Source organism: Myxine glutinosa, chromosome 10 (assembly GCF_964187855.1).
Source record: "Myxine glutinosa chromosome 10, kmMyxGlut1.1, whole genome shotgun sequence".
NCBI lineage: Eukaryota > Metazoa > Chordata > Myxini > Myxiniformes > Myxinidae > Myxine > Myxine glutinosa.
The window spans coordinates 124,295,783-124,360,430 of record NC_136270.1 but is presented as its reverse complement, the minus strand read 5'-3'; the positions used below and the strand labels follow the sequence as shown (position 1 = coordinate 124,360,430).

The 64,648-nt window shown below is 47.5% G+C and overlaps 2 protein-coding genes across 18 annotated transcripts in view; both read left to right on the top strand.

Moving 5' to 3' along the window:
- The first annotated feature begins 9,339 nt into the window (after nt 1–9,339).
- Nucleotides 9,340–29,029, top strand: LOC144894090 (uncharacterized). 6 transcript variants are annotated; one of them, XR_013624809.1, is made up of 5 exons: nt 17,162–17,195; nt 20,765–21,257; nt 26,134–26,209; nt 26,342–26,379; nt 26,718–27,037. XR_013624809.1 is itself a non-coding variant. In XM_078786057.1 (5 exons), the coding sequence occupies exons 2-5, from the start codon at nt 20,851–20,853 to the stop codon at nt 26,770–26,772; spliced, it is 570 nt and encodes a 189-aa protein (XP_078642183.1). In that variant the 5' UTR covers nt 17,162–17,195; nt 20,765–20,850; the 3' UTR covers nt 26,773–27,037. The 6 variants fall into 6 exon arrangements, 2 of the variants coding, with proteins under 2 accessions (XP_078642183.1, XP_078642182.1); XR_013624806.1 differs by having other exon boundaries at nt 26,312–26,379; XM_078786057.1 differs by having other exon boundaries at nt 26,342–26,373.
- A 14,945-nt stretch (nt 29,030–43,974) lies between these two features.
- The window catches only part of LOC137417995 (heat shock factor protein), a 58,331-nt gene continuing 37,657 nt past the window's right edge, over nt 43,975–64,648 (top strand). For 10 of the 12 annotated variants that reach the window (XM_078786063.1, XM_078786062.1, XM_078786060.1 and 7 more), the window contains exons 1-3: nt 44,232–44,579; nt 60,123–60,231; nt 60,688–60,815. In XM_078786063.1, coding sequence (XP_078642189.1) covers nt 44,484–44,579; nt 60,123–60,231; nt 60,688–60,815 — 333 coding nt within the window. In that variant the 5' untranslated portion in view covers nt 44,232–44,483. Of the gene's footprint in view, nt 44,008–44,231; nt 44,580–60,122; nt 60,232–60,687; nt 60,816–64,648 lie in introns of those variants that run through there. The other 2 variants (XM_078786061.1, XM_078786058.1) reach the window with 1 other exon arrangement.

The window sequence follows — 64,648 nt, the reverse complement described above, 5'->3', positions numbered from 1 at the left end:
ATTGTCAGTTGTTCCTCCCCGTTTATAATCTATGATTCTGCGCAGTGCACTTTATTCTTCCAAAACTAAACCATAAGAGTGTATTTTTAGCATGTTTTCATGTTCCATGTGTTAGCTCTTACACGAGCCTAGATTCTGTATACAAAAAAAAAAAGAAAAAAAAAGTGACATCATATATGTAATTTATACTGTATTATTATGTTTATTGTAGGTATTTTGTTTTGGCACAAGTGTTTCCTTCTTCAGGAGAATGGACTTTTAAAAATACAATACTGTTGTGAATTTTGGGGTAGAGTGATATATAGATCAGGTAGATCTGTGTCGATATCATGCTCCCGACTCATGTGAAGAAGAACAACCATTTTGATGTACATAAGTAGAGGACATGTCTAGCCCGGATGTCGGATTAAGCTCGTATATTTGTGGTCATACAAGGATGGCCTCGTGTTAACTAGAGTAAGGATTATGCTAATTCCCCTGTGTGTGAGACCTTGTGATTTATCCATTGTCCCTTATGGCACTACACCAACAGACACTAGGTACGCCCAATAGCAGCACACACACTAATTAAATTCCCCCCACAATAAAACTCACCGGAAGTGCAGGCAGGAAGCGCCCACACATTGCGCCAACATGGCGATAAAACATCGAGCAAGCAGGCAATAGACACGCCCAGAGGGCAGCGATTGGACGAGACACCACCAATTGGGAGATGAGGCAGGATGAAGCCCGCCGATTGGTAGAGGGTGGGGCAAGAATCCTCCCTCGGATTGGTGGAAGGAAGGCTGAGAAGGAAGCCGAGGACCGATTGGCGAAGACCACAGAGGACGTGAGAGGCGAGTGACAAGCGACGCACTGATTGGAGGAGAAGTGCCGGTGACGTGACGAGTTGACGTTAAAAATACGAGGAGACCAACATTTTCCCTCTTTCGCTGCACCCTCCCTTGTTCTGGACCTTCTCCCTGCACTTGACGTTGCCCCTTGCATTCTTGACCCTGGACCCTTGCTTGTTGGGTGAAGATGGACGGTGGAAAGATGGTGGAACGCTGACGAATCTCCTCCCCTGCGTTCATGTGCGGGACCTCACAAGCGATCACGCGGGGACGCGAGGCTTGCCACCGCAGTGTGCGCTGGCCTGGCAGCGCGGAGCGAGAGGTTCGCGCCAACGACCCAAAATTCAAGCAATCCAGGCAATGGAGAGAGTAAAAGCAGATATCATTCTATTGCAAGAGACCTATGCCACAAAGAATTTGGCAGCTGAATGGTGTAAAGTTTTATAGGACAATGGTGGCTGAGTGGGGTTTCCACACCCAAGGCTGGTGTTGCCATCGCTTTAAGTCCCAGGTTTCCCACTCAGTGTTGTTTATAGGGAGATCTGTAAGGCACATTTGATAGCGGTGGAGTTCTACTGCAATACACAAAAGCTTATTATAGTAAATGTGCATGCACCAAGTGAACATATAGAAAGAAGAATATTCTTTTCCACATTGCGGGACTTTGTAAAGGGACTGGATCCAGCTGCTCTCACCTGTATCGCACGGGATTTCAACTGTACAATTGATCCTTTAGTTGACAGGAATGGACATGAACCCCACGGCGCTTCTGCGAAGGTGTTAGAGAGCCTCATCAAGAACTATTGTTTTGAGGATGTGTGGAGGTTGCAGCATCCAACTTCACGGGCCTACACATGGTGCAGATGTCATGATGGCGTCATATCAAGGGCAAGGCTGGACAGGATCTATATCAATTTAAGCCAATGCTGAATGTGGTGTCCACCAGCCAAATACTCCCAACAGGGTTTTCAGAATATAATTTAGTCTCGATGTCCTTTAAATTACCCCTGACATCAGTAGGTAGCGCGTACTGGTCACTCAATACTCGTCTGTTAAGTGATAAGAAATTTAAGATGCCTTCCGAACCGTGTGGGGGAAAATTCGGTCCTCTAAGCTTGAGCATGCCAACCTTCGCATATGGTGGGACCTTGCAAAGTGTCAAGTTAAATCGTTTTGTCAACAGCATAGTTTGTATACTACTAAAATGCAACGTCTCTCAATTGACTCATTAAAGGCTGAAATTGCAGCATTGGAACAGAATCGCAATGGGGCTGGAAAAGATTTTGGATGTGATTGGTCACCATGGACAAAAAGGTGGTTACTGACCGAAATGGTGTGGCAGCGGGCAATGGGTACCTTTGTGCGTATGAGGATGAGTTACTTGACTTTGGATATGCCAAATAAGGACTTATTTAGCATGCAGAATTTGGTCAAAAACTCTCAGCAAACTAATAAGCTCTGTAATGCTAATTGGTCAACGGTTACCTCCCAACCGGAGATTAAGGCAGCCTTGGAAGTGTTTTACTCTGACTTGTACTCTGCCCAGAGTATCAGCAGTGAGGCGATACAGTAGTTGATTGCCAGGCTCCCAGAAGTCGAGGAGAACAAGAAACACACACTGGAATCGTTAATTTTGCCTGATGAACTTGAAGCAGCCATGCGAGGCATGAAAGATGGTAAAGCCTTGGGGATTGACGGGCTGCCTGGAGAGTTTTATAAGACGTTCTGGAATCTTGTGGGACTCAATCTGATTGAAGTCCTTGACGAAAGCGTTCGTGTTGGAGAACTTCCTCTGTCATGTAGAAGGGCAGTCGTATGCCTTTTGCTGAAGGCTAGGAACATTCAACTCATTGAGAACTGGCGACCTGTTTCCTTACTGTGTACTGCTACAAAATCTTGTCGAAAGTGTTAGCAAACCGGCTGAAAGAGGTGGTCAGCTCTGTCATACAGCCGGATCAGACCTACTGTGTTCCTGGATGGTACATGCATGATAATCTGTTTCTGGTAAGAGATATTATTTCCTGTAAAAAGTATGTGCCTGCCAGTTTTGGATTATTGTTTCTGGATCAAACAAAGGCTTTTGATCGTGTTGATCATGCATACTCATTTTCGGTTCTTAAGGGGATGGGTTTTCGTGAAACCTTCATAGTGTTGCGGTTTTGAGTTTGTACAATAAAGGTTAATTTCCCCCTCATAGTTTAGTCACACTACAACATGTAGCCTCGCGATAGTTCAGTTATGTCTTGGTAAATGTAAGCATAGTCCTTTTCCTGTTAGTTTTGCGTTGAATAGAATAATGAGAGTTAGGTCCTTCCATTGCTTATGCCGCCTCGATACTGTTGTTTTTGGCGCAAATTAACACGAGGCAGGCCTGACAAGTCGAGGCAAGACCGAAGGAAGGCAGAGGAGAAGCCGACAGTAAGCGTGAGCCGCCAATCAGGGCTCGAAGGGAGTGGCTTAGCACTGCGTCAAAAGGCGTGGTTAGAACATTTGATGAGGGTGAAGGGTGTGGCAATAAAACCCTTTGCGCAAAGCCCCCACCCCAGAAGTTCTGGGGAGAGAGGCGCTTGAGTAGTTATGGGAGAGGCGCTTGACAGTTGAACAAGTTCTGAGGAGAGGTGCGCTGAAAGAAGCCAAACGGGTTTTGAGGGAAGAGGCATTTGAACACGTTAATTGCTCGGTTGAGCTTGAGGCATATCCTCTCTCTTGAGTTACGTGAGTGAGAGCACGCCGTTGATTAATAGGGCTGTCAGGAACCGCCGAGCCGGGCGAGTGATGCGCATATTTTCCCGCCTACCTGCTCTGCCTTTGTTCGAGAGATGCGCTGCAAGGATCCCTCCCGCCGCCTGCTTGCCTTCATCGAGGGACGTGCTGTGACCGGGGAGGGCCACGCCGGGCGAAGCTGTTCCTGGACAACCAAGCCGGAGCGTTCAGTGCCTGAACACCATCCTTTCTTCATTTCCCCCTGTGAGTGTGATCGGGCCCGTGTCTGGGAATAAGCTAAGACTGTTTAAGTTCTGCTCTGTGTCTCTTCGCCTTGTACATAATAATAATTAAACCTGTGTTCTTCCTTTTATTCGACCGTCTCGTCCCTTCCATCTATTGACTAAGCATGGTACGAATACAACCACTCTAATCGGGTTCCAATACCAGGTAACTGCACGGACCACGTGGTATGCCATCCACTCGGACGTACTCAAATTACGCGTGGTTCGTGCGAGACTTGATCCCCGCTTCCGCGGCGATGTGAGTACTTAGGTACGTGCGAACATCATCCCGAAACCCTGTCTCGCGTCCGACCAGAAGTGGCGATTCAAGTCTCTCTGTTGCGATGACCCAAAAAGAACGAGGGGCTTAATCTCCCCTGGGTAAGGGCAGGAGGATCGCGCGTAAACTGTAACATTTGGTGTCAGGAGTGGGATTTGGAACCCTGGAAAAAAATTTGGACACCAAATTGTACATATTGGCCGTAACATTTGGTTTCCGGGAGTGGGATTGGACCTGGAGTGCGCTTCACGCACTCGAAATTACGAGCGAATGAAATTTCATTTAAAAAAAAAAAAAAAAAGACAAATTTATATTCGTGCCATGGCTCACCAAGGCGGTCGAATGCTGGGGGTAGAAATAGAGGAAGAATTAATGACCCAGGACCTGCAGGAGAGACAGTTGGTAGTGGAGGAAGCCGAAGAGGGGGCGGTTGCTGGCGGAGAAAATGGCGGTGCCTCGCACGTGGCCGCGGCAGCCGAGCCCGCTGTGCGAGCCTCATCTGGCCTTGAATTGCTCCTAATCCAACTGATTGTGAAAATGGACAAATCAAAAAGGGAAATAATTGATGCCCAAAAGGACGAAATGCGGGGACTAAAGAATGACATGAATAAAATAATGAAAGAATGGACACCCAAGGGGAGTCATTAAAAAAGATGAGGGAGGAATCCATGTGTGACATGAAAAAGGCGGGGGAGGACATTGGGCGCATGTTGAGCGGGAAGGTCGCGGTGGCGCGCGACGAGGTGAAGCGATGTGAGGAACGCGTGGGGAGCGAGCTTGAGTGAGGCACAGCCAAGTTGATCGGGGGTCTGGAGGAAGCGACGCGGGGTGTAGAAGAACCGACGGTCGCCGAATTGGATGAGAAAATTTCATGGGCGCCGGCGGCGGCAGTCGTCGAGCTAGAAAAATAAATAATTGGGGCCGAAGAGACGGCAGAAAAAGTGAGCAAGTCGCGGGAGAAAGAAAATGGAATGCGCATAAAGTTTGCATTTACACCATGATGCCATGCTTGCTAACCCCAATAAAGGTTTGCAGGTGCTGGCAAAGAAGCCGGAAAAGGAGGTCCCCATGGTGAGTAGAAATAATGGCGCGAATGTGTTTGGCGCAAACGGGTTTTTGGCGCGCTTGGGACAAAGACGAAACCCGGGCGGTCGCGGAAGGTCCATTGTGCGGTGTACGAGGGTGACTGGTGCGCGGTACAAGAGAGAGTGTGCGCCGAGGTGTGAGAGAGAAAAGTGTGTGCCAGAGTGTGCGATGATTGAGTGTGCGAAGGAGTGCACACCCGAGAGTGTGGAAAAGGAGTGTGTAACGGGAGAGTGTGTTACAGAGTGTGTGCAGGAGTGCACACCCGAGCGTGTTGCAGAGTGTGTCCAGGAGTGCACAATCGGGGGTGTTACGGAGTGTGTAACAAAAAGTGTGCGCCAGGGGGTGCGATGATTGGGTGTGTAACAGGAGAGTGCACACCCGTGGGTGTTCGACTGTGTGCGGGAAGAGTGTGCAACGGAGTTTGTGAAAGGTGTGAGTGTGGTGTGTGAGGGAGAATGCACACCAGAGAATGTGGAAGGAGAGTGTGCGATGACCGAGTGTGTTACAGAGAGAGAGGGAGAATGCACACCAGACTGTGTGTGGGGAAAGTGTACAGTAACGGAGTGTATGGGAGGTGCGGGGGGGCCTGGGTGTGCGAGTGCGGAGTGCGTCGCGAGCAGTGAGGACGCGGCTCAAGCATCGACACCGACCGGGGTAGCGTTTGGCGGGACGGATAGCCGACGTGAGCCCTCGGTGAGTTGTGTGCAGCAGGGACCGGCGGGGATCGGTGCCGCGGCGGGTTCACAAGGACCGACGTGCATGATTCGTGCCGGCCCCGCGCACTGTATGGTTGGTGCCGTGCCGTGGCAGCAAAGGCAATCGGCGAGGTTCAAAGGGAGGTAGGAGATTTCGGAGCCGCGCACCTTGGCAGGTGCGGTGCTCCGGCCGTGGGCGGTTGGGTCACCATGCGTGGGACCGCGAGGCCCCGCGCAGGGATGGAGCCCTGAACCTCGGCCCGTCCATCCCTCCCCCTTTGGATCGAAAATGCCGGACGGACACCCCATACAGGAGACCAACCACCCGCATGGATCGCGAGGCCCTGCGAGGCCGAGCCGTGACAATGTACATCCACTTGGAGAGGCTCAAGTGTAGCGGACGGATGAGAGTTGTGTACCCTACGTGGGGGAATGGTAGCTTGACCATTCCTCACACGACCAGGGCCCATGAGCATTAGTTTACGGGGATGGCAGTGACAGGCTCATGGGGGTGCCGCAATGGTTACCTCCATGGGGCACCGAAGCTAGCCGAGGGAGGGCTAGGATAATGATAGGGAATTAGAAGACCTTAGGGACAGAGATTTAAGTAGTGACACTGTACCTATAGTGGGGACGTAGGTAGCTTAGGTGGTTGATAATGACGAAGGGAGTGCACAGTGTAAAGGGATGGCAGGGAAGCACAAGAGTAGGGGAAGCAGTTAGGTAGATGATGCTGTGTATGTGAGGGATTGTGTCGAGTAAGACAAATGGAATTGTGTTTGAGGTGTGCGAGGAAAGAGGTGTGTGAGCACAAAAGGGTGCGACATAAATGGTGTGTGAAAGTAAAAGTGTGGAATGCTTGGTGTGGAATAGAAGGTGTGGAATGCATGGTGCGAAAGAGTGAATGGGGGGAGATGGAACCCATTCACGGATGCCCGGGGTGGGTCGTGTAAAGCCAGGTAGAGGGTATAGGCAAGATTTGTATGGATATTGACACCTGTCGTGCAGGCAGCAGCAAGTAGTGCTTTGTAGGGTGCGTGAGACTGTGGAATGGCTGGGCGTGTGGTTTAATTGGTGCGTATGGTTGTTGGGGCACTCCGCCACTGGTAGTCTGTCAGCCAGGTGAGGCCGCAGGTAGGCTCTGGGAGCCAGTTAGAGTCAGAGTAGTGTTCAGTGGGGCCCGAGGATCCTAGGAGAAGGACCCGGGTAGCCCAATGCCAGAGAGGGCATCAGAGGGGTGAGAGAGCCAGGAGGGGCCTTCCCCGATTTAGGGTAGTCGCAAGGAGCAAGGTAAGCTCGGGTGGAGACTCCAGTGGCAGAGGTGCACAGGTAGTTGGACCTGCTCGTGGAGCCACACGACCCAGCCCCGAAATTGTGCAAAGGCACAGTAGTGAAAAATTGGGGAGTGAGACCCAAATTGGATGGCATCACAGGATGGCCAATGGGAATTGGTTTTTAGAACCACATCGTTTAAAGATGCCAATTGGCAGGGCATGACCCCCGGGTAGTGTAACCGAGTTAATGTTATTAGAGGATAGGTAGGATGAGAAATCTCTTCGCACCATCCACATCCACTCACCAAGGGAAACGGAACTCCACACCAGGTTTTGTAAACTGTTGAGTAAGTGAGACGCATCATGACGTGGAAGTGTGACATTGTGTGTAATTCCATCTCTTCCTTCTTGGGAGGGATTGGAAGACAAATTTGATTCAGAGGGGGATATGGGAGACAAGACGTAGAGACAAATTTGTAATTTGTAAATACATGGAAGGGCAAGGGTAGGTTAGGCTGACATGGGGGTGGGGGGGGGGGGGTACGAACGGTTAGGAACGAGCTTGCTCCGCTCGCTCTCCCGCGCCCCTCATGTTGCATTGCCTTGTATTGATGTGTACCCTTGCATCCTTTCCTTTGCTAACTGTGCTTTGTCTTCCTACCCACCCATGGACCCATTTTGGAGGGGAGTGTGCAGGAACACTGAACTGCGCAAATGCACCTGGCTACACCTGTGCGGCACCCCTGCTGCATTTTGCTGCACCACAATACACCTTATGGACCACACATTCTGTGGCCTTGCCTTTTTGCTGAGCAGTCATTTGCTGCAAACTTACCTTGCACCTGCGGACCACTGGTCTTAAGTGGCGTCGATGTCATGCAGTCGGACCACATGAGATTGGCCCTGCTGGCAATAAAAATGGACACGGTTTGTACATTGTATTCTGATGTGCCAGGAAAGAAGACCTTTTAGTTTTTTTATTATTATTGCACACCGAAGATGAAGCAGGAAGCAAGAAGATGCAGCCAAGCAGCAAATCTGACATTTAAGTATGACATTTGAAATGTGAACTTTTTGTGAAATGTGTATTGGTGCATTGGTGCATTGCTGTGTTTTCTCCCCTCCAAACTTCTTTCCAAGAAGAACAGGTCCTGGGTTATATAAATGTAAATAATTAGGTTTAGTGTTGTAAATAAGATGCTACCCACTGGCTTTATGTTTAGTTTCAAAACAAATCCGCAATTCGGTTAGCTGTGCGTGTGAGTCGGTTAGAGTTAGTTACACAACGCAGTAGGTGGGACATATCTAGTGTTGTAAAACTGTCACATACAGGGAGTTAGATTAAATGTTAGAGGGGAACCACATCTAAGTGTCACACGTAATTTAAAAACTCGTCCCAAACCTTTCTCAAAACCAGTCGTTCTCACTTGTGTGGGTTCGACTCGGGGACGAGTTTGGCAAGGAAGAGGGGCAGTGTTGCGGTTTTGAGATTGGAACATTGAAGTCATTAAAGGTTAAAGGGTTGCGTGCCCCCCCCCCCCCCTTGGTCACACGAGCAACATATAGGCCCATTTGTAGTGTAGTTATGTCTTAGTATGTGTAAGAATAGGCCATTTCCCCTCTTAGTACCTGCGTTGTGCAAAGACAGGAGAGTAGGCCCCATTCATTTTGCGTCCACCCTTAAATTCTACCTCTATGGGCGTAATCCATCCCGCGTCCCATTTGGCTGTCCCCGAGTCAAGCTAACACGAGGCAGGGCCTCGGAAGGTGAAGGAGGGGCGCGGGGTCGGGGTGAGCGGCGTGGGGGAGACGGTAAGAGCCACCAGCCAATCAGAGCTCGAGCGGCATGGCATGAGAAGGCGTGGTGAAACGCGTCTGGTGAGTTCCAGAAGGTTCGCGGGGCGTGCCTATATAACCCGCTGCGCAAAGCCCTCAAAAGGACTTGCTCGTGAAGGACTGGCAGAGGATAAGCGTGTTGCAAAGGACTTGCAGAGAGGGAGCTTGATAAGAGGACTCGCATGCATACGGCAGTGGCAAAGGACGGGGAGAGAGAGAAAGAGAGGAGAGACGGAGAGGAACGTGCATCACTCACCGTTGTTGAACTTTGACCTCGCATGAGTACGTGCGCGCCAGGAGATAAAAGAAGAGGCGTTGAACCGTACAAGTACGCGGGCGTAGCCAGACGCGCCGGTAACGCATATAGCGCTTTTCAGCCACGCGAGTGAGCGCGGCCATAGCCGCAAGTGAATAACCGCCAGCCGCACAAAAGTCCGCTCCCTACCATTCGCCCCGTGATAACCCGCTCAGTTCAGGCGACACGCGGCGAGCTCCTGCTTTCACCTACTTCCATCTCCAAGGGACGTGCCGGGGGCCGGAGAGAGCTGCACGGGAGCCATCCCTGGATTTACATTCAAGGTTAGTTACGACTGTATGCAAGAGTCAAGCCAAATTTGAAGCTTGTTACCTCCACCACCGAAGGTGGATGGAGCTTTTGTTTTCACCCGTCTGTCTGTTTGTTTGTCACATGCAAAATCGAACATTTTCCAAGTATATTTGTCGGATCAGATTGTCGGACCAGACCAGAATGACAGAGGACGAGATTTTTTTTAAGTGACTCTTCTCCATTGAGTGATGGGACCAAAAGTGAAATATCGCACGATGTTTCAAAAAGTTGTGAGCGAGTTGTGACAAAACTTGGTGGATGAGTTGGTCAGGTGACAAGAACAAGCCGATTCGATTTTGGTTCAGGTCCTAATCCAGACCCGACCTGCCAGTGAGATACAAAACAAACTGCGCAGTCTGGTGGAGGTACGTGTTCGACTGAGTGTATTTCTAGTTATCTCTGCCACTCAAGGTGGATGGAGGTTATGTTTTCACCCCCGTCTGTTTGTTTGTTTGTTTGTGAACAAAATATCTCAAAATGTTGTGGACAGATTCGGACGAAATTTGGCAGAGAGGTAGCTTATGTCACAAGGACGAAATTATTAGATTTTGGTGAAGATCCGGATTCGGATTCGGCTAGTGGAGTGATTCTTTAAGTGATTCTTCACCATTGGGATATAGGACCAAAAACGATACATAGCAGGATATCTCAAAAAGTTATGGACGGATTTGGACGAAACTTGGTGGACCGGTTGGGTGTGTGACAAGGACGAATCGATTCAATTTTGGTGAAGATCTGAATATGGATTCGGATATGAGAATTATTTAATGTTTAAAGTGATTCTTCACCATTGAGTGATGGGGCCAAAAACGACATATAAGTGACGAGTTATGAGTAAACTTGGTGGACAAGAACAAGCCGATTAGATTTTGGTTCAGGTCCGAATCCAGATCCGGTCCATCATTGAGATACAAAATAAACTGTTTGGCCAGGTGGAGGGACGAGTTCTACTGAGTGCCGTTCTAGTTCCAACTGTTCTTTAATCCTATTGAAGTGCGGTGCTATGCGCATGACTTGTTTGCCAAGGAGAGAAGCAACAACGCGGGTAACCAAAAAGAGTCTTTATTCGAAAGCTCAACTATAGCACTGAAGTGCTCGGGGCTGCGCGCCCCGTGTATATCCCGAGGCCACGCCTACCCCTCGGGCGTGGCCGACACCCTCTTGGTGCGCGCAATGATGTCACCGCGCTAGCGAGCCATCGTGTCCGCCACACTATAAACAAATGGTAAGTGGGAATTGTATTTGTTAATTCTAGTGTTGATCACTCAATTTTTCTCTGAAACGTTTGAACTTTTGATGATGACGATACATCTGTGGGATAAATTCTTGCCTCTTCCTTACAAATATTAAACTGCAGCGCGGTGCCATGTGCGCTACTTGTTTAGCAAGGAGGAAGCGGACAACGCGGTAGGTTCAAAGAGTCTTTTTTACAAGAGCTCCACTGTAGCACTGGAGCGTTCCGGGCTACGCGCCTGGTGTATATCCCACGGCCACGCCTCCCCCTAGGGCGTGGCCGCCGCCCACTTGGCGCGCGGAATGATGCCATCACGCCAGTGAGCTTTCGTGTGTGCCACACGTGCCCCCCCAGAATTCCCGCGCATCTGGAGGGCCAGTTTGCGGGGCAAACGGATGACCCTGCCGAAGCGCACTCTCGCGTCTGGGGTGCCTCCGGCCGCACCCGGGATGGGTGCCGGACCGGGGGGCAGTGGGGCTGGGCGGTGCCAGGGGTCCGCCCGCAGGGGGGCGGCCTCGACGCGGGGGCCGAGCCACCGGCGGTGGGTGGTCCACGTCGAGGTGGGCCGGCTTGAGGCGATCCACCGAGACGCGGTCGGGAGTACCGCCAATGTCCAAGGTGAAATGTTTCACCCCGGTCTCCAGCACCGGTCCCCGGTCTTCACCCCGGAAAGGCCCGTCGTACGGGGGCCACAGTGGTGTCCGATGGGCGTCGTGCCGGATGAAGACGTATTCCGCGTTGCGAAGCTCCGGGGCGACGTGCGTAGGTGGGTGCCCGTGGTGCGCCGTCGGCACCGGGGCGAACCTCCGGGCAGTCTCATGGAGCGCTCCTGCGCCGCGGACCATGGTGCCGTGGGGTCGGGGAGGAACTCGCCCGGTACCCGCAGCGGTTGACCGAAGACCAACTCCGCCGCGGATGCGCGCAGGTCGTCCTTGGGCACCGTCCGGAGGCCCAGCAGGACCCAGGGGAGCCTGTCGACCCAGCCGCCGTCGCGGAGGGTGGCCCGGAGCGCGGCCTTCAACGAGCGGTGGAACAGCTCGCACAGGCCGTTGGCCTGGGGGTGGTAGGCCGTGGTTCGGTGCAGCTGGACCCCGAGCCCCCGTGCGACCACCCCCCAGAGCTCCGAGGTGAACTGGGGGCCGCGGTCGGACGAGATGTCTGAGGGGGCGCCAAACCGGGCGACCCAGGTGGCAATGAACGCCTGCGCGACGTCCACCGCCATTGTGGATGCCAAAGGCACGGCCACCGGGTGGTGCGATCCACAATGGTCAGGACGTGGGTGAAACCCCGCGAGGGGGGCAGAGGTCCCACCAGGTCCACGTGAACGTGGTCAAACTGACGTTCCGGCACCGCAAACGGGGCCAATGGGGCCTGGGTGTGTCGGTGCACCTTCGCGCGCTGGCATGCGAGGCACGTCCTGGTCCAGCCGCGGACGGCCTTCCGGAGGCCATGCCAGACAAACTTGTCGGCGATCAACCTCTGGGAGGCCCTCGTGCCCGGGTGGGACAGGCCATGGATGGCGTTGAAAATCGGGCGCTGCCAGCCCGTGGGCACGATGGGGCGAGGCCGCCCGAGGGAGACGTCGCACCAGAGGGCCGCGCCCGCGCCGTTGAACGGCACCTCGGTGACGCGGCGGTCCGCAAGGCCTGGACGTCGGGGTCGGCGGCCTGGTCCGCCGCCATCCGGGCGTAGTCGATGCCGAGGTGGACCGCGTGGCAACGGACCGGGAAAGGCAATCCGCCACCGGGTTGTCCTTCCCCGCGACGTGCCGGATGTCCGTCGTGTATTCGGACACGGCCGAGAGGTGACGCTGCTGCCGGGCCGACCACGGCTCGGCGACCTTGCCCATCGCGAACACCAGTGGCTTGTGGTCGACGAAGGCCGTGAACGCACGGCCCTCGGGCAGATGGCGGAATTGCCTGACCGCCAGGTGAAGCCCGAGCAACTCGCGGTCGAAGGTACTATAACGGCGTTCGGGCGGGCGAAGCTGCCGGCTGAAGAACGCCAGCGGTTGCCAAGCTCCGCGCACCCATTGCTCGTGCACCGCGCCCACCGCGTAGTCCGAGGCGTCGGTGGTGAGGGCGATCGGTGCATCGGGCGCCGGGTGCGCGAGCATGGTGGCATTAGCCAAGGCGAACTTCGCGCCCACGAACGCCGCGTCCATCTGCTCGGTCCAGGTAACGTCACCTTTGCCCGGCTTCCCTCGGAGGGCCTCGTGCAGGGGGCGCAGGAGCTGGGCGATGCGGGGCAGGAACCGATGGTAAAAGTTCACCATGCCCAGGAACTCCTGGAGCCCCCTGATCGTGCGGGGGTGCGGAAACCCCTTCACCGCCTCCACCTTGGCCGGTAGGGGGACGGCCCCGTGCCTGGTGACGCGGTGCCCCAAAAAGTCGATTTCAGCGACACCGAACCGGCACTTGGCGTGGTTCACGATGAGGCCATGCTGGCCCAGGCATTCGAAGAGCGTGCGGAGATGGTGGAGGTGCTCTTCGCGGGACGCGCTTGCGACGAGGATATCATCCAGATAGACGTAGACGAAATCCAAGTCGCGCAAGACGCTGTCCATTAGCCGCTGGAACGCCTGAGCCGCATTCTTCAAACCGAAGGGCATCCGAAGAAATTCGAGGACAGACAGACACTCCTGTTTTATTATGTAGATAAATGGATGAGGTGTGTGTGTGTGTGTGTGTGTGTGTGTGTGTGTGTGTGTGTGTGTGTGTGTGTGTGTGTGTGTGTGTGTGTGTGTGTGTGTGTGTGTGTGTGTGTGTGTGTGTGTGTGTGTGTGTGTGTGTGTGTGTGTGTGTGTTTGGTTTGTGTAACTAATCAATGAAACTAATCTATAAATGCTTGAAAAACTACCATGAAAAAGTGAAGTTTTATTCTGGTATTTAGAAATTCTGGATCATTGACAATTCCAAACCGATAAATCGACAGTGTCCACAACATTAATAACAAGGGTAAAGCAAAATGTCTTTCAACTTTTGATTTTTCCACATTGTAAACAAATATTCCACATGACAAGCTAGTAACCGCATTGGACAGAGCAATAGATGAAGCATTTGCAGGAGGTAATAGAGTATACATTAATGTATGTCAAAATAGAGCACACTGGTCTGTAAAGGATAATCAATATTCATGCAGTTTTTCAAAAAGTAAACTCAAAGAAAGTATTCGATTTCTGCTAAATAACAGTTTCTTTACATTTGGCAACAAGATACTCCAGCAGACAGTGGGCATACCCCATGGGTTCAGATCCCAAGATACTCCAGCAGACAGTGGGCTACCCCATGGGTTCAGATCCCAAGATACTCCAGCAGACAGTGGGCATACCCCATGGGTTCAGATCCCAAGATACTCCAGCAGACCCTGGGCATACCCCATGGGTTCAGATCCCAAGATACTCCAGCAGACCGTGGGCATACCCCATGGGTTCAGATCCCAAGATACTGCAGCAGACAGTGGGCTACCCCATGGGTTCAGATCCCAAGATACTCCAGCAGACAGTGGGCTACCCCATGGGTTCAGATCCCAAGATACTCCAGCAGACAGTGGGCATACCCCATGGGTTCAGATCCCAAGATACTCCAGCAGACAGTGGGCATACCCCATGGGTTCAGATCCCAAGATACTCCAGCAGACAGTGGGCTACCCCATGGGTTCAGATCCCAAGATACTCCAGCAGACAGTGGGCATACCCCATGGGTTCAGATCCCAAGATACTCCAGCAGACCGTGGGCATACCCCATGGGTTCATATCCCAAGATACTGTTACGGACCCCAACGTCGGCCTCTCTCCCCCTTACCGAGGGGGGATTAATCCCCTCGCTTATGAATGACCGACGTGGCCCCGGGGGTATGACGCCACGCCTCATGGTCCCGGGTGTGTGTGTGTGTGTGTGTGTGTTCCGTATATTAATTAATTACGTACTATTCAAATGTACCTTTTAACTCTTTAGACTGCTGAGACCCCTTAGAGGCTTAGACCTTGGAAGACCCTTTAACACTTGAGACCCAAAAGTCCCAGATAACCCAAAAGTCTCCGACGACCCAAAAGACCTCCCCTCCCCCCACCCGAGGACGCAAAACACCCAGGTAACCCAAAAGTTATTGACCCAAAAGTCCTCAATGACCCAAAAGACACAAAAGCTCCCGAAGACCCAAAAGTCCCCTCGGACCCAAATTACCCAGATGACTCAAAAGTCTTTAATGACCCAAAAGTTTCCGAGGACCCGAAAGTCCCCAAGGACCCAAATTACCCAGATGACTCAAAAGTCCTTCATGCCCCAAAAGACCCAAAAGTCCCCGACGACCTAAAATACCCCCCTGAGTCCGGCAGGCAGGTATGTTACAAGGTCATGAAGACCAATGAAAATTTGGACCAACGGACCCCCTAGTCAGTTGAAAAAAATGGGTTCCACAAAATATATATTTCTCGATTTTTGATATGAAGTTCCTTGGATATTAATAAATGAAATGAGACCGATCTCATTTGCATTGCAAATTGTGTTAACTTCGGCCATATTTCAGCGCAGTATAACCGGACTAGTAGGCAAAGGAGGTGGTGCCACCTCGGAAATTGAAGCAAAAGATCACGAACTGAGCAACGATCTATTTACCTTTATTTGCATAAATATTATTTTTCATTTTACCCTCAAGGTACTCTGCGGAACGTAGTCACGAGGAACATCATCTGAGGGACAATGTCACTTCCATGTTGATGAGTGCAGGAGGCAAGCCACGCCTCTGGCACCATGATTAACCAATGGGATTCCTCCATACTGTCATCGCTCAAGCTCACGCACATCTATCTATAATTCCAGTAATCTCTGTGTGTATGTGTGTGTGTATGTGTGTCTGTGACCGCTGTTTCTCGACAACCACGGGTCCGATATACTTGAAACTTGCCAGATATATTGCTGGGGACCTGAGGATGTGCCTTTTCAAGGTTTCATATTAATCGGAGAAGTAGTTACCGAGCTATGTCCAAAAAACGATTCAACCAATCAGAGAGCAGCGAGCTATCACGTGTGCCGAACGTGGCGAACAGACTCTGCCTCGGACGGCACATTTGAGAGCGTATTAATTTATTTCACGTTGGCAAACTATGTTGGCGCTATGTTGGCGTTAAACTATGTTTTAAAACTAATTAAAACTAATTTGCGATTCATCGTAACTGCGATATGCGACCTTCCGGACAGTCAAATGAGGACGTCACTTCCGGACTTACGGATAGTCATAGTGACGCTGAACGTGGCGAGCAGCCGCTGCCTCGGACGGCACATTTGAGAGCGTATTCATTTATTTGACGTTGCAATCTGTGTTGATTGTTGTAAGGTACGATCGATTGTAGTACACGTTTATAATAACTCTGCCGATACAGGCCCGATTAACTGCAGCGCCATCCGAGCTGCGGCGTCGGGACGATACATTCATTGTACGGTCACATCACGCACTTACGGGCACGCCCATGGTGGGCGAAGACATTTTTTTTTTTTTTTTGGCAAGGAACGGGCACCCACGTACGGGCACGTCCTAGTCTATCTATAATTCCAGTAATCTCTGTGTGTATGTATGTGTGTATGTGTGTGTGTCTGTGACCGCTGTTTCTCGACAACCACGGGTCCGATATACTTGAAACTTGCCAGGTATATTGCTGGGGACCTGAGGATGTGCCTTTTCAAGGTTTCATATTAATCGGACAAGTAGTTACCGAGCTATGTCCAAAAAACGATTCAACCAATCAGAGAGCAGCGAGCTATCACGTGTGCCGAACGTGGCGAACAGACTCTGCCTCGGACGGCACATTTGAGAGCGTATTCATTTATTTCACGTTGGCAAACTATGTTGGCGCTATGTTGGCGTTAAACCATGTTTTAAAACTAATTAAAACTAATTTGCGATTCATCGTAACTGCGATATGCGACCTTCCGGACAGTCAAATGAGGACGTCACTTCCGGACTTACGGATAGTCATAGTGACGACGTACTGATGCTGAACGTGGCGAGCAGACGCTGCCTCGGACGGCACATTTGAGAGCGTATTCATTTATTTGACGTTGCAATCTGTGTTGATTGTTGTAAGGAACGATCGATTGTAGTACACGTTTATAATAACTCTGCCGATACAGGCCCGATTAACTGCAGCGCCATCCGAGCTGCGGCGTCGGGACGATACATTCATTGTACGGTCACATCACGCACTTACGGGCACGTCCATGGGCCCATGGGCACGCCCATGCATGCATGGGCGAAGACATTTTTTTATATTTTTTTGGCAAGGAACGGGCACCCACGTACGGGCACGTCCTAGTTTAAATAAACACAGGAGAGGAGGCCACGCAGTTGGAAAGTCCAATGCTGCGGGTAAGAGTTGAGTGGATGATATTTTGCTGTTTTATATATTTTTTTCTTTGCAAATATCATACAAGAGCTGTAGTAACGGAAGGAAGTAAATACAATAAACATTAAAATCACTAGGGCATGCCCGTACTATATATATATCTAAAATTATATCCCCCCCCCTCTATTTACATGAAATGGTTTGGTCCATTCGCAAAGCCAAAGCGAACGGCTTGCGAGTACGGTGACAATCCCCCCCCCCCCCCTCTATTTACATGAAATGGTTTGGTCCAAAGCGAACGGCTTGCGAGTACGGTGACAATCCCCCCCCTCTATTTACATGAAATGGTTTGGTCCAAAGCGAACGGCTTGCGGAGTTTGGTAAAGAAATCGCCATAGCGTGCACAAACGCGCAGGAAAGCGAAAGAATCGCAAATTAGTTTTAATTAGTTTTAAAACATAGTTTAACGCCAACATAGCGGCAACATAGTTTGCCAACGTGAAATAAATGAATACGCTCTCAAATGTGCCGTCCGAGGCAGAGTCTGTTCGGCACGTTCGGCACACGTGATAGCTCGCTGCTCTCTGATTGGTTGAATCGTTTTTTGGACATAGCTCGGTAACTACTTCTCCGATTAATATGAAACCTTGAAAAGGCACATCCTCGGGTCCCCAGCAATATACCTGGCAAGTTTCAAGTATATCGGACCCGTGGTTGTCGAGAAACAGCGGTCACACACAAACACACAGACACACAGAGATTACTGGAATTATAGATAGATACTGTATTCGTTAAAATTGAAATTTATTCAAATCGAGTGTGTAAATCATTTCCACAGTTTAACTCTCGGGTCCCTGAGCAAAACCGAACTTCGAGCCTGAAAGATACAGGAGCCTTCACCACGGGGCTGGGCGTGCTCTGCGTACGGGCTCACCTGTTCCCTGGGTTTCAGGCTCACACCTGTTCCCATTGAACAGCTATCCTTAGTTACTATGAATGGCACCTGTTCTATTTCAGTCGGCCAAGCCAGTCCAGAAGTGACGAAAATAAACAGAATGAAAAGTTTTTTGTTTTGTTTTGTTTTTACAAAGCTGCACATTATTACCTCCGCCACCAAAGGTGGACGGAGGTTATGTTTTCACACTTGTCTGTCTGTCTGTCCGTTTGTCTGTGAACAAAATGTCTCAAAAAGTTGTGGACGGATTCGGACGAAATTTGGCAGAGGTGTAGTGTATGTGACAAGGACGAAATGATTAGATTTTGGTGAAGATCCGGATCCGGATCCGGATTCGGCTACTATAATTTTAAGTGATTCTTCACCATTGGGAGATCGGGCCAAAAACGACGCATAGCAGGATATCTCAAAGTTTGGGACGGATTTGGACAAAACTTGGTGGACCAGTTGTGTGTCTGACAATGACGATTCGATTTTGGTGAAGATCTGAATATGGATTCGGATATGAGAATTATTTAATTTATAAGTTATTCTTCACCATTGGGAGATAGGTCTAAAACCAACATATAGCAGGATGTCAAAAAGTTATGGATGGAGTTAGACGAAACTTGTTGGACAGGTTGTGTGTGTGACGAGGAAGAATCGATTCAATATTGGTGAAGATCTGGATCCAGATCCAGCTAGCAGATTTTTAAAAATGATTCTTCACAATTGAGTGATATTGCCAACCAGTCGGAGGTATGATCTCTACTGAGTGCCAGTCAAGTTAGTTATGTAGTTAAACAACAAAGGATATGCAAGCCTGGTGCTGGCTTAATGATTAAGGTGGCTGCCCTTAGATCTTAGGGTCCTGAATTTGAGCCCCTGTCAAAATCCGTTGAATAACACCAGGTGGGTTGATTCAGTCTGCCATCCTGCCGAGGTTGGCAAAATGAGTACCAGCTTACTGGTAATGGGGAGCACTGCATCAGTGGCAAAGCCGCACCCCCAGACAAATGATGCAGCTATGCGGCCATAGGCTGCATACGAACCACCACCGAAGGATATGCAATTAATATGTCATCCAAACACGTCACCTCTAGGGACCAATGAGGTATTGGACTTCATGGTCTGGCTGGCTGGGAAAAAAATGCTAAGATCTGGCGCCATGCTCAGGCCTTGTGCCCAAGGGGAAAGCTTTACTCATTCAGTTAATTTTCTACCTGGGATCTCCACAAAAGTAACATCCAAACCTTCCTACAAACTCTGTCTACTACTCCAGTGTAGTTACTAATTCCAGCACAAAACCAGCGAGCGGTCTGCATTGGTGGCACAATATTTCTTCTTCATCTCCTCCTCTTCCCTTTATAAGGGGTGAGGTCCGATGGCACCAAGCTTCTGTCATGCCTTGACCATGATACTCCTCCACTTCCCTCTGTCCTCAGCCAACTCTCTCCATCCTTTCAACCACCTCCACCTTACTGAAATCCCTCTTCGCACAATCCTCCCATCTCAACCATGGTCCACCTCTTTTCCTCCTACTTTGTTCCCTAATCCCATCCTCTCTCTTTGCCGTTCTCTCTTTCCCCATCTGCACTTAATGTCCAGCCCATCTCAGCCTGTATTTCACCAATCTCCATGTCAATCTCATCTTCACACCAATCTCCTCCCTCAGTTCATCCATCCTCCTTCTATCCACCCTCTTCCGCTGCCCGGCCCACATCAATTCGGTCTTCTCCATACTCATCTTCAGCCAATGCTTCCCAAATGCCTCCTTCCACTCCCACAGTACATAGTACTTCCTGCCTTTTCTCTACCACAACAACCTCTTTATGGTATCCCTCATGTTCACCTTCCTGCTTACCAGGTCCATCACCATGGTAAACAGGAGTGGGCTGAGAGCGTGTCCCTGCTTCAAACCGATGTTCACATTGAAGTCCTCTGACATCCCAGGACCAACCAAAACTTTTCCCTTCCTTCCCTTGTACATCCCTTCCACCAACCTAACTTCTGCTTCCGGCGCACCCATCCATCTCAGTGTCCCCATCACCATCTCTCTCGGGATAGTGTTGTAGGCCTTCTTCAAGGCCACAAAACCCAATGCCATTCCTTGCACCTCCAACCTCTTCTCCACCAGCTGTCTCAGCATGAACATCCCATCCGTCATCCCCATACCCTTTCTAAACCCATGCTGCTCCTTCTCCACAGTCTTCCTTATCATCCCATCCAGAATCCTCTCCCGCACCTTCATGACATGACTTCGGAGCATAATGCCCCTGTACTTTCCCGGATCTTAAACACCGCTCTTTGCCTTACATATCGGCACAATTAACCCTGTCCTCCAATCCTCCGGAATTATACCGTCTCTCAAACATACTGTTGAGGTTTTGCAATAAAGAACAACCCCACTAGTTAATTACAGGACAACATGTAGCCTGCATTAGTCAGTTATTTCTTATTAAATGTAAAGATTAGCTCCCTTCCCATTGTGTAGTAATTAAAGCAAATATGCGTTGAGTTTAGGCAGGATTCAAACCTTCGTATAGTGGAAGGAAGACGCTGGTTCATGTGCAAGGAGGCGTGGCGACAAGCACAGTCCACGTGATCAACCGCGACTGTGGTAGGTGTGGCTAAAGGAACTGCCCATGTCACCACCAGGTAACCAATGAGAGGGTGTGGACACGTCACCAACAAGCAGCCAATGAGAGGTCGTGGATGCGTAAGCAGCCAATGAGAGGTCGTGGATGTGTAAGCAGCCAATGAGAGGTCGTGGACACGTAAACAACCAATCAGGTCTGGACTCTTCCCCAGGAAACTTCACTAACAAACTTCGACCAATGAGAGAGACACGCAAAACAACCAACGAGAGGCCGTGGAACATTCTAGGGAGCTTTTCTACCCGATATAAAACCCATGCCCATCGCACTTCGAGCTCTCTCTGCTCTCTCTCACTGCCCTCTCTCGTCGTGGTTCTTCAAGCTGGCTGTCCGACGTGCTGGTTCGTCCTGCCTGCGGTGAATAGTTCCCAGACCTGGACCGTTGTTCGTGCTGACTTTGATGCGGCGGCTCCTCTGCAAGCTGCGCATCCTGAACGGCCCGGGAGCTGCGCGCGAAAGCTGGCGAACCCAAGTCCGTGGCTGCACATTGCTCGGTACGGGTTTAACCTGTGCGATTCATTCCCAGTGTGTGTGTGTGTGTGCAAGGTGCCTGTCGGGATTTAGACAGGTAAGAAATGATAAGTCTGCCTCTAGTCCTTTATCTGTGGTTTTTGGAAATAAAACGTGCACATTTTGTTTCCTTTCAACCTCCTCGTTTGCGTCCTTTAACCCATTGACCCAGCATCGTTCGAAACCAAATCCGGTTGCTCAATCAGGTCCGTATATCACGCAGGTTCACGCTGCGACCCACACCATGCTACCCGCTCGGCGCACTTAATTGGCGTAAGGTGTGGGAACGCGAAGGTTCAATCCCCGGTCTTCCCGGCCGCATGGTCTCGCAAGGTATTCGGGTCGTGACCGCTAACCACACATGCAAACATGCAAACGAGTGGAACATGTCTTTCAATCCTGACAAATCTCACACTCTTACGATGTCTCTCCGAAAAGACCGACTGGACAACCCTCCCATCCACTTTCTGAATAATCCTCTCCAAGAAGTTCTGTCACTCAAGCTTTTGGGTCTCACTATCTGCCATGATCTTTCCTGGGAAAACCACATTTCAAATCTGGCCTCCAAAGCCAGTCGCCGACTGGGCATCCTCCGTCGTGCGAAGTCCTTCCTTGGCACACCTGAGCTCCTCACCACATACAAGGCTTTCATCCGCAGCTCAATGGAATACTGCTCTCCCCTCTGGGCTGGTGCTCCTGCCTCACACCTAGCTCGTCTTCACGCTGTTGAAACCAAAGCGTTCAGAATCATTGGAATCTCCCGCGATGAAGGTAACTCCAAGGGCCTCTCACTCACTCACCGCAGGCAGGTTGGTGGTCTTTCCGTCTTCTACCGACTCCTCTCTGGCCTTGCCCCCCCCCCCCCCTCCCAGCTCTCTCTGGGCTCTGTCCCGCAAATATTCCTACAGGTCGCACAAGATCTGCCTGCAACCCTCTTATGGTTAAACTGCCAAAATCAAGACTCTCTGCTCACCTTCACTCCTTCATTCCTCTTTTCTCCCGCCTCTGGAACAAACTCCCTCACTCTCTTCAATCCCACTCCACCCTCCAGGTCTTTAAAACAGCTGTTCACCACCATCTCTTATCTTCCCCCATCCAAAACCTTGATCTTTTCCACCCCCGCTAATTTCACCCCAATTCCACTTTTTTGAAATACCAACTTCTGTCCTGGAAGTCCTTGGTGTCCTTGTGTTTTATACTTCTCCCCCCCCCCCCCCCTTCCCACGCCTCCTCCCCCCAAGCCCTCTCCCTCCCACACATCTCCCTGCTCTCAAATGTTGTGTGCTCTCAAGTGTTTGTGTGCTTCCCCCTTCTCTCCCCATCTTGTCATCCGCTCCCTCTTTTTATATATTTTGTTTGTCTGGTTGATTTGTTTGTGAAGTAAATGTCAGCTCTTTCACGAGCCTCGATTCAGTATACAAAAAAAAACAAAAAAAAACTGACTCGGACTTCTCCCACTGCAATGATCTCTGTACACACCTCATCAATACCTGGCACTCTTCCTTTCATCCTCTTCAATGCCGTATGCACTTCCTCTTCCGTGATCTCCACCAACTCTACTTCCCCCTCACCCTCTCCCCCACCTCCATATAACTTGGTAGCTCCAGCCCACCATTGCTTTCTTCCTGGTTCAACAGCTCTTTAAAATATCCTTCCCACGCCTTCAATGCCCCTCTTTCTTCCAGCAACATTAATCACCGCCCATCCCCTTCATGTCCTTAATATCCTCGTCCCTGTTACTCTTCCTCCACCATCCTCTTCCAACTTGTTGTACACCTCATCTTCCATATCATTCCTCACCTTATCCACAGCTCTCCTTGCTGCTTTCTTCTTCTGCCCAAATAGGTGCAGCAACCCTGCATCCAGCTGCTTCCCTCTATCCTTGATCTTCTCTATCCTCTTCCAAATCTCCTCCTTTTCACCAATTGCCTTAGCTACTTCTTCCATCCACCATATCTGATTTCTTTCCCTCGACGATGCACCATTTCCTGACGTCCTTTCAGACAAAACCTTTGCAATTCCCATAAATGCCTCTCTGTACTTCTTCCACTCCTCCAAACCTTCCGCCTATTCGCAAAGTTGGTCATACTTGGCCCTCACCCTCTCCTTGTACTCTATGTTGACGTTGCCCCTCCATTTCCCCCATATATTATTTTTAACGTTTAGATAAAATATTTTAAAAGCAAACTAATGTATAAGAAGCAAACAATTTTAATTATTCTATCAAAATAATTGTTATTCAGAACAAAGCATATACATTCATTGTTGCAGAAGATGTCCCACAATGCACTGCATTTTAAAGATGGTGGCACCCAGTGACAAAGGTTGGTCTTGTGGCGGTACGAGATATCTGGAGAAATAGAGCTTTCACTTGAGTTCTCGTGGATAATATTGTCAAGTCCATGGCCGATGAAAACCAGCCTTGGACGGATAGCCGGTAGTTCTTACTCCGAGGCAATCAAGCCGAAAATTGGCGGTACTTCTTTTTTGGCGCGTGCAGGATGGAACCAAAGTGCTTACTGCATGGAGCTCACGGGGCTTTATCTGAAAACCCACCGAAAAAATAAACACGATACAACGAATAAAAAATGCCACAATAACGATTTAATGAAATTAAAGCACAGAATGAAAATTAACTGTGAGGTGGATCTATCATTCTAATTGAGGAACCTCCACATGCAGACTCAAAAACAGACGAGGGATTGATAAAAGAAAAGAAATTGTTCAAAGCCGGCCGGCATTCATCTTGGCATCAAGACTACGCATGGGAGCTTGATGGTCGCGGCAGTCCATGCAGCCACTCGCGCGGGAAACGCACAAGATGGCGCAAAGTTCCTCTCTGTGTCACCACGAACGTGAAGGGGTTCATGCGGCCGGTCCTCCTTCACTCTCGTCTCCCTCTGAAATGTGGCACGGCTCCAGCTCCACCGAAAAACACCACTGGCAAACAACACCCCTGGCTCCAATGTTGCCAAAAAGTTATCTGAGCTCCGAACAGTTCTCTGTTTGAGCACACACCACACAAGCGACCGCCCACCACGAAGCCAGCACGAACAAGAGAGCGATTGATTCTTCCTCTTCTCCTCCTCGAACCTTCTTGCTCTGTCGTCACCCTGACGTCACCCCGACCAATCGCCGAGTTTCACTGAATCACCCCATGGTCGGGCTCGACCAATGATGAACTTCGGGGCGTGGCCTTTTTCCTTGCTCGATTGGTGGGCGGGGTTAATTGTCTATCGAGAACGTTCGGCTCTGCTTCGTAATGTTATGTCGGTTGGTATTGTTGTTGTTGGTTAAAGACGTGGGTGTTTATGGCCGGCTTGTTATAATTGTAAAAACACATGGGGAAAAATCACAGGAGGCAATCACATACTGGGGAAACTAATCTTACCCCTATCTATATAACACAAGCTCCATCCCCGTGTGAAGACACAGAAACAATCTTAAGCTCACAGTTTTGCTACTTAAATACATCGAGATTGGTTTCCTACTCGCACGTGTTCCATTCTACCCTACACAGTTCCATCTCCACTATGGTATGTCATCACCTACCCCCACAAACGTAACAATATGCATGCCAAATGTTTGATCAGATATTTCTGGGGGGAAAGGTGTGTCTTATATGCTGGCTCAGAACGTAAAGGAGGGTTTACCGTGGGAGTTGTTGTATGCAGATGATCTGGTGTTGCTTGCGGAAAGTATGGATGGACTGAAGGAAAAGATGAACAAGTGGAAGGAATGTATGGAGACAAAAGGTCTGAAGGTGAATATCGGAAAGACGAAGGTGATGGCAAGTGGTAAAGCATGTGGTGAGGTGGAAAGACTGGGAAGTGGCCGTGTGCTGTGTGCAGAAAGGGTGTCGGAGTGAACTCCATTCAATGTACAATGTACGCTGAGTGGGTTCATCAAAAATGTAGTGGTTTGAGAGGGTCATTAACCAGTGTGGCAGCTACATTCAAATGTAAGGTGTGCACAGAGGGAGCTGCAGATGGAGGAAATGTTGAGTTGGATCTTGGAGACGGCGCGAAGCTGGAAGGTGTGAAAACATTTTGCTACCTCGGAGACATGCCGAGTCTGATCCACCTTCTCCATTCAGCAACGGTTGCTCGAGTGAGATGTGCATGGAAGAAGTTTCGGGAACTGAGTGGCGTGCTGACGAGGAGGGGAGTGTCGTTGAAGCTGAAGGGAAAGGTGTATGCTGCATGTGTGAGAAGTGTTATGATTTATGGGAGCGAGACATGGGTAATGAACGTAGAGCAGCAACGAAGGCTGGAAAGGGTGGAAATGCGAATGGTTCGGTGGATGTGCGGAGTATCGTTGAGAGAGGGGAAGACAAATGATGAATTGCGAAAGATGATGGGAATAGAGCCTGTGATGGATGCTGTGAAGAGGAACAGGTTGAGATGGTTTGGTCATGTGTTGAGGAAGGATGAAAGTGACTGGTTGAGAAGAGTGATGGAAATGAATGTAGAAGGAAGTAGAGGACGGGGAAGACCGAGAAAGACTTGGCTAAAGATGGTGGAAGAAGAAATGCGGGCAAGGGGTTAACAAGGAGAGATGCAGAAAATGGGGCAAAATGGAGAAGATTGTCATGGGGACCGCAAGGCTAACCCCCGCTCTAGCAGGGAAAATGGCTTTAAAATGCATTGTGTTGTTGTTGTTGAAAGGTGTGGCTTATACATTAGTGATTACGGTATTTTCTTTGAACAGGTTTTTGTTTTCCAGTCACATGTTTTGCTTAAGCTAACAGATGCCGCAACTTAGTCCTCAAAACACAAACCTATCTCGGCCAGAGAAGGGTCTTGTTCCACTGAATAGTTTATAGCTAACAAGAAACCTTGTATGTTGTTGCCCCTGCAGCGAAAATCGGGACCTGTGGTTTGAGGTTCTGAGTCTCCAGCAAAAGCAGGCACAACAACAGAAAGTTATTCAGAAGGTATGAACTCTGTCTATAAACTCTCCTTCATGCTTGTTTGAATAGTATTGTGTGCCTTACACGGTGACGGTCCACCGTATATATTCTGTGTACTGTGAGCAGTTGTTTCAGTTCCTGATCCTACTCGCACAGGTGAAGCACTTAATCGGACTCAAACGGAAACTGTGAGTGTGAGTCACTGCGACATTTCCTCCCTGCATTCATTCATGTGGCACTGGTCCGCGTGTGCCCCTGGTCCACGTGTGCATGCACACACATATTGATGAATTGTATTGAGAAAAGGCAGATAACGGGAATGAAGATCTCGGAATAATAGGAGTCTTCCATGAAAATTCAATCAATTGCTTTATTTTAGCTGATATTCCACATCAATCTTTTTTGCATTCAAAATAAGTCTGATTTTTGGCCTATAAAATCGTTTTTGCTTTATTTCGATTTTGTCTCAGTCAAGCCTTGACAGTTCGTTCTTGGTAGATGTGGCATTCAACACCTGTTTTCCTCTCTGTAGATCGAATTTGTGGTCCGGGATGGCCACGTTCCAGTCGAGTACGTCTTGCACCTGAGCCTGGCTTGCACATCAATGCTCTCAAAATCTCATCTTGCACACACACCTTCTATATAGTGTTCATCAGAATTATTGTAAATCTCCAAATAAAGAAAGCTTCATTTGTAACTTTTTGGTGTGTTCTATTTAACATTGTCATGTAACAATTGACCTATTCCAATACAGCCTTCATTTTGGGGTTTGTGTGTTGTGCAGGAAAGCTTCTACTTTAGAAGGCTGCGGTGATTTTTAAACAAAGAACCATGTCGAACTCTTCTTAGCTTGTAAATACAGTATTGTGTTATGTGGAAGGGGGGTTGGGGGGCGAGTAATCCGATGATAGACTGGTAAGTGTAGTATGGTCTGTGTGTTTTATGTAAGTTGGATTGTCACGTAACAGGGACCTGGCAGAGCAAGTCGTTTGCCGTATGTGGTGTTGAGGAGGCAGCGTATGTAATTTATAGACAGGCGAGACATTAATTTCATCGGCGTAAAATCCTCTTGTTTGTGGGTGGGGCTATGTGAGGATTTCCCAATGACAGAGGTACATACATGCGTCATATGTGCTACAAGGCCATCACTGTGTCTGGCCAGCGTGTGTCAGCCATGGTGGTGCAGTGTGATGTGGAGCCGGAAGTGCAAATGTGCAATTTATTTTTATGGGGACTGCCCTGTGGGCAGGACAGGCAGAGGAGAACTCTGCCGAGGAAGGAGGACGGAGACCTCGCTTGGAGGAGGAAGAAGAGCCCTCGTGTACGTGTGTGTGTCTTTGAAGAGATCAGGAAGGAGCTGGTGGAAGGACGAGCAAAGCAAGCTAATCAGAGTTTTGGAGGAGAGATTGATCATGGTTTTCTCTAGGTGAATTGACCCAAGCTGGGATCACCCTGTGTTTTGATTTGAAGGAGGAAAAGGAGGGCCTGGAGGAAGAAGATGTAGAGCAGACCAGGAAGCCTCGATCTATGAAGGACAAAGATGCCCACGAGACCTGGTTGAGGAGCTTCTCTTTGTTGGCCTTCCTTGTGACAGCCTGAGCCAGTGAGCCAGGTCTCCGAGCCTACAGCGTGTGGGGAGGCGGGCGAGCCTACTTGGGGTGGGAGCGAGCATTGTTTAAAAAAGCGAGTAACGTCAGGGCATCTTACTATAATTCACCAAATGTCCGTCTATCTGTTCGAAGGTACCGTAAAAACTGCTGAACCGATCGCAAAGATATTTTGGGTGGGTAATCCTGGATCTCCAGGAGTAAAATAGGCCATTTAGTTTTCCCAATTTCAGCTTTGGTCTCCAGCATTCTCAGGTTTGGACTCCCGCGTAACATTCGTGTTCACATAACGTTCATTGTGATGATGTTCTCATTGTGACGATCTTACTATAATTCACCAAATTTCCGTCTGTCTGTCTGTTCGAAGGTACCATAAAAACTGCTGAACCGATCGCAAAGATATTTTGGGTGGGTAATCCTGGGATCTCCACGAGTAAAATAGGCTATTTAGTTTTCCCAATTTCAGCTTTGGTCTCCAGCATTCTCAGATTTGGACTCCCGCATAACATTCGCGTTCGCATAACGTTCATTGTGACGATGTTTTCATTGTGACAATGTTGTGACAATGTATGTGTTCACGGTAGTGATTGACGTGACAGTGTGAACGTAATTTCATAATGTTTTTCGTTTTGTAATCCTTTAATGAACGTTTAATGTTTCATGAACGTTTAATGTTTAATGAACGTTTAATGTTTAATGAATGTTTAATGCCCTTCGATGTCTTGGGCCGCACACGCGCTACACTGGACGGGCCAGCATGTACCTTGCCCTTCGCCGTCAGGCTCGGGTAAACTGCTGAGCCCCATCCGTGATGGGGACTGGGGCTTGATACAGTGTCCCATGAACGAGGAATTCCCAGTAAGCGCGAGTCATCGGCTCGCATTGATTAAGTCCCTGCCCTTTGTATACACCGCCCGTCGCTACGACCGATCGGACGGTTTGATGAGATCCTCGGATCAGCCCCAGCACGGGCCGTTCTCGGCTGGGTGCCGGTGCACCGAAAAGATGAGCGAACTTGACTGTCTAGAGGAAGTAAAAGTCGTAACAAGGTTTCCGTAGGTGAACCTGCGGAAGGATCATTACCGGGACAACATGAGAGCGAGCGAGACGCGAGACGTACGTGGTACGTGATCGTCCATGTACTGTTTAGCCATGTACTGTTTAGATTTTGATGATTTGCGTGTGATATGATTCAACGGATGTTCATATGAATCATTTAAAATAAAAAAGCCTTCAATTTCTGATATTTTACCGTTTCATTTGGGCTTCCCAACTGAAGCCCCCGCCCATAGGGCGTGTCCTGTTGCTAGTTGTTTAAATGAGAACTAGAACGACTCTCTTTGATGTGACGATGTCGATCGATATAACACTTGTACAAAGTTTGCTTTAAATCCATTCAGCAGTTCTCAAGTTATCACTTTTTACCTAACATGACCTCTGACCTTTGACCTATTGACCCCGAAATTTAATCAGTTCATGTTTACATCATTATAATGCATGTACCACCTTTTGAGGCCATTTTCCCCGCAGGGTGGGGGTTGGCATTTTTTGGGCACCGTGGTCCCCTTTTTGAAGCAATATTTTACGACCGGATGCACTTACTGCCGCTAACCCTGTTAGTCGCCTCTTGCAACACACAGGGAATTACCAGTGAACTGGTACTCAATTTGCTGACCTCAGAAGGATGACAGGCTGAGTCAACCCCCCTGGCGTTAATTCAGTGATCGACCAGGATTCAAACCAGGATCCTAGGATCCCAAGCCGGCACCCTAACCCCGAAGCCAACACCAGGCTATCATTATAATACATGTACCAAGTTTTAATTTAAATCCCTTCAGTTGTTCACAAGTTATCACATTTTTTACGTGACATGACCTCTGATCTTTGACCTCGGGACCCCAACATCTAATCAGTTAATATTTACATCATTATACATATCTGTTCCAAGTTTGAACTGGATCCCTTTAAGCGTTCTCAAGTTGTAGACATTTTACAGACTTTGACCTCTTGACTCCAAATTATAATCAGTTAACCTTTACATCATTATGCATACCTGTACCAAGTTTGAATTAGATCACTTAAGCCGTTCTCAAGGTATAGACCTATTACAGACTTTGACCTGTTGGCCCCAAATTCTAATCAGTTAATTGTTACATCATTATACATACATGTACCAAGTTTGAATTGGATCACTTAAGCCATTCTCAAGTTATAGACCTATTACGGACTTTGACCTGTTGGCCCCAAATTCTAATCAGTTAATTGTTATATCATTATACATACCTGCACCAAGTTTGAATTGGATCACTTCAGCCATTCTCAAGTTATAGACCTATTACGGACTTTGACCTTTGGCCCCGAAATCTAATCAGTTAATCTTTACATCATTATACATACCTGCACCAAGTTTGAATTGGATCACTTCAGCCGTTCTCAAGTTGTAGACATATGACAGACTTTGAACTTTGACCCGAAAATCGAATCAGTTTTTTTTTTTGGTTTTTTTGTATACTGAATCGAGGCTCGTGAAAGAGCTAACATTTACTTCACAAACAAATCAACCAGACAAACAAACTATATAAAAAGAGGGAGCGGAAGACAAGAGAAGGGGAAGCACACAAACACTTGAGAGCACACAACATTTAAGAGCAGGGAGATGTGTGGGAGGGAGAGGGCTTGGGGGGAGGAGGCGTGGGAAAGGGGGGGGGGGGGGGGGGGAGGGAGAAGTATAAAACACAAGGACACCAAGGACTTCCAGGACAGAAGTTGGGATTTCAAAAAAGTGGAATTGGGGTGAAATTAGCGGGGGTAGAAAAGATCAAGGTTTTGGATGGGGGAAGATAAGAGATGGTGGTGAACAGCTGTTTTAAAGACCTGGAGGGTGGAGTGGGATTGAAGAGAGTGAGGGAGTTTGTTCCAGAGGCGGGAGAAAAGAGGAGTGAAGGTGAGCAGAGAGTCTTGATTTTCGCAGTTTAACCATAAGAGGGTTGCTGGCAGATCTTGTGCAACCTGTAGGAATATTTGTGGGACAGAGCCCAGAGAGGAGTCGGTAGAAGACGGAAAGACCACCAACCTGCCTGCGGTGAGTGAGTGAGAGGCCCTTGGATTTAGCTTCATCGCGGGAGATTCCAATGATTCTGAATGCTTTGGTTTCAACAGCGTGAAGACGAGCTATGTGTGAGGCAGGAGCACCAGCCCAGAGGGGAGAGCAGTATTCCATTGAGCTGCGGATGAAAGCCTTGTATGTGGTGAGGAGCTCAGGTGTGCCAAGGAAGGACTTCGCACGACGGAGGATGCCCAGTCGGCGACTGGCTTTGGAGGCCAGATTTGAAATGTGGTTTTCCCAGGAAAGATCATGGCAGATAGTGAGACCCAAAAGCTTGAGTGACAGAACTTCTTGGAGAGGATTATTCAGAAAGTGGATGGGAGGGTTGTCCAGTCGGTCTTTTCGGAGAGAAATCGTAAGAGTGTGAGATTTGTCAGGATTGAAAGACATGTTCCACTTGTTTGCCCAGTCTGTGATTTTGTCCAGGTCTGCAGAGAGTGAGGAGGCTGCAGACTGCCGATCTGAGGGATGAAGAATGGAGCGACAGAGAGTAGAGTCATCAGCACAGAGATAGAGAGGATTTTCAAGAAAATCAGAGAGGTCATTGATGAAGACCAGAAAAAGCACAGGGCCCAGAACACTGCCTTGGGGAACTCCAGCCTGAACAGGAAGAGGAGATGAGAGAAACCCATTCCGGGCCAAACGTTGACTACGACTAGAGAGGAAGTCCGCCAGCCATGCATGGAGATTTCCATGGATACCAAAAGAGGAGAGTTTGGTGAGCAGAGCGGGGTGCCAGACCGTATCGAAGGCACGTGATATGTCAAGGGAGACGGCTCTAATTTCCTATTTGGCATTGAGGACCTCCATCTATTGTTGAGAAAGCAGAAGCAGCATGTCCAGAGTAGAGTGACCTGGTCTGAAACCAAATTGATGATCAGAGATCAAGCCATTGGAGAAGAGGAAAGATTTCATATCTGAAGCAATGATGGATTCCATGACTTTGCTGATAATTGGGAGAAGGCTGATTGGTCTGTAGTTGCTGGGATCTGTTTTTGCACCTTTTTTGTGCAAAGCGGTGATGTTGGCTGATTTCCAAGCAGATGGAAGATGACCTTGAGCAAAAGAGAGGGTGAAGAGAACAGAGAGAGGGAGTGAAAGAGCGGAAGAACAGGATTTTAGGACCCGTGGGCTGATGCCGTCAGTTCATCTTTACATCATTCTACATAATTGTACCAAGTTTGGTCAGAATCCCATCACTGGTTCACAAGTTATCGTGGTAACAGTATTTTTACCGAACATGACCTATGACCATTGGCCTTTGACTTCGTGCCCGCAAATTATAATCAGTTCATCTTTACCTTCTTATACATACCTGCACCAAGTTTGACTAAGATCCCTTCAGCCGTTCTCAAGTTATCATGGTAACGTAAACCTATCACGGACACATGGACAGACAACCTGTAAACATAATGCCTCCGGCGACTTCAACTGAGGCACAAAAATGGGGGTTAGGTCACATGGGGGGAGGGGAGATGTTTCAAAAGCAAAACAAATTTGACAACACCGGATTTCCGAGCGGTTTGTCCGATGATGTTTTCCAAATTACCAAGCAAAATATTTGTTCTCCGTGTCACATGACGATTGCCAGCTGATTATAAAAAATAATATTTATGCACATCTTGAAACGGCTGTAATCCAATTAGTCTAGAATCCGTGTATAATTCCACAGGAATTTGGAATTTATTGGTTCCATGGTTTAGCATTCACCATTTCCGCATTGTTTATTTGCTTTTGGCTTCCTGGTGTAAAAGGCACCTCACTTGTGTAAAATAAAGCAGGAGTGTCTGTCTGTCCGTCCCCAAACTACTCCCTCAGGTTTGGGGCCAGCCACACCAAAGTAGGTGAGAGTTTTCATCGAATTTCTCAAAACATTTTTTTTTTTTTGAGATTTTGGGCTCCCACCCAAGCGCACATTGTGTGGCACGTCAGAAAATGGTAGCTTTTGAAAAAAAAATCACTAAACTGTAGGTAAATGTCCATGAGAATATCCGTAAACAAATGTTGGACTGTGGAACCTCGCACCTGCTCACCGAGGGTCACATGACGAAAAAACTTGAAATTTGGGCACAATCGTGAGCATGTGTTTTGGCAAAAACGGTATTTTTTATTTTTCTGATTAATCAATTAATTCATTATTATCGATTTATTAAGTACTTATTTATTTTCTTTCTCATCTGAGCAATATCACCTTTTGCAATATCGCAGGCACCCTTTGAGCTAAGAATCAGATATTCGGACACGACAGTGACCAAGTGATTTGGCTGTGAAGGGTATTTTAGCTCACCTGGAACGAGGTGCAGGGGTTCAGGGGAGCTTATGCGATGGCGCGTCGTCCGTCCGTCAGTCCGTCCGTAAACACTTGAAACTTCCTCTCCGAAACCGCTGAAGGGATTGTGACCAACAACAACAAACAAAACATGCATTTTAAGGCCATTTTCCCTGCTAGAGCGGGGGTTAGCCTTGCGGTCCCCATGACAATCTCCATTTTGCCCTATTTTCTGCATCTCTCCTTGTTAACCCCCTTGCCCGCATTTCTTCTTCCACCATCTTCAGCCAAGTCTTTCTCGGTCTTCCCCGTCCTCTACTTCCTCCTTCATTCATTTCCATCACTCTTCTCAACCAGTCACTTTCATCCTTCCTCAACACATGACCAAACCATCTCAACCTGTTCCTCTTCACAGCATCAATCACAGGCTCTATTCCCATCATCTTTCACAATTCATCATTTGTCTTCCTCTCTCTCAACGATACTCCACACATCCGTCGAACCATTCGCATTTCCACCCTTTCCAGCCTTCGTTGCTGCTCTACATTCATGACCCATGTCTCACTCCCATAAATCATAACACTTCTCACACATGCAGCATACACCTTTCCCTTCAGCTTCAACGACACTCCCCTCCTCATCAGCATGCCACTCAGTTCCCGAAACTTCTTCCATGCACATCTCACTCCAGCAACCGTTGCCGAGTCTGATCCACCTTCTCCATTCAGCATGTCTCCGAGGTAGCAAAATGTTTTCACACCTTCCAGCTTCACGCCGTCTCCAAGATCCAACTCAACATTTCCTCCATCTGCAGCTCCCTCTGTGCACACCTTACATTTGAATGTAGCTGCCACACTGCTTAATGGCCCTCTCAGACCACAACATTTTTGATGAATCCACTCAGCGCACATTGCACATTGAATGGAGTTCACTCCGACACCCTTCCTGCACACAGCACATGGCCACTTCCCAGTTCTTTCCACCTCACCACATGCTTTACCACTTGCCATCACCTTCGTCTTTCCTATATTCACCTTCAGACCTTTTGTCTCCATACATTGCTTCCACTTGTTCATCTTTTCCTTCAGTCCATCCATACTTTCCGCAATCAACACCATCATCTGCATACAACAACTCCCACAGTAAACCCTCCTTTACGTTCTGAGCCAGCACCTCCATCACAGCTACAAATAGTGGTGGACTTCGTACCGACCCCTGATGCACTCCCACCTTCACCTCAAACTCACCACTGTTCCCGTCCTTCGTCCTTATAGCTGTGCGCGCTCTTTTGTCCATTGCCATCACTACTCTGATCAACCATTCCTCCACTTCTAACTTCCTCAATGCCCATGTCAATACTTCGTGTGGAACCCTATCGAATGCTTTCTCCAGATCAACAAACCCAAGAAACAACTTCTTCCTCTTCTCCATGTACTTCTCCTGCAACTGCCTCACAATAAAGAGCACGTCTGTCGTTCCTCTTCCTGGCATAAATCCAAACTGCATTTCGTCGATCTTCACCTTCTTCCTTATCCTCCTCTCCAACAACCTTTCCAATACCTTCATTCCATGCTCCAATAACTTTATCACTCGGTACGAGCCACACTCCAGAGGGTCACCTTTCCCCTTGTACAGAGCGACGAGGGTACTCAGTTCCCAATCCACTGGAATGCGGCCTTCTTTCACCACCAGATTACAGATCTCTGTCATTCTCTTCACACCCCAACTTCCTGCTGCCTTCAACATATCTCCCACAACTCCCGTCTGCCCTCCCGCTTTTCTACTCTTCATTGCTTTTATCGCTTCCTCAACTTCCTTCTCAGTTATCTTCTCTGCCGGTCCTAAAACTGGGTTAATCTCTATGTTGCCATCCCATTCATTCTCTGTATTCAACAGCATTTCCATATATCTTTTCCATCTTCCTTTAATTCCATCTGGGTCCACAACGATTTGTCCCACTTCATCCTTCAATCAACTCACCCCTATCACATCACACCTCTCTTTCGCTATCTGCTTTGCAATCCTGAATACCGCTCTCTGACCCTCTTCCGAATCCAAGCGTTCTCCGAACATTTTCCTCCATGCCTCCTGCGCCTTTGCTTCCTCTTTCTTTGCAGCCTTCTTGGCTGCCTTATAACTTTCATGCTCTGCTTTTTCTGCCTCTGTACCCTTCGCCTTCTGCCACTCCTTGAACTTCTTCCTCTTCTCGTCAATCCTCTTTCCAACTTCATCAGCCCACCACCATGTTTCCGAGTGCCTCGGTGGTCCTTTTGTCCATCCACATACCTTACCAACGGCTCCCAACAGACTAGCTTTCATTGACATCCAACCACGTTCAAGCTCAACCACATCATCCCCTACCCTACTCAGCCTCTCTTTGCATGCCTCCCTTACTGTCACCTCTTTCAACCTCCACACCTTCATTCTCGGTTGGTACTTCACCCGCCGAGCTCTCCTCGCACCTTTCACCCTTATGTCGCAGACAACCAAGTGGTGCTGTGAAACAGCCTCCTCCCCCGGGATCACCTTTGTGTCCCGGAGGTGCCCCCAATCTCGCCTACGCACCATCAGGTAGTCAACGGTTGTCGTCGACCCACCTGACGTGTATGTAACAAGCTTATTATCCTCTTTCTGGAACTGAGTATTACAAATCAACAAATCAGCTCCATCAGCAAACTCCAAAATCCTTTCACCTTCTCCATTTCTCACACCATATCCGTAACCCCCATGAACTCCCTCAAAACCGTCCATACTCCTTCCCACATGTCCATTTAGGTCTCCTACCACAACAACTTCCTCATCTTTCATGTTTTCCATCAGCTTCTCTGTCGCACACCAGAACTTGTCCTTCTCCATCGCTCCGACCAACCTGAGGAGCATATCCCGAGGTGACGTTCACCAAGAGCTTTCCAATCATCATTTTCACCATCATCAACCTATCACTCACTCTAGTCACACTCACCACACTGTCTACAAACTCCTCAGAAAACAGGACACCAACACCATTCACGCCCTCCGGGCACCCTTGCCACACAAACTTGTATTTCTCTCCCTGCCTACCCTTCACCATTCTCACACCACTTGCCTTCCATCTCGTCTCTTGCACACAACATATGTCCACTCTTCTTCTGATCAATACTTCCACCACTTCTCCTGATCTCCCTGTCATTGTCCCTACATTCCATGTCCCAAACCTCAGAAACCGATCTCCACTTCGGGCTGTACCCTGCCCATATGTCGTTGTAATTGTCATGGTTCTCTTTTTGAGGCAATGTTTTTATGGCCGGATGCCCTTCCTGACGCCAACGCTCTTTGTCGCCACTTACGACACGCAGGGATACGGTGTACCTCTTCGAAACCACGGTACACACCGGGAAAAGGGATTGTGACCAAACTTGGCACAAATTATATTTGTTGTGTTGTGACCAAAGTTTGTCCACGGCATTAAAAAAATCGGGGTCTAAGGGGGTTACCGGGGTTCAAAGTGGATCCAGGTTTGACCCCCCCAAAATAGGAATTTGCTTTTTCCTCTGAAACTACACACACTATTTCGATGAAACTTCACCACAACCTTCCTCACCTGTGATGTACCAACGTTTGTTCAAGGCATTGGAAAAATTGGGGTCTGAGGAGGTTCACAGGGTGGGAGAGGGGTTGGGGTTGCCCCCCCAAAATAGGTATTTTTTGTTTGTTTAAAGTCTTATGATTATGTTAAGATGATTCTTCATGCTGCCCTGGCTTCTAGCAACCAATGAAATTGGTTTAAAATACCTTTAGTCAATGCAGTAAATTATTTATTCTTCCAGGTGAGTGCCAGGGGTATTGACCCCATGTTTGATTAATCGATGAATGATTTAGTTATTTCAATTAATTACTTCATTTTCAAAAAGTTACACATTTGGATGAAACGGTGCTCGTTTAGGTATGCTATTCGCCAATTAATTAAGAAATTAATTATATGACGATTATTGTTCATTTATTTTATTTACACAATTCATCAATTATTGTGCACTGCGCCCTCCCAATTCCATCGCCATATGCTGCACTGCAGCATCACCGAGTGATGAAGGTACCCCGGGAATGTTGCGTGATGGAGGATATGATATTTATTTATTTGGCATGTGGGCGGTGTTCTTTGAATGTACAGGGTGTTTCAAAAAGAATGATACAACTTTAAACGTTTATTCACAAAGAAACAAACATTAGGAATGTGAACCAAACATTTCTTGAAAGCTCATGACAAGGTATTTTCTGTCACTGATTGTTATTGCAGTAAAGTCACTGCTGGAGTTAGTGAAAGGTCAAGGTCTGAAATTGGCATTTACGCAAAATCCTTGTAATTGACGTTCTCGATGTGTGCCCCTCCGAGGTTCAGACAGGCATTGATACTGACTCCAAAGTTCTGTCCAACTTTCCTGGAGGTCTCATGTGGCACTGCCTGGAGGGAGTCTGACACCTCCTGCTTCAGATCATCCAGTGTGGCAGGGCGGTTGACGTAGACATTGCGGTACCCAGGGCAGCGAGGTGGTTTCTGAAGAGCTGCTGAAGAAAAGTGATGGTGTCACCAGCTGCATGCGGAGGTGCACCAACCTGCATAAACCAGGTCATGCTGAGCTGGTTTGGGGTGACCTTTTTGGGCTAGATCTTGATGGAACTTCTGGAGCACGGCCCGTTAGTTCTCACCGTTGATCGTCACTGTCCTGCTGTTGTCATTCTCAAACCAGTAAGACCACATCATTCCCATCTGTCATTGAAGACGCAGAAGCATGTGACCTTAGGCCCTTTCAGGTACCTCTCAGTGATCTCCTCAGGTGGTTCTGCCCCCAGAAAATGTTGTGGTTGTTGATTTAGTCTCATACCACAGAGCCATCACGTTTGTCTTCTGCTCCCCTGTCAATGGCATAATTGAGCTATGGAGCTAGAAATCCTAGGGAACAAATACCACGATAACACCACCAAACCCTAAAAACGAAAACGGTGTCGGTCAAAAAACAAAGAAATGGCAGGAAGTCAAAGTTGTATCAATCTTTTTGAAACACCCTGTATCTCTACTTGTTCCCTGCATTTTTGCAACGCTTTGGCAGTGAAATACACCACCCAGGAAGAGGGACGGAGACGCTCAGCTTGGCGAGGCTTACTCAGACCAGACCCCTTGGAACAGTTACAGGAAAATGCTCGGAGATGATTTAATACGAAACGGAATTTAGGTTTTTCTTTTGGAAATGAAAAATCACAAGCTTTACAATTCACAGTGTTTCACAGCAAGCTGCCTGGTATGGTCAATTTGTGCTTTGCAGCAGTGTTCTATCTACCTGGTAAGGCAAATCCTCCATCATGTGTTGAGAGCATGCAAAATGACTTGTATTGCACTGCGATGTACTGCATTTATCATCTGGTTGGAAATTGAACCAATAACATATCGAGAATCGCTATGCCTCTTGCATCCTCTGACACAATATTTGCGAATGAAAATTCAATCCATGTTACTCAAATTTCCGATGAAGCCTGGTGTTGGCTTCGCGGTTAGGGTTCCGGCTTGGGATCCTGGGTTCCAATCCCGGTCGATCGCTGAATTAACGCCAGGGAGGTTGACTCAGCCCGTCATCCTTCCGAGGTCTGCAAATTGAGTACCAGTTCACTGGTAATTCCCTGTGTGTCGCAAGAGGCGAACAACAGGGTTGGCGGCAGGAAGGGCATCCGGCCATAAAACATTGCTTCAAAAAGGGGACCACGGTGCCCAAAAAAGGCCAACCCCCACTATGTGGGGAAAACATGGCCTCCAAAGGTGGTTCCCTCCTACGATGACGTGTGACGCATCAACATCTGCAAGAATATCACCATCACCAACTTCGGTTTAGAAGTTCCACTTCTAATAATTTTTCATCACCTTAGACTAAAAAACGTCCACCTCTTAACGTTGCCTAGCAACCCATTAGAATGTAAGCGTTTGTTTTATTTTATAACTTGTCTATTTTGCATTAAACATTACTGTATCTTTAAACTCTAAATTGAACAACTTATATTTAGTTGCCCACAGAATGCAAGCACGATCCACTTCATCAAATATATAAAGATTACATTTACGGTACAGTATTATGTCTGCACATACAGTCGGATCGGGCTGGCAAGATGGCCGAGAGCAAGGGTTGCCAAATCCAGGGTCGTGAGGCCTGCTGATGGGTCACGGATGACTACGCACAGTGATGTACCGTAGTCAAACATTGGCAGCTTGTGTACAATTGGTCTATACTCCACAAACTCTTCCTGGTCTATACTCCACATGCTTCCTCCAGTCCCCACCACACGTCAAGATCTCCATTGTTCAATACCCATACTCACGCCCCCAAGCCGTTTGAGATACTTCTGGAGGATGTGTTTACCTCTCCGCAACCACCTAATTTTCTCCATGCGGTATACCATCCACCCAATGATGATGATTCTACTTCCTCGAATATGGATCGATTCAAAACCATACATCCCTACTCGATCTGTTCCTCATCTGCAGTGATTTAAACCATCACCATGCCAGGTGGCTGGATGTTAACTCAGGGACAACAAGCCATGGCATTGCAGCAAAGGCCTAATGTGACTCTGTGGGTTTGACCAAAACTTTAAACTTCCCAACATGGATTTCTGCAACTGAAACATCCTCCCTGCTGGAACCAGTTATCTCTCCTGGTCCTCTTCTTCCCATCTTCGCTCTTCTGACCACTTTATTATCACTGTCCATACATCTTTGGCTATTGTAAGGGAACAACCTCAACGATGCAGGATATGGCTGCTCACACAAGCCAACTAGCATTGATGCAATCTGCCCTCTCAAAATAATTGGTCCACCAACTCCACAGCATCTGGTATTTATTCTGCCTTACAATAGTTTCGCAAAAGTCTACTTTGTCTCATGCATTGGTTTATCTCATCCCACCTGCAGCTATCTTATTCACCCCCTGGGCCCTGCTACACAGTAACCTGTCAAAAGCCAGTTGTGGTCAAGCAGCTTGCTTTCTCAACAAGAAAGGCAAACTCAACGAAGGACAGCTTCAGTTCATTTCCATTCCATAAGGCTCCCAAAACTTTTGTGTCCACCTTGAGGCATGTCAGAAAACACCATCTTGAAGATCTAAATTCTGAACTCTCCAATCGGTCTCCTTCCATCAAGTCATGGTGGCACCTTCTCAAGTCCATCTCTGATGTTTCCTCCCCTTCCATCTCGCCCCTTACCTGAAACGGCTGGGGAAGGGGTAGGCTTATTACTGTTGTCGGGTTTGTTTCTGCCATTAGTGCTCCCAATTTTTATGATCCCCACAGTTTATTAGACCCCTAGGAGCACTAATCCACCATTTAGAAAAAAAAAAAAACATTCTTAACATTTTCTTCCTGCCCTCCAAATTTCTGATCTGTATCTCTGAGCTGGATGGAAGTTTCAGAATGAAATTTTGCATCAATAATGTGAATGGAAGTAAATTGCTTTTTCTTCCAAAGTAAATTGCTCTCTCTCTCATGCACAGATTTATCCCATCTCGTCTTCAGTTGTCATACCCTTCCTCCCGTCCATGGTACACGGAATCTTGTGGTGAGGCAGTTGCCCTGAAACAACTTGCCTTTGCCTCATGGAAGGCTAATCCAACTGAAGGTAATCTCAGTTCCTTTCACAAAGCTCGGAACAAGTGTGTGTCTACCCTCAGGAGAGCCAGGAAAGAATATCTCTCCACTCTCAAGACTGACCTCTCAAACCTGTCTCCCTCATCCAAATCCTGGTGGCATCTGGTCAAATCTGTTTCTGGTGTTTGTTCCCCCTCCATCCCCTCCCTTACCTCAAATGGCTACACAGTTGAAACCGCACGTGAAAAAGCCGAATGCGTCAACTCTGTGTTTGCCTCAAAATCTTGTGTCCCAAACCCATCACTCTCTGTACCCACCTTACCCAGTCAAACCCAGCTGCTCCTGCACTCTGTGTCCTTCACTGCTGACAAGGTGGAGAAGTTTCTGTCAACCCTCGACTCTTATTCTGCAACTCGACGAGACGGCATTAGCCCACGAGTCCTAAAACCCTGCTCTTCCGCTCTATCTCACCCTCTCTCTGTTCTCTTCACCCTCTCTTTTGCTCAAGGACATCTGCATTCTGCTTGGAAATCAGCCAACATCACCACTTTACACAAGAAATGTGCAAAAACATCCTTGCAACTTCAGACCAATCAGCCTGCTCCCAATCTTCAGCAAGGTCATGGAATCCATCATTGCTTCGGATATCAAATCCTTCCTCTTCTCCAATGGCTTGATCTCTGATCATCAATTTGGATTCAAACCAGGTCATTCTACTCTGGACATGCTGCTACTGCTTTCTCAACAATGGATGGAGGTCCTCAATGCCAAACAGGAAATCAGAGCCCTCTCCCTTGACATATCACGTGCCTTCGATACGGTCTGGCACCCCGCTCTGCTCACCAAACTCTCCTCCTATGGTATCCATGGAAACCTCCAAAAATGGCTTGCGGACTTCCTTTCTGGTCGCAGTCAACATGTGGCCCTGAATGGAATTCTCTCATCTTCCCCTCCTGTTCAGGCTGGAGTTCCCCAAGGCAGTGTTCTGGGCCCTGTGCTTTTTCTGGTCTTCATCAATGACCTCTCAGACTCACTGGAAAATCTTCTCTATCTCTTTGCTGATGGGTCCAGTCTCTGCCGCTCCATATCTCATCCCTCAAATCGGCAGTCTGCAGCCTCCTCACTCTCTGCAGACCTGGACAAAATCACAGACGGGTCAAATAAGTGGCACATGTCTTTCAATCCTGACAAAACTCACACTCTCACTATGTCTCTCCGAAAAGACCATCTGGAAGACCCACCAATCTACTTTCTCAACAACCCTCTCAAAAAAGTTGTCACTCAAGCTCTTGGGTCTCACTATCTGCCATGATCTTTCCTGGAAAAACCACATTTCCAAGCTGGCCTCCAAAGCCAGTCGCCAACTTGTCATTTTCCATCATGCGAAGTCCTTCCTTGGCACACCTGAGCTCCTCCCCACATGCAAAGCTTTCATCCGCAGCTTGATGGAGTACTGCTCTCCCCTCTGGGCTGGTGCTCCTGCCTCACACCTAGCTCAGCTTCACGCTGTAGAAACCAAGGCCTTTAGAATCATTGGTATCTCTCGCGATGAAGCTCATTCTGGGGGCTTTCACTCTCACCTCAGGTAGGTTGGCAGTCTTTCTATCTTCTACTGACTCCTTTCTGGCCTCGCTCCCCCTGCTTTGTCTGTGCTGTGTCCCCCAAATATTCCTTCAGGAAGCACAAGAACTGCCAGCAACCCTCTTCTGGTGAAACTGCTAAACTGAATTTAGTTCGCCGTTATGAAAATCCCATTCAAATTTCAAGTCAATCATGAAAATTGAGGATTTTAGAAATTTATATGAGTGTTTGACCTTTGGCCTATGTTGACCTTTTGGCTTTTGATGATTTCAAAAATAGTTGGTGGTTGAATTCAGTTGGCCGATATGAAAATTATTTTCAAACTTAGTCAATCGGTTGAAAATTGAGGATTTTAAAAAATGGAAAAGGTTGTTCACCTTTGGCCTATGTTAACCTAAAAAATAGTTGCCAGTTGATTTCATTTAGCTGATATGCAAATACCATTCAAATTTTGTCAATAGGATGAAAATGGAGGATTTTAGAAATTTTTAAAAAGTGGTTGACCTTTGGCCTATGTTGACCTTTTGACCTCAAAAATGAAGATCAGTTTAAAATTGTGACCTGCGGGCAAGCATAAGTGAGCGGACAAACACACAAACACAGTCGCCGACTGGGCATCCTCCGTCGTGCGAAGTCCTTCCTTGGCACACCTGAGCTCCTCACCACATACAAGGCTTTCATCCGCAGCTCAATGGAATACTGTTCCCCCCTCTGGGCCGGTGCTCCTGCCTCACACCTAGCTCGGCTTCACGCTGTTGAAGCCAAAGCTTTCAGAATCATTGGAATCTCCTGCGATGAAGCTAATTCCGAGGGCCTTTCACTCACTCACCGCAGGCAGGTTGGTGGTCTTTCCGTCTTCTACCGACTCCTCTCCGGCCTTGCTCCCCCAGCTCTCTCTGTGCTCTGTCCCCCAAATATTCCGACAGGTCGCACAAGATCTGCCAGCAACCTTCTTGTGGTTAAACTGCCAAAATCAAGACTCTCTGCTCACCTTCACTCTTTCATTCCTTTTTTCTCTCGCCTCTGGAACAAACTCCCCCACTCCCTTCAATCCCACTCCTCCCTCCACGTCTTTAAAACAGCTATTCGCCACCATCTCTTATCTTCCCATATCCAAAACCTTGATCTTTTCTACCCCTGCTAATTCACCCCAGATACACTTTTTTCGAAATTCCAACTTCTTTCCTGGAAGTCCTTGCAGTGTTCATGTTTTATACCTCTCCCACCTCCCCCCAAGCCCTCTCCCTCCCACAGTTCTCTCAATGTCCCTGCTCTCAAATGTTGTGTTTGTGTCCTTCCCCCTCTCTCCCCATCTTGTCTACCGCTTCCCTTGTTTTGTGTTTTGTGTCGGTTTGACTTTTTGTGTGATTAATGTTAGCTCTTTCACGAGGTTCGCTCGATCTTGTATACAAAAAAATATGAAAAAATAGCAATGATCAACCAATATCCTTGAAAATATTTCTTCGATTTTGCAAGTAATAATGAGTGAATTTTGCTTAGTTTAATCTTTGTAATGTGCGTTTGAAGTGCCTGAAATGCAGAAGCAACCACAGTGTTGATGTTGTTGTTGTTGTTGGTTATCCTTACGGAAGTAAAAAAAAAAAAAGGGACTTCCGGTGTGATCCGGATGGCCGAAAGCTGTAGTCCTGCTTGTAATGTAGGTCTTAAATCGACATGCAGACTTAATTTGTTCGTTCTCGTATTTCGTGCCCATTGATCGTGATTTACCAATATTATGTTTATAAATTTATATTTTTAAATGTCAGAAATGCCAAGATTAAAACTGAACATATGATTATACTGTAGTTGGAGTTCAAGCAGTCCTCATGCTTGGTGTCATGGCCCTGACGGTATAGTTCGCATCAGTATGCGACGGCCCTCGGACTGAAGTGTCGAGCAGAGTCATAACTCCAGAATATAATCAGCAACTTAAAATAGAGTCGGGTTATTTTATTGTGTGTTTGTGGGTCGTTGCTCCCCACACGAGGAAATCGTGGTTGTAAACCGGAAATAGTGACCAGCGTCCCTTCGTTTCGTTGTGTCTGTATGTGCGTGCGAGTTCGCATGTTGATGCACAGTGCACGCTGTGGTGATCCGTTCACGGTCCTACGTACCTGATCCTTCCTCAGGGACATGGACGGACATGGAGGCATCGTGCCCGCTTTCCTCACCAAACTGTGGACTTTGGTGGACGACGCGGAGACCAACGAGCTCATCGCCTGGAGCGCGGTGCGTGTCGGTGCGGCCTGCGATTTGCAATGAACGGGCCGTCACCAAATTATCATAATAGCGTCCCTCAACCTATTAACGTGCTCCCTTCTCCACCTTGTTCCACGAGTCTATTCCGCAGATGTTCGTCGGCGGCGCCTTCCAATTCGCGAGGCCATTTAAATTCCCCTCAGCCATGTGCGTGTCCTGTCCGCTTTGTAAAATACGTGCGAGTATTCATGGATCTCACGGACGACGCATTTCTGAATCTTGTTTCTCTTGCTCATCCTAAGGGAATCCTTGTTTACTTGTAGCAAATGTTGTTCTTATTTGAATCGGCGCGATGAAACGTTTTATGTTCCCCTCTTAAAGTGTTATGTACGATGAACTTTACAACATGGCAACGTGAATGCCTTTCATCCGAACCTTCCCTTCCCGCCAATTTTGCTCTGTGTGTGTGTGTGTGTGTGTGTCTGTGTGTGGGTGTGTCTGTGTGTGTGTCTGTGTGTGTGTCTCTGTGTGTGTCTCTGTGTGTGTGTGTCTCTCTCTCTGTGTGTGTGTGTGTGTGTCTTTGTGTCTCTTCGTGTGTGTGTGTCTCTTCGTGTGTGTGTGTCTCTTCGTGTGTGTGTGTGTCTCTTCGTGTGTGTGTGTGTGTGTCTCTTTGTGTGTGTGTGTGTGTCTCTTTGTGTGTGTGTGTGTGTGTGTCTCTTTGTGTGTGTGTGTGTGTGTGTCTGTGTCTTTGTGTGTCTCTTTGTGTGTGTGTGTCTCTTTGTGTGTGTGTGTCTCTTTGTGTGTGTGTGTCTCTGTGTGTGTGTGTCTCTGTGTGTGTGTGTCTCTCTTTGTGTGTGTGTCTCTCTTTGTGTGTGTGTCTCTGTGTGTGTTTCTCTTTGTGTGTGTGTGTCTCTTTGTGTGTGTGTGTGTGTCTCGTTGTGTGTGTCTCTTTGTTTGTGTGTGTCTCTTTGTTTGTGTGTCTCTTTGTTTGTGTGTGTCTCTTTGTTTGTGTGTGTCTCTTTGTGTGCGTCTCTCTTTGGGGGTGTGTGTGTGTCTCTCTTTGTGTGTGTGTGTGTCTCTCTTTGTGTGTGTGTGTCTCTCTTTGTTTGTGTGTGTCTCTCTTTGTGTGTGTGTGTCTCTCTTTGTGTGTGTGTGTCTCTCTTTGTGTGTGTCTCTTTGTGTGTGTGTGTCTCTCTGTCAGTGCGATGTACCCCCATTGGTTGGACAGTTTCTACCCACAATTTCTATACTATGGCAGCTAATTTCGGAACCCTATAGAATTACCCGTTAGAACCCTTTCTCTCAAGCAGCTATTACTGCGGAGGTTGTGCAGGTTTGCTGTTATTTCTGACTATTTTCTCTTAAAATTCTGACTTATTTCTGTGAAGTTGGTGATAACCTGATAGGGAAGTAGAAAGTATTACATATTCTGCTGTTTTGACGTGGGAATGGCCGTTTGTTTTATGAGTGGGAGGAGGGTGAGAGTAAAGATGGGACAATTTTGGAAGGGAGGGGATTGAGATTTCTTGGTGTGAGGTTTTGAAGGCTTGAGTGTGGGAAGGGCGTCAATTGCTTAGGGTTGGGAGGATGACTAGGTTGGTGGAGGGAGGAGGAGAGCATGAATATGAGAAACAGTTGTGAGCAGGAGGCTGAGACTTTTTTGTTGAAGTAATTAGTACTGCATGTGTGAGTTTACTTGCAGTAAAAGTGTGTGTGTGTGTGTGTGTGTGTGTGTGTGTGTGTGTGTGTGTGTGTGTGTGTCTCATTGCTAGTGGAGGTTGGGGGGGGGGGGCGGGGGAGGGCAGAAGATGTTAAGTAGTGCTGCTCCTGTAGGTATGAGGTAGCTCCGAGGGCACTGTAATTGCGATATTGGATGCACGGAAAAATCTTCTGTGTTGAGATCAGGGTGATAAGTGACTCAACGGTTTGTGTTGTGAATGATTGATCAGTGTGAAAAGCTCTGGCTCATCTGACGGTTACATTCATTGATAGCGCGATCTTGCCAACAAATATATCGTATTTTGCTAATCCCACTGGAGTCTTTATCCTTAAATGTGCTTGAGGGGAGCCATAGTTCCAGCTTTCACTGCAGTAGGTGTGGAGTGGTAAGACTAAAGAGTAATACATGCACACCTTTCGGTGCACACTCACAGTGGACTTTCAGGTTTGCGTCAACGATGGAGGACAGAATGTGCGAGCAAACTCCAAGTTCTGCGGTACCGAGTGGGGGCATCTTCCCTCTATCGAGTTGGATCCATGCGATGGCCTTGGCAAGTACTGGTCGAACAGTGATGCTTTATAAGAGGAGAAAGATGGAGCAACCCTCTGGTTCATTTTAGCTAGTGGTCTGAATCGGTCGCACCAAACTCCTTGATTCTCCTCCGTGTCCAACATTTGGGTAGGATAGAAGGACTATGCATCTTCTCGCTCTCCGTTGAAGCATGGAATTTGTCATGCAGCTGCTGCAGGATTTGTGCTTCACCTGTCTCGTTGGAATCCCCTCATGAATGGGTTGGGATACTTCTCAGCTTTCACTTAAAATGAAATTGCCTCCCTCGGTCAAATAGGGCCAAAGTTGGATCAAAATGTCCCACAGGATGACTCTCGGTTATTACAGTATTAAGGGGGCAATATCTCAGGAGCTACTTCATCGACAGAACCAAAAAATTTCCAACAGCACACCGATGAGTGTGCCAGATTTCATCAAATCGGAGGAGGTTGAGAACGTCGTGCACATTTCTTTAGTTGATTTGGCACAGCATGATGCGTGGGCTGCATCTTGAGGAATGGTCTACCCACCAAACCTGAAAAGAGGCCTCCTTAAAGAGTTGGCACAAATGGTCGGCTAGAAAAATGCCAATGGTACTTGCTGTTCGGGATCATCTATGGAGGTCATCGCCAGGGTGGATGTAGGGTCTGAAAGTGGTGCAATCATTTTTTACAGAACCGTTTCCATGGTAACCACCAAAAATTACTAAATTCCTTCAAACTCGTATAGCTTATTATAGAAGCTAAAAACAGAATTCTGGTGTTGAATGAAAGGTCTGACCCTTCTCGACACAATGGTGTCCTTTATTCCTGTTGTGGTGCTAATTTACATACCATTATGACATCACAAACATGCAAAATAGTCTTTTTACATTTTTCCCGTTTTATATATTCACTGTGCATTTTCTGGTGCATCTTTGCAGCTCACTATAATGACATGTAGTAGCAAATATATCTAGATTATCAAAGATGTACATTGTATGGGGTGTAGGGTCTGGAATATATTGATTAAGCCTTAGTGTTCATGGTAACGTTAATGGTGATTTTGGTGGTGGAGCAACCACCTTCCATTGTTCACATTTTTATAACTTTGTTGTTGAATATATGCTATGAACATAATTACTGCACTAAATGAAAGTTTTGTGATTACTCTAAACAATTCTACCATTCCTAATTCCCATTTGGCTAACGAGCAACGGTACCCGCCCCATGGGCCCAAATGAAAAGGCTAAATATCAGAAATTGAAGGTTTTTTTTCTTTTAAACGATTTATATAAACATCCGTTAAATCTCGATCGGTGCAGACGTTTGTGCTGCACCTGGGAAAATAACGTCATGCGGGAGCAAGTATCAGCAGGATGTGGCAGTGTGGGAGTCCACGTTTCTGATCCTCCATGCCGAAGTAGCCCACCACTTCTCCAAGCATTCCGCTCTTCAGATCCGCCATGACAGCTTTAAGCTTGATACTGAAGACGCGTGCAGTTAGTCCTCCCGATGTCGTATGTACTCCCGATACGTGTTTCCTTCATTGTAAAAACTTCCAAATCAACAGTTAAAAGGATTTTGAGCCAATAGGTGTTACGGCCTTGGCAAGATCGCTGGAGACAACGATCTGTTAGCGTATTCACCGCCCAAATAGCTATGTGGAATTCTCTCATGTAGAGATTAAATGTCTTTGAACTTTTCCCGAGGTCATTATTTACTTTTAATGATGTTTATCTTGGTTTTGGGTCGTCCTTTCCGCATATCTCGTGGGATTGTAAGTTGGATAGACGGCCGTGACGTAATGGCGGCGAGGGGGATGGAATTCTCTCAAGCAGGGATTCAACGCCCACAACGGTACCCGCCCTATGGGCTGGGCTTCAATTGGGAGGCCCAAATGAAAAGTTAAAATATCAGAAATTGAAGGGTTTTTTTTTGTTTTAAACGATTCATATAAACATCCGTTAAATCATATCACACGCAAATCATCAAAATCTAAACAGTATCTTACTATAATTCACCAAATGTCCCACAGTGATCGATACACTATGATAGTGATGATCGTGATCATGATCGATAATCGTGTTCACAATCGCTATGTCGTATGTACTCCCGATACGTGTTTCCTTCAGTTGAAATGGGTTAGAATTCTCCCAGGCAGGGATTCAACCCGTGTCCTTATAAAAGGTCTTTGTCCGAGGTCACCAAGTCCGATCGAGTCCGTGCAGCGATCGGTGCAGCCGTTTGTGCGGCACCCGGGAAAACAACATCGTCACAATGAGAACAATGAACGTTATGTGAACGTGAATGTTATGTGGAGTCCAAACCTAAGAATTCTGGAGACTAAAGCTGAAATTGGGAAAACGAAATAGCCTATTTTACTCCTGGAGATCCCAGGATTACCCATCCAAAATATTGTTACGGATCTCAGAGACGGCACTCCCCTTAGCAAGGGGGGGGTTAATCCCCTTGGCCTGTTAAGCTGGCCGCCTCTAGTCCTGGTACTTATAACGCTCCTTTGCAGGGTGAAATTGGTCAGGGTTATTGGTCAAGGTGTTCTCCCGAATACCTTTACCAATCCCTCCGCAAAGCAGGGAGACAAGTACCGCTCGAACCACGGACAAGATGGTATTTGCCGAGCGGTTTAGCAATCCGCGATTCGAGCCGTTAGCAATCGACTAACCCGATTCTGAGCGTTGGCCAAATCGTGCCACAGGTACCAATGGGGAAAAGACTAAAGCGACCGGATGAGAGGAAGCCAAAGAACCAACAAGGGTAAAGGAAGAACACAGGCTTATTTCTATACTAAAAGAGGAAACGAAAGAAGGGCATTTACAAGTAGGAAAAAGCAGATACACAGGGCAAACCTTAAAACAGTCTTAATTATCAATGCCCAGGACAAACACACAGACTTACACGAAAGGGGAATAGCAGGCAGGAATGACTGGAGGAAGGAGAAGGTCCAGGTGGGACACTGGGATAGCATGGCTGGAAGGTTCGGGCAGAGGCACAGCGTGGAGGTCCACTCCAGGTCCACGCTCCGGGCTGGAAGTGAACAGCCAGCGGCAGCTTCTGGTGTCGTATCTCACACGGTCGGACAATGCGAATCAAGCGTGGGATTGTCGCCGTCAAACGGACCCACTCTCCTTTCAATGCTCCGTATCCTCGTCGGGTACCTCACTCATCTGCCGGATCACGTCTTCTTCGTACCTTCTCACCCGACTCTCTCACTCCTCCTGAACCCTCTGACTCAACTGTCCAAACAGTCCCTCGCAGCCGCTTTTATTGTTCGTGTCGGAATCAAGCCGCCGGCTCTGATGACACGCCTACCGGTTGGCTCACCACGGCGCTGGTTGGTTGGTAAGGGCTTGCTGACTCCACCTCCGATGACGAGTCGACGTGCCACACCTTGTTCTTGCGGCTCCACCCCCTTCTTCCTCGGCTTGACCGCATGGCTTATGGCGGCGTGGTGCCAGTAAAACAACCCAATGCAACGGCGGCGATCGCTGCTGGCAAGCGAGGTACCACAATTTGGAGAGGGAGAGCAAAATGGACGGAATGGGGCCTATCTTATTTGATTAATGCAACGCAGATTCAACTATTGGGAACAGATCCTTAACTGAAACACATAATAATGAAATAACTACGGAGAGGTCCTATGGTTCGCTACGTGTTGTACATGGACTAATAACTAGGGTGCGATCTTCAACAAAGCCATTTTTATTTTTTTATTTTTTGTATACTGAATCGAAGCTCGTGAAAGAGCTAACATTTACTTCACAAACAAATCAACCAGACAAACAAAATATATAAAAAGAGGGAGCGGAAGACAAGATGGGGAGAGAAGGGGAAGCACACAAACACAACATTTGAGAGCAGGGAGATGTGGGGGAGGGAGAGGGCTGGGGGGAGGATGTGTGGGAAGGGGGGGGGGGGGTGGGAGAAGTATAAAACACAAGGACACCAAAGACTTCCAGGACAGAAGTTGGTATTTCAAAAAAGTGGAATTGGGGTGAAATTAGCGGGGGTAGAAAAGATCAAGGGTTTGGATGGGGGAAGATAAGAGATTGTGGTGAACAGCTGTTTTAAAGACCTGGAGGGTGGAGTGGGATTGAAGAGAGTGAGGGAGTTTGTTCCAGAGGCGGGAGAAAAGAAGAATGAAGGAGTGAAGGTGAGCAGAGAGTCTTGATTTTGGCAGTTTAACCATAAGAGGGTTGCAGGCAGATCTTGTGCGACCTGTAGGAATATTTGCGGGACAGAGCCTAGAGAGAGCTGGGGGGGCAAGGCCAGTGAGGAGTCGGTAGAAGACAGAAAGACCACCAACCTGCCTGCGGTGAGTGAGTGAGAGGCCCTTGGAGTTAGCTTCATCGCGGGAAATTCCAATGATTCTGAATGCTTTGGTTTCAACAACGTGAAGACGAGCTAGGTGTGAGGCAGAAGCACCAGCCCAGAGGGGAGAGCAGTATTCCAATGAGCTGCGGATGAAAGCCTTGTATATGGTGAGGAGCTCAGGTGTGCCAAGGAAGGACTTCGCACGACGGAGGATGCCCAGTCGGCGACTGGCTTTGGAGGCCAGATTTGAAATGTGGTTTTCCCAGGAAAGATCATGGCAGATAGTGAGACCCAAAAGGTTGAGTGACAGAACTTCTTGGAGAGGATTATTCAGAAAGTGGATGGGAGGGTTGTCCAGTCGGTCTTTTCGGAGAGACATCGTAAGAGTGTGAGATTTGTCAGGATTGAAAGACATGTTCCACTTGTTTGCCCAGTCTATGATTTTGTCCAGGTCTGCAGAGATTGAGGAGGCTGCAGACTGCCGATCTGAGGGTTGAAGAATGGAGCGACAGAGAGTAGAGTCATCAGCAAAGAGATCGAGAGGATTTTCAAGAGAGTCAGAGAGATCATTGATGAAGACCAGAAAAAGCACAGGGCCCAGAACACTGCCTTGGGAAACTCCAGCCTGAACAGGAAGAGGAGATGAGAGAAACCCATTCAGGGCCACATGTTGACTGCAACTAGAGAGGAAGTCCACCAGCCATGCGTGGAGATTTCCATGGATACCAAAAGAGGAGAGTTTGGTGAGCAGAGCGGGGTGCCAGACCGTATCGAAGGCACGTGATATGTCAAGGGAGACAGCTCTAATTTCCTGTTTGGCATTGAGGACGTCCATCCATTGTTGAGAAAGCAGAAGCAGCATGTCCAGAGTCGAGTGACCAGGTCTGAAACCAAATTGATGATCAGAGATCAAGCCATTGGAGAAGAGGAAAGATTTCATATCTGAAGCAATGATGGATTCCATGACTTTGCTGATAATTGGGAGAAGGCCGAATGGTCTGTAGCTGCTGGGATCTGTTTTTTGCACCTTTTTTGTGCAAAGCGGTGATGTTGGCAGATTTCCAAGCAGATGGAAGATGACCTTGAGCAAAAGAGAGGGTGAAGAGAACAGAGAGAGGGAGTGAAAGAGCGGAAGAACAGGATTTTAGGACCCGTGGGCTGATCCAGTCAGGTCCAGTTGCAGAATCAGAGTCGAGGGTTGACAGAAACTTTTCCACCTTGTCAGGAGGAAAGGACACAGAGTCCAGGAGCAGCTGGGTACGACTGGGTACGGTGGGTACAGAGAGGGATGGGTTTGGGACACAAGATTTAGAGGCAAACACAGAGTTGAGGCATTCAGCTTTTTCACGTGCGGAGTCAGCCGTGTGGCCGTTTGAGGTGAGGGAGGGGATGGAGGGGGAACAAACACCAGAAACAGATTTGATCAGACTCCACCAGGATTTGGAAGAGGGAGACAGATGAGAGAGTTCGGTCCTGAGAACGGAGAGATATTGTTTCCTGGCTCTCCTGAGGGTGGACACACACTTGTTTCGGGCTTTGTGAAAGGAAATGAGATTTCCTTCCGTTGGATTAGCTTTCCAGGAGACGAAAGCAAGTTGTTTCTGGGCAATAGCCTCACCACAAGATTCCGTGTACCATGGACGGGAGGAAGGGTATGACAACTGAAGACGAGATGGGATAAATCTGTGCATGAAAGAGAGAAATTTACTTTGGAAGAATTCCCAGGATGAGTTGATGTCAGAGGCGGTAGAGATGGGAGACCAGTCCAGATGATTGATGGCTGCTTGAAGACCGTGCCAGTTGGCCTGAGTGAAATGCCAGACTCGTCGACGCTGAGGAGGCTCTCTGAGAATGGTCAGAGAGATGTCCACTTTAACAAGCACATGACCAGATGCGCCGATTGGAGCAGAAGAAGAGCAGCAGACATTTTCAGGGAAGTTAGTCATAACCAAGTCCAGAAGAGAAGATGCTCCGTTGAGTGAGATCCGGGTCGGGAAATTGACAGATTGTGTCAGTCCCAGTGAGTCACAGAAGTCCTTTGCTGAAGAGCCATGGCTGGTGAGAGAAGTACCCACACCCAGCCAACTGGCATGGTGACAATTGAAATCACCACATATGAGGAAGAGAGAGTTGGGATGGGTAGATAGAAGTTGGTCCATATTATCAGACAGCGAGATGTCGATGGAGTCATCACTCTTTGGTGGACGGTACAACACACATTTGAACAAAAGGTGGGAGCGAAGGGGAAGCCGTAGCCAAAGGTATTCCTGGGGGTGAGGTGGAGAGAGGGCAGTGCAGGGCGAGTGAGGAAGAGAGCTTTTTATAAAGATAGCAACCCCACCTCCAGGACAAGGCTCAGGTCTATCATACCGGAGGAGGGAGTAACCTGGGAGAGATACCAAGGAATCAGAGACATCATGAAGGAGGAAAGTTTCTGTTAAGCAGATCACGTCTGGTTTGGCAGAAGCAACCTGTATGGAGAGATCAGTCAAGTTTGAGCGAAGGCCCCGGATGTTTGAGGTCCATACTGTTAAAGAAGAGGAAGGGGGAGCATCGGATACAGAACGGGGGGGGGGGGGGGGGTGGGGGGGAGCTGTAGGGTAAGATGTGGAAGAGGAGGAAGAGGTAGGGAGAGCTGTTGAAGGTGTGTCAGAGATTTCAGAATAGCTTGGAGAAAGGGAAGAATGGGATGGACAAAAGGTTTGATGGTGATTGGGTGAGGGGCAGTGAGGTGTTATTTGAGGAGGGGGAAGAGTAAGGCAGAAGGTTGAGGGAGATGAAGGTGAAAGTTGGAAGGGGGAAGAAGTGGGGAGGATGCTTTGAGGAGGAGGGGTGAGAGGGGAGTCTCGGAGGGGAGGATTGAGGAAGAGTCTCGGAGGGGAGGGGTGTGGGGGGAGTTTAGGAGGGAAGGGGCAAGGGGGGAGATTTGAAAGAGATGGGTGATGGGGATGATTTGGAGGGGAGGGGCAAGGGGGTAGATTTAGAGGGGAGGGGTGATGGGGAAGATTTGGAGGGGAGGGGCAAGGGGGAATATTTGAAATAAATGGGTGATGGGGAAGATTTGGAGGGGAGGGGCAAGGGGGTAGATTTGGAGGGGAGGGGTGATGGGGAAGCCTTGAAGGGGAGGGGTGATGGGGAAGTTTTGGAGGGAAGGGGTGATGGGGAAGTTTTGGAGGGGAGGGGCAAGGGGGAATATTTGAAATAAATGGGTGATGGGGAAGATTTGGAGGGGAGGGGCAAGGGGGTAGATTTGGAGGGGAGGGGTGATGGGGAAGCCTTGAAGGGGAGGGGTGATGGGGAAGTTTTGGAGGGAAGGGGTGATGGGGAAGTTTTGGAGGGAAGGGGTGATGGGGAAGATTGGGAGGGGAGGGGTGAGATTGGATTTTGAAAAGTGTACGATTAATGGGAAAATAACATTTATTGCAAAATGAGTTTCTTGAGACCTTCGAGTCAAAAATACGTTTGAGGATGCTGAAGGATGGGTGGAGTGCTGGAGAGTTTAGGGAATGTATGAAAGAGGCACTGTAAGAGATGGAATTTTTTTTTGGAATCAATAGATTTGGTGAGCAAGTCGAAAGCATCCTTTTATAGAAGAAGAAGAAAAAGGTGTTATAGTACACGACAGAATACAGTTCTTCAGGGGACAGTTTAAACATTTTTTAACAACGTGATCACGTGATCACGAACAACGTGGTCGAAGAACGAACGAACAAATAAGAACGAACAAACGGATAAGAACAGAGAAGGAAATATTTTTTTGGTTTTTTTTTTTTTGAGTTGAGATTTTAATACAAGGAAGCATGGGGTGAAAAGACAGGGAAAAACAGAGACCAAAAGTAATTGCAGCGCGATCGAAGAACCGCTGAGACAAAAACAAAGCCTCAAGCCAAGGTCGGACACGGTAGCCTACTACACTAGGCCTCAGAATACGCGACACAAACTAACCGACGATTCTGTACACAGGTATGAAAAATCAACATCGAGAATCCTATTAAAGACACACCAATAGGTACATACACCGAAAGAAAGATACAGTGATGACAAAAACACAATTGTGAAAGATTACTTAACTTCGAAAGCGTGCGCTCATGGACAGCTTTGAAGAGACGTGACCTCCAGTCTCAATTGATGGGGATATTTACAGGGAATCATTTATAAGGGAAATATTTACTAAAATTTACTAGTGAAGGTTCTAAAAACCGTAACAATATCTTTGCGATCGGTTCAGCAGTTTTTACGGTACCTTCGAACAGACAGACAGACAGACAGACAGACAGACAGATGGACGGACGGACATTTGGTGAATTATAGTAAGATTTGCATGTTATTATGACGTCACATACGACAAAACGGTATTTTTTTCCCAAATGTGTAACATTTTAATGTTTCATCGAAGCAAAGATGACTGTCCGACGACTGACTTATGACCTAGTTTTCACTGTAGTCTCCTGCACAAGGCTCAAATGATTTTTAGAATTACTAATAGTAGCAGTCCGTCATGTATGAGTCATGTATGAAGGTCACAAATCGGGTCGGATCTGGCTCTCAAAAATATATTGTTTCGGTTCATAACTGTGATATAATTCGAATGCATCATTTACTCTTTCTCTTTCCAGGTAAACGAGTAATATAATACAGCAGCCATGGACTCAGGCCCACTCAAGTTATTGAAACCAAAGACGCGGAAGGTTACCGTCGACCGAGGTAAAGTGCGTCATCTGCCAAAAGGAGGATTAACACAAACTGAGACACAGCTTGATCCAAGGACTTAAACCATTCCTTGTTGCTCTCAAAATAGGGAAGGATGCTGGAATATGCATCCAGTATAATCGATTGGAATCATTGATACACGTCAAAGACAATAACGAACTTGTATTCATCGAGCCACAACCTCATATACTGTGGCATAAGAACTGCTACTCATCATTTACGTCAACAACAAACTTGATGGTTTTAAAGTCGCTTGGTGAAACGGAAGCTGCATTGTCGTCAACAAGTCAAAGACAACCTCGAGAATCATTTGACTTTGAAACATTGTACTTGTTCTGTGGCTTAAAGTCTTACAGAAAGATAGGACTTTGGTGAAGATAGCGACTTTCAAATTCGGAAAGACTCTTGAGAGAAGAGCCAAAGCGAGAAATGATACTGAATTATAAAGGAGAATTGGTGGGCGACTTCAACAAGCTGATTGCGTTAGAGGCGAGGTACCATAAAGATTATCACATTTGAGGGAAGGTACCATAAAGATTGTCATATTAGAAGCAGGGTACCATAAAGATTGTCATATTGGAGGCAAGGTACCATAAAGATTGTCACATTGGAAGCAAGGTACCATAAAGATTGTCACATTGGAATCACGATACCATAAAGATTGTCACATTGGAAGCAAGGTACCATAAAGATTGTCATATTAGAAGCACAGTACCATAAATCTGTCACAGTAAATATACGGAGCCAGCAAGTCAGACTACAGCAACCAGTTCAGCACATGATGCCACATTCAAAGAACTTGTTTCTTACATAAAACCTGAACTTGCAAAGGGCAAATACTTTGATGTGAACTACTTCCTGAATCGTTACCATGAACTGCTGAAACAATACATGCCACAGGACAAAGTGGAACTCTAAATGCGCCAAGATCTTAAGCACAAGTTGTAGACAAGGTGCAGCGACATCTTCCAAGTTCAAAATCTTGGGCACCAAATGAAGCCGGACTTGGTTTTGGCAAAGCCCTTCGAAATTCAGGATACAATCAACATAGTGGCAAAATTGAAAGAAAGACTGACTGCCACACAGGTTGCGGCAGGTATCCAAGTGAACTGTGGTGAAGCCTTTTCCTCAAGAGGAGTTGTTCTCTTCCATGCTGCATTAATATAGCGTACAGCTCTTCAGTCACAGGAAGGAACATGCCACCAGCCTCTCATTCCTCAGGATATTTCGGCTGAAAATGCAGAGAAGCATTCCTGTTAGATGATGAAGTGTAAACATTTATATGTTGGATCCTTTCACGAGTAAAGGAAGGGTGCTTGGATACTATCAGCAAAGATGACGTAAAATAGACTGATAAATTACATCAGCATGTTCTATCCATTGGCCAGGTGACAATTTCAACAAGGCTTCTGAAACACTGAGTGGATCCCATCATGATGTTGGTAATATGGTCCTCTTAGTCTTTGACTTGTCGACGACAATGCCGCTTCCGGTTTACCAGGCGACTGTAATTCCATCAAGTTTGTTGTTGACGTAAATGATGAGTACCAGTTCTTATGCCACAGTCGATGAGGTTGTGGCTCGATGAATGCAAGTTCGTTATTGTCTTTGGCGTGTATCAATGATTCCAATCGATTATATTGGATGCATATTACAGCATCATTCCCTATTTTTAGAGAAACAAGGAATGATTTAAGTCCTTGGGTTGAGCTGTGTGTCAGTTTCTGTTAATCCTCCTTTTGGCAGATGATGCACTTTATTCGGTCTACGGTAAACTTCTACATCTTTGGTTTCAATAACTTGAGTGGGCCGGAGTCCATGGCTGCTGTATTATATTACTAGTTTACCTGGAAAGGGAAAGAGTAAAGGATGCATTGGAATTATATCGGAGTTATGAACCCTAAACGATATATTTTGGAGAGCCAGATCCTATCTGATTTATGACCTTCATACATGAGTCATACATGTCGTACTACTACTATTAGTAATTCTAAACATAGGGGCAATACCCCTGGCACTCACCTGGTGGAGTAAACGGTATACTGCACCTATACTAAACGGTATACCGACAGACGCGCTTTTTATTGTGAGGCAGTTGCAGGAGAAGTACATGGAGAAGAGGAAGAAGTTGATTCTTGGGTTTGTTGATCTGGAGAAAGCATTTGATAGGGTTCCACGTGAAGTAGTGACATGGGCATTGAGGAAGTTAGGAGTGGAGGAATGGTTGATCAGAGTAGTGATGGCAATGTGCAAAAGAGCACGCACAGCTGTAAGGACGAAGGATGGGAACAGTGGTGAGTTTGAGGTGAAGGTGGGAGTGCATCAGGGGTCGGTACTAAGTCCACTACTTTTTGTAGCTGTGATGGAGGTGCTGGCTCGGAACGTAAAGGGGGGTTTACCGTGGGAGTTATTGTATGCAGATGATCTGGTGTTGATTGCAGAAAGTATGGATGGACTGAAGGAAAAGATGAACAAGTGGAAGGAATGTATGGAGACAAAAGGTCTGAAGGTGAATATCGGAAAAACGAAGGTGATGGCAAGTGGTAAAGCATGTGGTGAGGTGGAAAGAACTGGGAAGTGGCTGTGTGCTGTGTGCATGAATGGTGTCGGAGTGAATTCCATTCAATGTACAGTGTGTGCTGAGTGGGTTCATCAAAAATGTAGTGGTTTGAGAGGGTCATTAACCAGTGTGGCAGCTACATTCAAATGTAAGGTGTGCACAGAGGGAGCTGCAGATTGAGGAAATGTTGAGGTGGATCTTGGAGACGGCGTGAAGCTGGAAGGTGTGAAAACATTTTGTTACCTCGGAGACATGCTGAATGGAGAAGGTGGATCAGACTCGGCAACGGTTGCTTGAGTGAGATGTGCATGGAAGAAGTTCTGGGAACTGAGTGGCATGCTGATGAGGAGGAGAGTGTCGTTGAAGCTGAAGGGAAAGGTGCATGCTGCATGTGTGAGAAGTGTTATGATTTATGGGAGCGAGACATGGGTAATGAACGTAGAGCAGCAACGAAGGCTGGAAAGGGTGGAAATGTGAATGGTTCGGTGGATGTGTGGAATATCGTTGAAAGAGAAGAAGACAAATGATGAATTGCGAAAGATGATGGGAATAGAGCCTGTGATGGATGCTGTGAATAGAAACAGGTTGAGATGGTTTGGTCATGTGTTGAGGAAGGATGAAAGTGACTCGTTGAGAAGAGTAATGGAAATGAATGTAGAAGGAAGTAGAGGACGGGGAAGACATAGAAAGACTTGGCTAAAGATGGTGGAAGAAGAAATGCGGGAAAGGGGGTTAACCAGGGGAGATACAGAAAATAGGGCAAAATGGAGAAGATTGTCATGGGGACCGCAAGGCTAACCCCCGCTCTTGCAGGGAAAATGGCCTTAAAATGCCTGTTGTGTTGTTGTTGTACATTTGGAAAATCACCATTAACGTTACGATGAAAACTAAGGCTTAATCAATATATTCCAGACCCTACATCCCATACAATGTACATCTTTGATAATCTAGATATATTTGCTATTACATGTCATTATCTACATGATATGAGCTGCAAAGATGCACCAGAAAATACACAGTGAATATATAAAACGGGAAAATTTAAAAAAGACTATTTTGCATGTTTGTGATGTCATAATTGAATGTAAATTAGCGCCACAATAGGAATAAACGACACCATTGTGTGTAGAACAGTCAGACCTTTCATTCAACACCAGAGTTGTTTCGAGTCTCTGTAATAAGAAAGCGATACGAGTTGGAACAAATTTAGTCATTTTTGGTGGTTACCATGGAAACGGTTCTGCAAAATATAATTGCACCACTTTCAGACTACGTCCACCCTGGCGATGACCCCCATACACCTCCCTAACATCTGGTACCATTGGCATTTTTCTAGCCGACCACTTGTGCTTGGGTGCTGAATTCACATTTGAATAACAAAGCGAAGTTCAAGAGATGTAAAAGGTCTCTTCAGTATTTAAGAGAAAAAGCACCCATAAAGTATAGAAGCAGGAAGTTATACGTGTGCCTGGCGAATGAAAACACGGATACTTGTGTGAGCATGTTCATTTGAACCGGCCTGTCTCACTGTCTCAGTCCTACCAATCGTGAAGCGTGTGTCTGCTATTTCTGCGGCTGTTGCCAAATGACATAATAGATGCTCTGGCAATTAATTACGTAAGCGTGGGTGTGGTGAATGATGATCGTGTGAGTGCTGCATGCCTTTATACACAACGTGTGACATGTTTGAGTGACGCTCGTTCCCTCCCTACTTACCGTAGAACGGACAGAGCTTCCACGTGTTTGATCAATGCCATTTTGCCAAGGAAATTCTGCCGAAATACTTCAAGCACAACAATATGGCCAGCTTCGTGAGACAGCTTAACATGTGTAAGTATGCAAGGAAGGAGACGGTACACCTGCTGAAGGCTGCAGAGTCTGTCATCACCAATACATTCGTACATTATCCAAATTCGTCATTATCTGCACAAGTATAGTGTATTTATTATGCACCGGATAGACAAAATGTGGGCACTTGGAAGAGTGAGTTCCAGCGCTGCTAAGAATGTGAGGTGGACACCTGCTTCCGCGTGGCAAAGGCGCAAAAAGGTTTGAGATGCGAATGTAACTCGTCATTCCGTGCCTGTGTCACAGAAGTGATTACTTTTCAATTGTGGATATCGTGATCTGTCTTTATATTGATTCGCAAAATGTTCAGTGAGGTTTTCTTCCCAGCACAGCGTACATAGTTTGTTTTAAATTACTATCGTGTAACAAACAAAGGAAGTTTGACATCGTTGGTGTGGTGTTAGATGTGTGATTGTGACCCGCCGGCGGATCTTCCAGATGGTTTCCGGAAGGTGGTCGGGATCGAGCAAGGTGGATTATTCAAGGCCGAGAAGGACGGCACGGAATTTCAGCATCCGTATTTTGTTCGTGGGTGTGAAGAACTCTTGGAGAACATAAAGCGTAAGGTGTGGGCACACTCAGTCGCTGTCTCTCTTGACTAATTCTGAGGCTGTGAATTAAAGGATTTTAATCGAGTGCGTCGTACAATCAGAAGAGCAAGGAAGTTGGAGTTTTGTGGTGTTGAAGGAGGGATGGGACTCGTCACGGGCGTTTTGGATTTATCATCTGATTCAGTGGTTTATTTGTATACTTACAATTGTCTGAGGATGATCCAAAACGTTGTCTTTTCCTTTTTACTTACAAAATGGAAAATCATTGTTTTTTAATTTATTTTTATTACCTCCACCACCAAAGGTGGACAGAGGTTACGTTTTCACCCCTGTCTGTCTGTCCCTTTGTTTGTCTATCTGTCTGTCTGTGAGCAGGATATCTCAAAAAGTTATGGACGGATTTGGACGAAACTTGGTGGACAGAATGGGTGTGTGACAAAAAACAAACTGATTCGTTTTTGGTGAAGATCCGGATCCGGTTACCTGAATTTCTTAAGTGATTCTTCACCATTGAGCGAGGGAACCAAAAACAATATATAGCAGGATATCTCAAAAAGTTGTGGATGGATTCGGACAAAACTTGGTGAGGCGAGTTGGTTAGATGACGAGAACAAGCCGATTCGATTTGGGATATGCGGATCCAGATCCGGCCTATAGGTGGGATACAAAACGTAAACTACTTAGCCTGGTTGTGGTGTGCGCTCTACCGAGTGCCATTCTAGTTTTAACTCGCATTTGTATTGTTTACAAAGGCGAACAATCAAATCGACCCCAAACGACGTGAGGGCATCAGTCATTGAATGCAGATCAATGGCTTCAAGACGATGTGCTGACATGCCTACTTAAAGGAGAGGAGAAAAAATGTGTGTGTGTGGGGAGGGGGGGGGGGGGGAAGAGGTGGAGAATGGGGGGAGAATGGGGGGATGTGGAATGGGGAATGGGGCACATGAGAAGGAGAAATATACAGCAGTAAATAAATATAAATAAAGCAACATAAAACTGTTCAAGACAGAGAAAACTGTTCAAGACACGCAAAGGTGGTTTCTGGGGTAATGGGGACAACTGATGGGTGGCAGAATACATTTATAGCCAGTGCTACCTTCCTCTAAGCCTAAGGGGTTACTCTGGGAAAGTAGTCGTGAGTATCTCATCCAACGTAGGCACAGGGAGTATCGGAGAGTAGAGGAGGTCGAGGTGAATGTTCACAGGGAATGAAATGGTGCACTCTGATTATTTGCACAAACAAGTGTAGAGATTATTCGGTCCATTCATCAACCTCCTTTTGTGAGTCGAGACGTTCTTATGGTCTTGCTCCTAAGACCGGCAAAATGAAGTTAGGTACTGCTGATCCTACTTTTGTATGACTGGATGCTGATGCACCATAACATTTGCATTGGTGTTTAAAATGTTAATTCTTACAGATCTCTGCAAAGCTGTGAGTAATTGTGGTCTCAAAACCAACACTTCCTCATTGGAATCTCCCGCGATGACGCTATCTCCGAGGGCCTTTCACTTACTCACCGCAGGCAGGTTGGTGGTCTTTCCGTCTTCTACCGACTGCTCTCCGGCCTTGCTCCCCCAGCTCTCTCTGGGCTCTGTCCCCCAAATATTCCTACAGGTCGCACAAGATCTGCCTGCAACCCTCTTATGGTTAAACTGCCAAAATCAAGACTCTCTGCTCACCTTCACTCCTTCATTCCTCTTTTCTCCCGCCTCTGGAACAAACTCCCTCACTCTCTTCAATCCCACTCCACCCTCCAGGTCTTTAAAACAGCTGTTCACCACCATCTCTTATCTTCCCCCATCCAAAACCGTGATCTTTTCTACCCCCGCTAATTTCACCCCAAATCCACTTTTTTGAAATACCAACTTCTGTCCTGGAAGTCCTTGGTGTCCTTGTGTTTTATACTTCCCCCACCCCCACCCCCCTTCCCACGCCTCCTCCCCCCAAGCCCTCTCCCTCCCACACATCTCCCAGCTCTCAAATGTTGTGTTTGTGTGCTTCCTCTTCTCTCCCCATCTTGTCTTCCGCTCCCTCTTTTTATATATTTTGTTTGTCTGGTTGATTTGTTTGTGAAATAAATGTTAGCTCTTTCACGAGCCTCGATTCAGTATACAAAAAAACCCAAAAAAAAACACAATCCAGAGCTTGACACACTCGGCTGAGAGGTTGTTGTGTTGTGTTGTGAAACTCCCAACAGGCAGAGGACAAATCGATGGGACTGATTCCCAAACAGTAGCACAGTTGGTATGGATTTGATAAAATATTGTTACGGATCTCGGGGGTCGGCGCTCCCCTTATCAAGGGGGGATTAATCCCCTTGTCCTTTAAGCTGGCCGTCCCGAGTTCTGGAGCTATGACGTCACTTCCGGTCAGCGCTGGATAGGGTGGTAGGCCAAATTGTTCCTATTACCTAATTACCAGCGCCTTCCAGGAAGCGAGGAAATGAGCCCCGCCCGAGCCGCCGCGTTAGTGGACACGCCAAGCGAAGCGAGCCGCGACTCAGGCCGTTAACAATGACTAACCCGATTCTGAGCTGTTCCTAATCGTGCTACAGGTACTCAATTGATAGAAAGGATGGATGCGATCGGATTAGGGAAAACCAAGAAAGAACAAGGCAATTTATTTACAAACCAAAAAGAAGAGGAAAGGAAAGAATGTACAGGAAGAAGAAGAAGAAGCAGGACACAGGGCAGGCTTAACTACAGTCTTAACTTACGACCCCAGACAAACATACGCACTCACACGGGGATTGTAGCTGGTAGGGTGGAAGGTCCAGGTAGATGGTCCAGGCGATGGGGTCCAGGCTCCGGTCCCGCGGGCGAAACCCGGCAGGCAGCTCCGCGTATGGTGGAACGCGAGCGGACCTTATATATGGCGGGGGGGGGGGGGGGCGGGAGGGAGGCTGGTGTCCTTCAGCATACGTAATAATTGTATGGCTGTGCCAAACGCACCCTCTCCAAGGTTCTCTTACAGCGTCAGCGAGTGAGTCCTTTCGCAATGTGCGCTCCTGGATCAGTCCCGTTACAGGGGGTTCTTCTGCGCAGTACCATAGAAAGCAGTCCTTCAATAAAGCACCTTTCCCAATAGTCCCTTTTCATAAGCGCTGCTGAATGAGTCCTTTACGATCAGACGTCTCCACGCAGTCCTCCGAAAGAAGTCCGTCCTCTCAAGTCTGTTTACAAGAGCGCCACTGAACAAGTCCCCTCCAGTCTGTAAAAGGGCTTTGCGCTCGCGCTTTTATAACGCGAGCCAAAATCACTCCGTGCTCCACAAAGGCCATGCCCGTCGGTGATCTTCCCTCAGCCCTGGTTGGCTGGTGGGGGCTTACCGGCCACGCCTTTGACGGCTAGTTGACGGGCCACACCTTGTTCCTGGCGTTCCGCCCCCTTTTTCCTCGAGCCGACCGCATGGTCAATGGCGGTGCCTGAGCGAACGCTGCTGGCAAGGCGCGTAATGGCGGCGCTTGGAGAGGGAGGTCGCGAAATGGACGGAATGGATTGGGACCTACTCTTATTTAATTGATGCAACGCAGATTCAACTATTGGAAACATGGCCTTATCTGAAACACATAATAATGAAATAACTGGAATTTCTAAGGTGGCCTACGTGTTGCTGTGGCCTAACTAAGGGTGCTACCTTTAACCTTTAATGTCATGGGATATTTACAAGTGATTATTATTTACAAGAGTGTGGGTTCTAAAACCGCAACAATATATATTTGTACATGTCTTAATCCGCCGCAATGCAGCGTATTCTTTATTCCGGCATCAAATCCATCTTCCTGATGTGGAAGCCTGGTTTCACCATACATTGGAAATTGCAGGAATTAATAGTTTATCTAGAA

Bases quoted from the DNA above. Each gene is read 5' to 3' on its own strand.
- LOC144894090 (XM_078786056.1), top strand. From the start codon at position 20,851: ATGTGTAAGCAGCCAATGAGAGGTCGTGGACACGTAAACAACCAATCA. The intron at 21,258-26,133 runs GTACGGGTTTAA...TTGCCCCTGCAG, and splicing joins CCGTGGCTGCACATTGCTCG to CGAAAATCGGGACCTGTGGT. The intron at 26,210-26,311 runs GTATGAACTCTG...TACTGTGAGCAG, and splicing joins AACAGAAAGTTATTCAGAAG to TTGTTTCAGTTCCTGATCCT.